At 41.6% G+C, this 72,089-nt stretch overlaps 1 protein-coding gene across 1 annotated transcript; it reads right to left on the bottom strand.

Moving 5' to 3' along the window:
- Positions 1 to 22,497: 22,497 nt before the first annotated feature.
- On the bottom strand, positions 22,498 to 43,670 carry LOC126425044 (serine/threonine-protein phosphatase 6 regulatory ankyrin repeat subunit B-like). The gene is made up of 2 exons (XM_050087953.1): positions 43,558 to 43,670; positions 22,498 to 23,952 (listed from the first exon to the last, which is right to left on the bottom strand). The coding sequence occupies exon 2, from the start codon at positions 23,921 to 23,923 to the stop codon at positions 22,937 to 22,939; it is 987 nt and encodes a 328-aa protein (XP_049943910.1). The 5' UTR covers positions 23,924 to 23,952; positions 43,558 to 43,670; the 3' UTR covers positions 22,498 to 22,936.
- Positions 43,671 to 72,089: the final 28,419 nt, after the last annotated feature.

The following is a 72,089-nucleotide window of genomic DNA, read 5'->3' as shown; positions in this document are numbered from 1 at the left end:
GTTTTGCGTATGCTCCTTCACTTGCCAATTCTGCGGCGAAACTCCTTATTCAGTACGTTATTGGTGCAACTAATTTTCGACACTCGCCTGTAGCACCACATCTCAAATGCTTCGACTCTCATCTGATCCGCTTTTCCCACGGCCCATGTTTCATTATCATACAATACTGTACTCCAAACCTACATTCTCGGACACTTCTTCCTCATATTAAGACCTGCGTTTGATACTAGCACACTTCTCTTATCTAGAAATATCCTTTTTGCCAGTGCAAATCTGCTTCTTATGGCCTCCTTGCTCCGTCTATCATAGGTTGCAGCTGCCGAGAACTCTTCCGGGTTGTATGGCCGTTGTCCATGGAACTCTTCCGTCCGTGGAAAGTGGGCGTGGTGTGGATTTGACGTGATAGCAGATTGATAGTGTGGCCATGGGTAATCCATTGAGTCCTACGATCGCCAATTTTTACAGGGAAAAATTCGAACAATTAACTCTGTAAAAAGCGAATGAGAAACCATGTCGATGGTATCGATATGTGGATGATACATCTGCGGTTTGGTCACATGGCAAAAAAGCTTTAGAGGAATTCTTTTGTTGAAACTTCCTGGCAGATTAAAACTGTGTGCCGGACCGAGACTCGAACTCGGGATCCGAGTTCGAGTCTCGGTCCGGCACACAGTTTAAATCTGCCAGGATGTTTCATATCAGCGCACACTCCGCTGCAGAGTGAAAATGTCATTCCGGAATTCTTTTGTTATTTAACTAGTATAAATCCTAAAATCCAATTTACCATGGAAATGTAGGAAGACAATGCAATTTCCTTCTCGAATGTCTTCGTTATGAGACAGACTGATGGTAGCCTGAAGCATAAAATCTTTCGAAAGGTTATACATACAGACAGATACTTGCATAAGGATTGCAATCATCATACACAACAGAAAAAAAGTCTAGTGGACAGAGCTAAAAGGATTTGTGAGCCGGAATACCTGGACGCCGAGTTAAAACATCTAAAGCAGGCTTTTGAGAAGAATGGGTATTATAGTAAGGAAATAAATAGAGTTTTGCTACCGAATAACAAGAGGCCTAAGGACAACGACAGGACACAGCGATGGAAGAACACGTTTTCTTTACTCTGCATCAAAAAAGTAACGGATCAAATCGACAAGATTTTAAGGAAACATAATGTTCGACCGATTTTCATACCTACTAAGAAAATAGGATAAACGTCCCCGTATGTCTACCCTATGTCTACTAGTGGTGTATACAAAATTCCGTGTACATGTGGTAGGGTCTACATTGGAACTACAAAGGGAAAGGTGAATAGACGGTTGAAGGAACATAAAAGTCTTTGCCGACTAGGGAAAACAGACAAGTCAGCCGTGGCGGAACATGCTCTTCAGACGGGTGATCACGTAGTGAAATTTTCGAAAATTGATGTTTTATGTACTATGACGAACTATTATCCACGGCTATATAGATAAGCCATCGAAATATAGAAACATGGGGCAATTTCAACAGAAAAGAAGGAGCTATGAAACTCGGTGATATGTGGACTGTGGCGCTACAGAATCGATGAGAAGTTTTTATCTTTGACGTACTATGATCGATATTTATATTTTATCTTTGACAAGGATAATCACTGTCTGTGCTATCACGTGAAATCCAGACCACGCCCACTTTCCACGGTATTTAGGCCGCTCCTCGACGTCCGACTCGTCAGTCGGCAAGACAGCACAACCAGGAGCACCTCCAAAGATGACCGACGTAGCTTTGGACGAAACGTCAGGGATTGAAGAGTTCCATGGACCACGGCCATACAACCCGGAAGAATTCTCGCCAGCTGAAACATCCGGTCGTGAAAGCCTTCATTGTATCATCATAGGTTATTTTGCTGCCCTAGGTAGTAGAATTTCTTCGTCTACTTCGTGATCCCCAGTTCCGATATTAAGTTCTCGCTAGTCTCATTTCTGCTACTTCTTATTACTTTCGTCTTTCTTGGATTTACTCTTAATCCATATGCTGTACTCATTAAACTGTTCAATCCGTTCAACATGTCTTGTAATTCTTCTTCACTTTGACTGAGGATAGCAATGTCATCAGCGAATCTTATCATTGATATACTTTCATCGTGAATTTCCTTTAATTTCCGCCATTGATTCTTCGATGTGTAGATTGAATAGTAGGGATGAAAGACTACATCCCTGTCATTCTCGTCTCACACTCATTTTAATCCGAGCAGTTAGGTCTTGGTCTTCGACTCTTCTTGTTCACTCTTTGTTGTTCTACATATTGTGTATTATGTGTATTCCCTACAGCTTACCCCTATTTTTCTCAGAATTTCGAACATCTTGCACCATTTAACACTGTCGAACACTTTTTACAGGTCGACGTATGAACGTATCTTGATTTTTCTTCCGTCTTGCTTTCATTATCAAACGCAACGTCGGAAGTGCCACTACCAGTTTCCCATAGCCAGACTCATCCTCATCGAAAATACTATAACCTATAAAAACATGGAATACTTTTTTTAACATCCTGTATATGAAACTTCCTGGCAGATTAAAGCTCGGGACCTTTGCCTTTCAAGGGCAAGTGCTCTACGATCTGAGCGACCCAAGCACGACTCACGACCCGTCCCCACAGCTTCAGATCTGCCAGTACCTTGTCCCTTACCTTCCAAATTTAGCAGAAGCTCTTCTGCGAACCTTGCAGAACTAGCACTCCTGGAAGAAACAATATGCGGAGACATGGTTTAGCCACACCGGGGGGGGGTGGGGTTCCAGAATGAGATTTTCACTCTGCAGTGGAGTGTGCGCTGATATGAAACTTCCTCGCAGATTAAAACTGTGTGCTGGACCGAGGCTCGAGCCCTGGACCTTTGCCTTTAGCGAGCAAGCGCTCTACCATCCTTTTTTTATTATCAGATTGATTTGGTATTTTCATGAAAATCAGACAACTATAGTCAAATCATCATTTAATATCAGCTGCAAAATAAAATCAACAAATTAGTTCAAGCACAAATAGGTATTAAATTCTGAACGGGAATACTAACCCATTATCCCACCCTTGACAATCGGAGCTACCCAAACACGACTAACGACCCGTCGCCACAGCTTCCTGTATGTATCAGTACCCGAAGCTTTCCTAGTCCAGGATACACAAAGCAGTTCAAACTCGCTGATGCACAGAAGCAAAAATATTTTTGAAAGGTCCATCTGGATTTAGAGATAAGATTTCGTAGGTTGTGTTCCAAAAATGAGCAGCATAGATACGAAATTGGTGACACTTTCTGCAGGACTTGACCATCATTTTGCAGGACAATGCTCAAGCACGTACAGAGCAAGCTGTTACTGATTTGTCTGACTGATGGGGCTGCTAAGTGCTATACCACCTACTGCACTCCCCTGACTTAAGCACTTGTGAGTTCAACTCGATTTCTAAACTGAAGGAAACACTTCGCGGCATTCGCTTTAGAACTGCTACAAATTCGTCGGGCAATAGACCGCACCGCTCGAACTGTCAACACAACTGGCACTGCTAAGAGTATCCTACGACTCTCCACATCGCTGGCAACATGTTATGCACAATGCTGGTGACTACTTTGAAGATCGTTAAAACTTTGAAACAAGTTAGGAATCAAAATGGTGGACATGCTGGGCTTGAGCTGAGTCAGAAAAATTCTCCACAGAGTGTTTTCCATTGTAGTGTACTTTGCTTTGAGTTTATTTTGACAATGAAGTGTTTATTCAAAAACAGGGTGGTTACACATTTCTTGCGCCACCCTGCACGTTATAGCATTTTTAGATTCAAAAACAGCTATTGACAATGTTGAATAGAGTGAAGTGTGTATGACAATAGCAGGGATAAAACACGGGAAGGAAAAATCATCTACAAATTGTAGAGAAAGCAGACAAGTTATAAGAGTCAAATGGTACGAAAGGAAGCATTTCTTAAGAAGGGGCTAAGACAGGGTTTATCCTATAACCGATGTTGTCAGTGTTCGCATTGAGCAAGAAGTAAAGGAAACCAAGAAGGGTGGAAGGGGGATTAAAGTTCAGGAGTATTAAATAAAAACTTTGAGGTTTGCTGACGACGTTGTAAATCTGTCAGAGACGGCCAAGGACTTGGAAAATGAGTTGAATGGAATAGATAATTTTTAATAACTTGTTTTTAAGATGAACAAGAATAAAAGTAAAAGAAGGACAACGAAATGGAATCCAATTAAATCAGCTGATGCTGAGGAAATTAAATTAGACAATAAGACACTGAAAGTCATCTACGAGTTTTACTGTTTGTTCGGAATTATGGCTGACGGTGGTCGAAATAGAGAGGGTATAAATTTCAGACAGGTGACAGAAAGAGAAGCATTAACAGAAACGAGAAATTAGTTAACATCGAAAATAAATTGAAACATTACAATATATTTTCTGGTGGCATTTGAATTATAGGTGAGAAACGTGGACATTATACAGTTCAGACAAGAACAGAACATAAGTTATTGAAATGTTGTGCTACAGAGGAAAGCTAAAGATTAGGTGGGTAGATCGAATGCTCAGTAGGCACTGAATCGAAATGAGGAAAAAATTAATTTGAATGGACTAAAAGAAGGGCTATATTGATAGGACCTATTCTAAAACGTCAAGGAGTAGTCAGTTTGGTAATTGAAGGGAGTGCAGGTCATTAAAGTTGTAGGGGAGAGAAAAGCTCGAGTACACTCTAAGGAAAAAAAGGACACACCACGAGGGAATTATCCGAATAGGACGGAAATCAGTAGGTGTAATGTACAAGTACAGACAAACATATGATTATAATTCCAACAGATCTGGTTGAGTTATTCAAGGGAAAGAGGTTCAGAAATTGAGCAAGTCAATAACGCGTTGGTCCATCTCTGATCCTTATGCAAGCAGTTATCCGGTTTGGGATTGATTGACGGAGTTGATGGATGTCCTCTTGAGGGATATGGTGCCGTTCTGTCCAATCGATGAGTTCAAAGCGTCAAAATCGCGAACAGGTTGGATGGCCCTGCTGATAATGCTCCAAGCGTTATCAATCGAGGAGATATGCGGCCACGTTGATCGCCCCATCGCTGTCCGGAGCGACCGTGGAGGGAAACTCAATGGGCCCTCTTGGTCCAATCCAGTGCCCAAGAAAACTGTCACCCAGGAAAGCTCGTACGGCTAGGTGTTAGTATGGTGGCGCTCCATCCTGTTGGTAGAAGACCTCTTCATCAGCTCCATAAAGCACACGTATACCTGGCAAAATTGGTGTGCGTAACATTTCCAGGTCCACTTCTCCAGTGGCAGTAGCATCAAAGAAAAAGGGTCCTACTAAGCACCTAGATGATAGTCCACATCACGCATCAACCCCTGGTAGATTGACCGCTTTATCCACTTACACATTCGGATTTTTCGGTGCCCAGTACACACTGTTATGCCGATTCATGGTTCCATTAAGTTTAAATTGTGCCTCGCCACTCCACACTACCTTCGTCACAAACTGTTCGTCATCATTTACCATCTGCTGATACCATTCGCAAAATTGAATTCGGCGATCAGGATCGTTACCATTAATCGCTTGCAGTAGTCGTGGAATGTAAACTTTCCGCTTTGTAGCTTTCAGAATTCTTCGTTCACTTGTACTGCTGACCCCACTTCACGTGCACATTGCGTAGCAGACTTCTGTGGAGAATTAACAAACGTTTCCAACACGAGAGCTGACGAAGCGGGACTTGCAGCTGTACGCTGTCTTCCTGATCTTCCTTTGCGAATATCACAAATCGTTCCATGCAATTAAAACTTGTCAATGATGCGTTTAATTGCTAGGCGGGTTGGCGGTTCTGTTTCAAACTCCCGCCTCAACTGACGTGCATTATCAAACTTGAAAAACGACTTCACAATACATTTTCGTTGCTCGAATGTCAAGCGTGCTCCATCCATCTTGTTTTCTCAATACCGAGATGAAAGTACTAACATCTGTTAAGCCAAAGACCATACTACAATACACTCGTAACTCAAATCGAACGGCAATATCGATATCTCGATAGAGCCTACAAAGAGTGTATACATTTTCTGGCGGATTAACATGTAGATCTGGGTCATACAAGTCTTAGGACTGAAGACAACAGCCAGAATAACAACAACACATTAACGAACTAAAGCGTGTGGTGAAAGCAGGGAAAAGTCATGTAAAACATTTTAGAAGACACGAAAAACTTAACTCCTGCCCTTTTGAAGTGTAGCCGAAAACGCGCTGGTCTAGCAACTGCCAAATACTGCGATTAAAGATCGAGGCGTGTTTGTGTCAGTGTTACCTCACTTGTTACAATAATGTACAATGTGACGCGTTTGAAAAGGAAATCTTTAACGAAAATCACGTTGAAAGTTTCGACGGCCGCTAAATGAAACACTTATTTTTTACTCCATTTTCAATCAAAATCCATCATCCTCCGAAACAGAAATCAACACCTGAGCATCTTTGTACACCAACAATTATGTCATTGCAGTTGTTCGTTCTGTGGAAGATAATTATTAAATTTTCGATAGCAACAGTTGTAATCCAGCACTCGTTGCTAAAGACGTTGAATCTGATGTTATCGACGGTAAATAATTTTAATGCGTTTGTTGATACTTGCCGATGTCGAAACAATTTACTCATTGAGATACTGAGGTAATCGTTTCTATCAGTTAATGCTCGGAACTGGTAGCGAAATTAAGCCACTCATCTTGGGACACTTCACTTGAAGTATTCAACAGCTATGCAAAAGTGCTTTTCTAAAATACTAAACACTTAAATACTTTTTCCAATTTCCTGTGCCCTCTTCCAAAGGACTGCGATGACGCCTGGGCGGCAGGCAACCACATCGTCTTCGAGGTTCGTGTGGTTGCCTTCTCAAAGGGGCATGCTGGACACACAAAAGGCTGGAGGGAGTATAAAATGTCAGTAGGTAGCGAAATGTTTAGATATAATTTTTCTTTTTGTGTTTATTTATTTGCCATTTGTAATTTTTAGTTATCTTTAATTATGTTATCTGAAATTTGCACGTGTTAAATATGTCTAAATCTTGTGCATGAATCTGTTGTGTAATCCATGTTTCATGACCAGAGAAATTAAAAACAAAGTAAAATACAGGGGACTAGTGCAGGGTTGATAGGTGTGTATGGAAGAACGTGTAATGCCGTTTTTTAGGGCTGATTAGTGATCGATTCACCACAGAAGCAAAAAATATCATATGGGCTGGTCAGAAATAGTCTGAATAGCTAGTAATAGTGGTACACGGCAGGTTATGCTGAGAAAGAAGTGTTAAGAAAAAAATTCCATGCCTTGCTCCGTTTCCGAGTTAATTAGCATTGAAGTTAGCCAATCAGGCCTATGTGCACGCAAATTCAAGCGGCCTGCCAGATTTAGTGTCGATTGTTGTCATAGTGTAGATGATAGCGCACGACACTGGTGTATCTTTGGCCCGGGTTCGACCCTTACTGCCGTCCTATGAGCAATTTTTGTATTGTTCCCTTGTTCGGTTTTAGGAAACCAAGCGGAGAACACGTTTTGCGACACCATCTCTGGCCGGCGCCATGCACTAATTGGCTAACTTCGATGCTAATTATCTCGCAAACGGCGCAACGTATCGAATTTTTTTTCTAATGATTGTTTTTCCACAGAAGCTGCGCAGCAACACCGTTTCAAGCTGTTCAGACCTTTTCTGAGGCCCTGCAGAAACGGCCACAAACATTTATCTATGCCCAACATAGTTTAAAGTGAGTGTTCCCTGTAGGAGTAACGTTTAACAGGAACTGCTGAGGTGCGTGTGTATCCGTTATGATAATCAAACGGGGAAGAACGTTATTTAAAACGGGCGTATATACGAGGGTGAGTCAAATGAAAACCTTAAATATTTTTTAAATATTATTTATTGTGCAGAAGTGGTACAAAGCTGTATCACTTTTCAACATAATGTCCCCCATGCTCAATGCAAGTCCTCCAGTACTTACAAATTGCATAAATTCCTTTAGAAGAAAATTCTTTTGGTAGTCCACACTTTCACTCGCGCACCGCGTGGCGTATCTCTTCATCAGAACGGATCTTCTTTCCTCCCATTGCGTCTTTGAGTTGTCTAAACATATGGAAATCACTTGGGGCAAGGTCTCATGAGTATGGTCGATGAGGAAGACACTCAAAATGCAGGTCTGTGATTGTTGCAACTGTTGTACGGGTAGTGTAGGACCGTGCATTGCCATGTTGCAAAAGGACACCTGCTGACAGCAATCCGCGTCGCTTTGATTCGATTGCAGGCCGCAGATGATTTTTTAGGATATCTGTGTGTGATGCACTGGTGACAGTGGTCCCTCTAGGCATGTAATGCTCCAAAATAACGCCTTTTTCGTCCCAAAAGTGAGTCAGCATAACCTTCCCTGCTGATGGTTCTGTTCCAAACTCCTTTGGTTTTGGTGATGAGAAATGGCGCCATTCCTTGCTCGCTATCTTCGTCTGCGGTTGGTGGAAATGAACCGAGGTTTCGACCCCAGTAACGATTCTTGCAAGGAAGCCATCACCTTCTCGTTCAATGCGCAGAAGAAGTTCAAATGGTTCAAATGGCTCTGAGCACTATGGGACTCAACTTCTGAGGTCATCAGTCCCCTAGAACTTAGAACTACTTAAACCTAACTAACCTAAGGACATCACACACATCCATGCCCGAGGCAGGATTCGAACCTGCGACCGTAGCGGTCTCGCGGTTCCAGACTGCAGCGCCTAGAACCGCACGGCCACTTCGGCCGGCGCCGAAGAAGTTCTTCACAAGCATCAACACGTCGTTCTCTCATTTGAGGAGTCAGCTGCCATGGCACCCATCTTGCAGACACTTTGTGAAACTGGAGCACATCATGCACAATGTGGTGTGCTGACCCATGACTAACCTGTAAACATGCTACACTGTCATTCAGTGTCACTCGGCGGTTTTCCTTCACTATAGCTTCTGTGGAGTCACAACTCGTTGTGCCTGACCTGGACGAGGAGCATCTTCCACTCAAGTCAGACCATTTATGAACTTCTTACTCCATTTGTAGACTTGCTGCTGTGACACACATGCATCACCGTACTGAACCTTATTGGTCGATGAAAACCGAATAACAGAACGCTGTTCTTCCCTGGTGCAAGTCGCAAGTGGGGCGGCTATCTTTATACCGATACTGCGACGGTATGTGCGCATGTGCACTATGCTGCCACCTACAGGCCGTTCTGCACGCTGTTTGTAGCACGCTTACCAACTTACAGGATAACGGGGCGACATTTCGATTTGTTATTACAAATTTAAGGCTTTCATTTGACTCACTCTCGTACAAGCAGTGTTATGGAGCGAGAACCATGCACGAGAAGTGGAAGTATGTCGAATTTAGAGGGATTCGTAATAACTGATTTGGTGAAATAACGGCTGAATGAGTCAAATGAAGCCAGTGTTTGGGTGAATGTAAATGCCATATACTGTACTTTGTGATATAATTCTAATTAGCTCGCCGCGCTTATCATAAATCCGAAAACGATTGCGACCAATCGATCTATTACAAGTCGTTTGTTTCAAATGAAAACTGCTTTGTTCGTCATAACTTAAATTCTGATTTATAAAACTTGGGACTAACGTAACATAACAGACACTTCAGCCACTACGCAGGACTGTTAGAAACTATCCGGTGGTTTCCACAATGATCTTTTTATTTATATCTGAAAAAAACTAAACTCCGTTCAAACAGGCCTCTGAAAGCCCAACGGTACCGACCGACCGCCGTGGCATTCTTAGGCGATAGGCACCACTGGATGCTGGTGTAGAGAGGCATACGGTCAGCACGCCATTCCGCCGGTCGTTGTCAGTTTTCGTGACCGGAGCCGCTGTTTCTCAGTCAAGTATCTCCTCAACTGGCCTCAGAATGGTTGAGTGCACCCCAATTGCCAACAACGCCTGCCTGACCCAGAGGGTCACCCAACCAAGTGCTACGCAAGCCCGACAGCGCTTAACTTCGGTGATCTGACAGGAACTGGTGTTGGCTGTACTTATATTTACTTCGTCAGACTTCTTCATGTGCTTCAAATTTTTCTATTTGATTTCTCTTTTAGAAACTAGCCCCAGATTTACAAACACGTATTGGAAATCAAGACCAGTGACACAATAGGTTTTGTGGGGGATGGTTTCCGGCAATTCATCCTGCCTTTTGAAGCTGTTGATGTACACCAATAAAATCTGGTCTGGGAATAAAAAATATCACGAATCTGACAATTACAGTGCTGGTGGGAATTAACTCCCTATTAACTCCCAGGATGTTGACAGTAGCTCACAAAGAAACAAGAAAAACGGTATGCAGCGAACTTTTGGAACAGTACGAGAATGGTGGAGATGAATTTCTTGGAAGAATTGTGACAGGTGATGAAACATGGCTCCATCAATACAAGTAGTATAGCTTTGCTTCCTCCGTTTTTTCCCCAACATTTGAGGCTTTAATGAAACAAATTGGTTACACATGTATCATTCAAAGTATGAGGGTCACTCTAAAAGAAATTTACACTATTTTTTGTAAACATGCAGTTTTTATTCCGTATGTGTGAAAGTTTTACAGTGTGTAGATACATCCTTCCCACTTATTTTCAAACTTAGTTCAACCTGTTCCCGTGAGTGGCGCCTTGACAGCATGTCTTCAAAATGGCTGCTACACTTGACGTTCGTCAGAAGCAACGTGCTGTAATAAAATTCCTGTGCTGTGAAAACGAGACAGTGGAAAACATCCACAAGAGGTTGAAAAAGGTGTACGGAGATGCTGTTGTCGATCGCAGTACAGTTAGTCAGTGGGCAAGCAGGTTACGTGATGAAAGCGGGCGCGGCAATATTAAGGATTGTCCTCGCAGCGCCAGGCCTCTCACTGCACACACTCCAGACAATGTGCAGAGAGTTAACGAATTGGTGACTGCTGACAGACGCATCACAGTGAACGAATTGTCACGCTACGTTGGGATAGGAGAAGGAAGTGTTTGCAGAATACTGAAAGTGTTGGAGTTAAAAAAGGTTTGTGCCAGGTGGGTTCCCAGGATGTTGACAGTAGCTCACAAAGAAACAAGAAAAACGGTATGCAGCGAACTTTCGAACAGTACGAGAATGGTGGAGATGAATTTCTTGGAAGAATTGTAACAGGTGATGAAACATGGCTCCATCATTTTTCACCAGAGACGAAGAGGCAACCAATGGAGTGGCATCATGCAAATTCACCCACGAAAAAAAAAATCAGAACCACACCTTCTGCTGGAAAAGTTATGGCTACGTTGTTTTTCGATTCCGAAGGACTTTTGCTTGTGGACCTCATGCCAAGTGGAACCATCATAAATTCTGAAGCATATGTGACGACACTGAAGAAAAAGCTCGACTGAGTCGTGTTCGACCACATCGGGAAAAGCAGGATGTTTTGCTGTTGCACGACAATGCACGGCCACATGTCAGTCAAAAAACCGTGGAAGCGATCACAAAACTCGTATGAACAACACTGAAACACCCGCCTTACACCTGGCTCCATGTGACTATCATCTCTTTGGGAAACTGAAAGACTCTCTTCGTGGAACAAGGTTTGAAGATGATGACTCCCTTGTGCACGCTGCTAAACAGTGGCTCCAACAGGTTGGTCCAGAATTTTACTGTGCGGGTGTACAGGTGCTGGTTCCAAGATGGCGTAAGGCAGTTGAGAGGGATGAAAATTGTGTGGAGAAATGAAAATATTGTTCCTAAAGGATGTATCTACACACTGTAGAACTTCCAAACATGTAGAACAAAAGATTGATTTTTAAAAAAATAGTGTCCATTTCTTTTGGAGTTATTGTTGTTGTCTTCAGTCCTGAGACTGGTTTGATGCAGCTCTCCATGCTTCTCTATCCTGTGCAACCTCCTTCATCTCCCAGTACCTACTGCAACCTACATCCTTCTGTATCTGCTTAGTGTATTCATCTCTTGGTCTCCCTCTACGATTTTTACCCTCCACGCTGCCCTCCAATACTAAATTGTGATCCCTCGATGTCTCAGAACATGTCATACCAGCCGATCCCTTCTTCTAGTCAAGTTGTGCCACAAGCTCCTCTTCTCCCCAATTCTGTTCAATACCTCCTCATTAGTTACGTGATCAACCCATCTAATCTTCGGCATTCTTCTGTAGCACCACATTTCGAAAGCTTCTATTCTCTTCTTGTCTAAGATATTTATTGTCCACGTTTCACTTCCATACATGGCTACACTCCATACAAATACTTTGAGAAATGACTTCCTGACACTTAAATCAATACTCGATGTTATCAAATTTCTCTTCTTAAGAAACGCTTTCCTTGCCATTGCTAGTCTACATTTTATATCCTCTCTACTTCGACCATCATCAGTTATTTTGCTCCCCAAATAGCAAAACTCCTTTACTACTTTAAGTGTCTCGTTTCCTAATCTAATTCCCTCAGTATCACCCAACTTAATTCGACTACATTCCATTATCCTTGTTTTGCTTTTGTTCATGTTCATCTTATACCCTCCTTTCAAGACACTGTCCATTCCGTTCAACTGCTCTTCCAAGTCCTTTGCTATCTCTGACAGAATTACAATTTCATCGGCGAACCTCAAAGTTTTTATTTCTTCTCCATGGATTTTAATACCTACTCAGAACATTTCTTTTGTTTCCTTTACTGCTTGCTCAATATACAGATTGAATAACATCGGGTAGTGGCTACGACCCTGTCTCACTCCCTTCCCAGCCATTGCTTCCCTTTCATGTCCCTCGACTCATATAACTGCCATCTGGTTTCTGTATAAATTGTAAATAGCCTTTCGCTCCCTATATTTTACTCTTCTTTCTTTTGTTTCCTTTACTGCTTGCTCAATATACAGACTGAATAACACCGGGAGAGGCTACAACCCTGTCTCACTCCCTTCCCAGCCATTGCTTCCCTTTCATGTCCCTCGACTCATATAACTACCATCTGCTTTCTGTACAAATTGTAAATAGCCTTTCGCTCTCTGTATTTTACCCCTGCCACCTTCAGAATTTGAAAGAGAGTATTCCAGTCAACATTGTCAAAAGCTTTCTCTAAGTCTACAAATGCTAGAAACGTAGGTTTGCCTTTCCTTAATCTTTCTTCTAAGATAAGTCGTAGCGTCAGTATTGCCTCACGTGTTCCAACATTTCTGCGGAATCCAAACTGATCTTCCCCGAGGTCGGCTTCTATCAGTTTGTCCATTCGTCTGTAAAGAATTCGCGTTAGTATTTTGCAGCCGTGACTTATTAAACTGATAGTTCGGTAATTTTCACATCTGTCAACACCTGCTTTCTCTGGGATTGGGATTATTATATTCTTCTTGAAGTCTGAGGGTATTTCGCCTGTCTCATACATCTTGCTCACCAGATGGTAGAGTTTTATCAGGACTGGCTCTCCCAAGGTTGTCAGTAGTTCTAGTGGAATGTTGTCTACTCCCGTGGCCATCGCTGGCTACTACTTTCTTCCATCTTTCGGGCAGTGTACGAATCCCGCGTCGAAAAAATCGTTCATATTTTGAAGCGATCCACGAATAGATCCAATTTGTGACTTCTTCATGAGATCGGAAATGTCGGTCAGCCAGGCCATGCGCCATTGATCTAAACAGGTGATAGTCAGAGGGAGCATTGTCTGAAGAATACGGCGGGCGGGGTAGGGCTTCCCATTTTAACGTTTCCAAGTACGTTTGACCTCTTTTGCAACGTAGAGTAGAGCGTTGTCGTGCTGCAAAATCGCTTTATCGAGCCTCTCGCTGTATTGCGGCCGTTTGTCTTTTAATGTTCTGCTCAAAAGCGTTAATTGCGTTCGATAACGAGCACATGTGATTATTTCACTTGGTTTTAACACCTCACAGTACACGACACCGAGCTGGTCCCACCAAATGCAGAGCATGATCTTCCACCCGTGAATATTCGGTTTTGCCGTCGACGTGGAAGCATGGCCGGGACATCCCCGTCATTTTCTGCGTTAGGGTCATCTTCATGAATCCATTTTTCGTCCGCGCTCACAGTGCGAAGCGGAAATCCCATCCGTTTTTGCCTCTGAAGCAACTGTTCACAAACACGCAAACGCCGTTCAACGTCTCTTGGTTTCTGCTCAAGTTTCTTCTTTCTGAATCATGCCCATAGCCTTGAGACGTTTTTAAATGGCTTGCTGTGTCACTCCCACAAATCGTGCCACTTTTTTTTAGTATGACTCGAGTCTTCACTCAGAAATGTCTCCAGTTCTTCTCCTTCGAAAACATTCTCCCTTCCACCACTATGCCGGTCTACGACGTTGAAATCACCGTTGTTGAAGCGTTGAAACCACTCACGACACGTTCTTTCACTAATAGCGTTCTTACTATACGTACTTGAGACCATTCGGTGAGACTCAGCCAATGTTTTCTTCATACTGAAACAAAACAGTAGCACCTCCCACAAAGGACGAGAATTAGGCTCGTAAACTGACATTTTCAATCGAGAACAACTTTATGATGCAGACACAAATCGAATAATGTTTGAATGAGGTTATGTCGACCGAGGTCCAAGCTAACTGCCTGACGTCTGCGGTCTGTTTCTTTCGACCACTACTTACCGTTGTCGCCACCTATCGGCAAACGGCGGAAGCAAAGTTGGACACCTTTTAGAAAACCAGTTTTCATGAAACAAAAAAACATTTTGTCCCTTACAGTCGTAGAGTTGTTATGCACTGGTGAAATTCAACGTAAGCACCCACATTACCTACCAGTTTCCGTAAACGAATGTGGAGTTTAGCGACAGACATCGTTGTAGGATGTTATCGCGAGCTTGCAAAGGCTCTTGAAGAATTCAGCTTCTTGGACGTGAAAGACTGTGCAGTGTTTAGTCGCTCAGCTGATAAAGTTACAAAAAATAAATGTTCAGTGAAATATAGATCAACTGTAACTTTCAGATACTGAACATCTTCTTCTGGTCTCACTAATCAGTCTACCAATAACTCAATTTAAGAATATGCGTTGGCTCTGAGCACTATGGGACTTAACTTCTAAGGTCATCAGTCTCCGAGAACTTAGAAGTACTTAAACCTAACTAACCTAAGGACATCACACACACCCATGCCCGAGGCAAGATTCGAACCTGCGACCGTAGCGGTCACGCGGTTCCACATTGTAGCGCCTAGAACCGCACGGCCACCCGGGCCGGCAACAATATGCGTGACTCATTCTGTGTGAAGATGTGTAGCACATTGTCAAGAATGTTTATTTAAATATTTCTTTATTCTCGTATGTACTTAGTATTTTCTTGATATATTTATTTCTAATAACTTTTTATTGATATCAGATATGACATATCATTTTATTTTTTTCTTCTTGTATGTGCTTATTATATTACATTAATATTTCTTTTTATTATATTTTTACTTTTTATTTTAGCTACTTACGCATGATGCTTTGCATATCTGAACATCTCCAATATACAAGCATGTTACGTAACAGCACTTACACAAAAAAGAAAACCTAATTGCTGGACATAAAAAAATTACTTATGAAAATAAATCAATGTTATATTTACTTTATTTTGAGATTTAGATCATTGTGGTTAAGTAAATAAAAATTAGCAAATAAAAAAACTACAGAATACCATAAATACAGATAATATTAATTAAAATCGAATTAATGTACAAAAACACATAAATAAATGAGTACAAAAATGTGATACGGAGTTGTTCTTCACATTTTCCAGGTTATCTTCACCAAAGGTTTCATCATGCAGTAGAGTCAAATATGGGCGAGATTTAACTTAGGTGGCTACTTTGCTTTCTGCACCAGCACTTGATTAACCATGCGAGAAGATAAACTCATGAAAAAAAAGTTTTACATCACCTTGCTTCCAAGAGTACCGGAACTTGTAGAGAAAACTGGAATAGAGATCAACATAAACATCATTTCCGCCCTTTTTAATGCTCATGAAAACCATACATTGAATGTTGTACCACCATACAGCGATACCTTCACGTGGTGGTCCAGATTGCTGTACACACCGGTACCTCTAATATTCAGTAGCACGTCCTCTTGCATTGATGCATGCCTGTAATCGTCGTGGCATATTATCCACAAGTTCATCAAAGCACTTTTCGTCCAGATTGACCCATTCCTCAACGGCGATTCGGCGTAGATCTCTCAGAGTGACTGGTGGCTCACGTCGTCCATAAACAGCCCTTTTCGATCTATCCCAGGCATGTTCGGTAGGGTTCATGTCTAGGGAACATGCTAGCCACTTTAGTCAAGCGATGCCGTTATCCTGAAGGAAGTCATTCATAAGATGTGCACGATGGGGGTGCGAATTGTCGTCCATGAAGACGAATGCCTCGCCAACATGCTGCCGATATGGTTGCACTATCGGTCGGAGAATGGTAATCACGTATCGAACAGCCATTAAGGCGCCTTCCATGACCACCAGCGGCATACGTCGGCCACACATTATTCCACCCAAAAACAGCAATGAACCCCCCCACCTTGCTGCACTCGCTGGACAGTGTGTTTAAGGTTTTCAGCCTAACCGGGTTGGCTCGAAACACGTCGACATTTGTCTGGTTGAAGGCACATGCGACACACGTCAGTGAAGAGAACGTGATGCCAATCCTGCGCAGTCCATTCGGCATGTTGTTGGGCCCATCTGTACCGCGCTGCGTGGTGTTGTGGTTGCAAAGATGGACCTCGCCGTGGACGTCGGGAGTGAAGTTGCGCATCATGCAGCCTATTGCGCACAGTTTGAGTCGTAACATGACCACCTGTGGCTGCACTAAAAGCATTATTCAACACTGTGGCGTTGCTGTCAGGGTTCCCCCCAACCATAATCCGTAGGTAGCGGTTATCCGCTGCAATAGTAGTCCTTGGCGGGTCTGAGCGAGGCATGTCATCGACAGTTCCTGTCTCTCTGTATCTCCTCCACGTCCGAATAACAGCGCTTTGGTTCACTTCCTGGCACAAAGTAACAATGCGGACGCGATCGAACCGCAGTGTTGACCGTCTACGCAAGGTTGAACTACAGACAACGCGAGCCGTATACCTCCTTCCTGATGGAATGACTGGAACTGATCGGCTGTCGGACGTCCTCCGTCTAATAGGCGCTGCTCTTACATAGTCATTTACATCTTTGGTCTGGTTTAGTGACATCATTGGTCAAAGGGACTGTGTCTGTGATACAATAACCACAGTCAACTTCTATCTTCAGGAGTTCTGGGAACGGGAGTTATGAAAATTTTTTAAATATGTGTAGTAACCACATTATGCCATAACCATGCGTGAACTTGGAGAGGTGTGGTCTATTACCTACCTTTCCATTATAACATGATTAGTAAGGAAGGAGGGAAGATTGGGTTTAACGGTCGGTCGACATCGAGGTCATTAGAGACACACCACAATCTCGGATTTTGTCTAGGATGGTGAAGAAAATGGGCCACACCCTTTAAAAGAAACCATGCCGGCATTTGCATGGAGCGACTTAGGAAAATCACGGAAATCTGGATGGACTGACGCAGATTTGAACCGTCGTCCTCCCGAATGCGAGTCCAGTGTGCTAAATGCTGTGAACACGATTTGTAGCACTTAAGTTTGTGCATATAGTGATCCTGTAACAACTGGTTCTCACTCAAGCATTTATCTCTACTTGCATGGCAGCTGACAGCTCGCAAGTCTAAGTGTCCATAACTAATGAACACACATTTTCAGTAACTCGCCAGCAGCCACAAAAGCTATCAACAAAGTATAGTTTAAAAGGAAATGAAAGTTTTTATTGGCAGCCAACTCCTTCTACTTCACTGATGAATGTTTAGAGGAACCAAATTAATTGCACGTATTGTTAATGAAATCATATAATGTGTCATGTATAATCTGATTTCTGCACATACGTACTGTAGTGTGATCAATGTAAGTAAGTTCTATGCTTATTTTCTACTTGCTGATGGATGGCCACGCTGAATTATCATATGCATCCACAGTGTCCAGACTGAACTCGTGGTAGGCCCAGAGGCCAACCAACGGGCCATGGACATTGGTGTAGTTGGGTACACGTTTTTAAACAGATTTTTATGTATTATTACGGTTACAATTTTTAATAATATAATAAAGTTAACTACTACTGTTAATACTACAACTATTACTACTACGACGACTAAGCGCCTGCTAATGCCGCCATTAACAATAGTCAAACCTGTCCCTAACCAAATGAAAAGAATAGCAGTAAAAAAATACTTTTATAAAAGTGTACCTTATTATTTATATTTTCTTGAGGATCTCTCTGCATTAAGAACAGAATTCTTTTTAAGAACCACGCTGTAGAAACCTTTACATGTGAGTCTCAAATACATCTGAACACATGTCTCGGCTTTCACAAGTTCAACGGACTCATTACACTAATCGCTCGTTCAAATAGTTCACGACAAGAACTGTACTATCAGGAATTGCGAGGACATGCTCCATATTTTGAACAAATTTGGTGCATTTGCTTTCCGAAAAGCTCACTCCACACTTTACAAAAAGTATTATCCTTCCCATCAAGATCTGATACAACCGATTTCAAAACAGAATACTCTTGACAGAGGTCGCTTACATCGAAACTAATTTTCAATTTCTTTCCCACTTCAGCCAAGTTATTAAATGAAAATAGTTTTGGTTTAGGTAAATCAAGCAAGGACACAATTATATCCATACTTTCATTTCCACTAAGGTTGTACCATATATTAAGATAGTTTAATCAGCTGTCATAAACAAATGTACAGTTTTTTATTAGAATATTGTTTTATTCATCTGCAAGGTGTTCTAAAGACATATTAACTTCAAATCCGTAAAACTTATTTTCTTTATGACCTTCTATTTGTTTCTTCACTCCCAACACAAACTCGTGAACATATGTGGAAAGTCCGTCCTCCTTTCCCAAAAGTCTAATTGCTTTAGAAAATACAGCTTACATTGTTTTTTTAAAAAATACGGGAAACAGTCTGGTAATGTTGGTGATTACCCGTTTATTTGGTTTTATTGAGAACTTAGGGCGTATGTATTTTCTTCACCCTGTGCTACGTAATACATCTTTCAAAACTCGCCACACCTTGACAAGGCTCTCCAAAACAATCACACAACAGTGTGTGGCAATTTTTCGGTATAGTCATGCTGAGTAAACTCGCAAAATGGTTTCGTTTCCTTGGAAGTTTCTGTTGAGGACGGAACGTCTGAGGATATTTCAAGAACTAGACTAGACATATCTTAGAATCTTGAATCGGAGCTTAGCACAATTATGTGACGTATGACAACAACAATTGGCTTTAAGTTTGTGTTTTCTTCTTTTAATCTAATAAAGACAGAATTATATTTACCGAAATTAACTGAAGCATTGTCGGCTGAATAAGAAACTACAGTACATTCCTTAGTGTTAAATCCTTTTCCAATAAAAGAGATTTTAGCTTGATATTTTACACATTTTGTGGCTCTGCGCTCGGCAACCGTGTATGCAGTTATAAAAAATGTAACAGTCAGCACACGGTTGCTGTGTATGTACAGGTCTTAGCCGGCCACAGCAGTTAACTTGTGCCGCCAGTTGCAACAATGGTTTTATCATTCTGTGATAACTTTCTTTTTTATTATGAACTTTATTCTTGACTCATGAAAAACAAACATGTCATTTGACGATAACACTGTTGCTGAAATTTAAAAGTTGTTATGTGATTTCATGCAACTCTTACCATTCCGATAAAGATAGTCTTAGAAGTATCGAAACCTGGTTAATGTGTTTTTTAAAAAAGTTGTGTGCAACCGGCTAGCTGAAGATTTTAGTGTATATCTTCATGGAACACAAGAACTTCGTTACGTTATACCTTGTGTTTGGAGAAGTGTGTCACAACAATTGGATAATATTTTTTATTGTTCATATTTGAAGTGTCTGATGCTAATGAAAACGGAATTATTTGTTTTTATTCGGTTAGTAGCTTATCTTTAGCCGAAGGTTGAATCGCATCTTTCAGTAACGCCACACTTTCAGTTCGGCCGCATCTTGCTTTCGTTATGACAGAGGAGTCTGTGGAAACATGTGAATATCGCTTATCACCACGATCTTGAGAACTGTAGGAATGATGAGTCAAAGATAATTATTACCGTGATTTTGTCGTCTTCTGCAGGAAATTGTTTTGGCAAGAATTTAAGAAGAGTCTGACTTCTCTTTTGTGTCATTATTTCGCTTTGTGCCTTTCTGATTATGTTTATTCACATCCTTCACGACGACATATTTAACGGTAAGTGAAGTACTGCTTATTCTGCACTTACACATACACTAATAATGACCAACTTTTTGTAACCATTCCTTGCAATTTTCGTCCTGTAACCATTATTCATTGAACGAACTTAGATACTGTCTGTTCATTTCACTCTTAGCACTCAGTATTCTAAATTATGAAAACTAGTCTATTCACGCGCGGTCCAACAATTGACGGTAAATTGATAACTAACAATGAACGAAAAAAAAAGAAATAGACGTTGTTAGTTGACACTTTAATACGATTTGTCAGTGTTTGATAATGTGCTAGCCGAATGCTACAGACGCATCAGAAATTTAGTGTTTTACTACAATAAGAACTTAATATTCGAAAATTATTCAAAATGATTGATTACAAGCCTTTCCTTTCTTAATAAGGGAGTTCTAACTCCCTCTCTCTTAGCCCAACTGACTATTCCCCTTCTTTCAAATCTCGCCGCCCAAGCCAAAACAACACTCACTTTTGGTAATGCAGCAACATGCCCTATAACCTCGGACAAACTTGAAGGAAGTTACATGACATTATTTGCACTAAAGAGAAAGACATGCAGACGAGCACCAAATGCTGCTAATGAGAGGGAACCATTATTGTATAATTTGTTTAGGGATTTTCTGTAGTTGGAGGACTATGATTGAGTGCCCGTTATGTGTCCCAAGGAGTTACGTATCCCAAGGACCTCGTCTTGAAAGTTTTGAAGACAGGAGTCAGTAACAGTTCCGAGACAGCTGACAGGATAGTTTTATGGTATGGAGCGGGATGGAGTGGGAAACTGTTAATTGTTCAAGAAGGTGGAAAACATGAGATGGTAGAGACACTTGGATTTTTTTTATTTAAACAATTTATTAACACTTCATTTCGTTTACAAAATATTTTTCACACATACCTTTAAGTAAAAATAAAAAGCTATTCATAGTACAATGAAACAAAAAGCAATTACAAGTAATAAAACAAAGAGAAGCATATTTCAAAGTGGAAAAATAAATTCAAAACAGTTGTCTTCTTAACAGAAAGTAATAATCGTCCTTAAATTACTAGCTCTCGCAAGCGATTGGAAATTCTTCTTATACAAATTAAATAAAACTTTAATAAGAATGAAAAAATATAGCAATAAAATTGTGGGAACTGGAAGTTTGCATCGTGGATAATATGGTCCTACACAGCGTTTATGCTTGTGAACTGCGAGTCTATGTACTGCTATGATTCTTACAATACATCATTCCATTCCTTCCTTGCGAAATACTATTTTTAGCATGGATAGAGACAGAATATCGCAGTTGCTGGATGTGTTCAGTGGTGGTGAAAATGTGGAGAAGGGTAGAGAGTATCAATTTATAGAAGTGTAAATATGAAAGGTGAGCAGCCATTTGAACAACACAGAGGTAAGGTACTGCAAGGTTCTGTCTGTAGTACATGAGAGGGGTTGCTTAGAAAATAGAAAGGCTTTGTGGCAAACTGCTTAACGTAGTGAATATGAACTGAATAGGGTTTTTGAAAACTTCCCAGCGATTTGTTAGATTCGTGTGTGTGGCGAAAAGTTGAGTGTATATTCTTAACAGTACAATGAATCCATCTGAGTGAAAGAAAAGTGTCATTTTGTACTCTAAGGACTGATCATGTCTAGTTGATACTTTCTGTACATTTCACCGACAAAATGAGAAACCCACGGGCCACCGAGGGTGAAGTAGTCACAATGTCTGTGAAAATGTAGCAGATTGACAGTCATTGTTCCATGACTTTTTGAGTGGTAACCGAGGCCAGCTACCCCAGGATATAAACTACGAGAGGTTGGGAGAGCAAAACAGCATAGGATTATGTGGAAGTTTAATGAAGTCTTCAGTTGTGTCTCAAGTGAAGACGTTACTCATGAATGAATAAAGGATGGGAAAGAATATGTTCATTACAACCAGCTGTACTTCACGTTTTATAACGTTAAACCCATCATTAGGCCAAAGTTTTTAATTACTTAATTGACTTAGGTGTTTTTAGTTTATCTATGATTGGATATGCGTTCGTGACTGTGCTCAGCTTGGAAAATAAAATGTTGGCACAGTCTCTCTACAGGAACAAGGCTTTATCATCAGAAATATTAACACACTAGAATTTTCATTACATGAAATAAAATTACAAATGTTCATCCACATCTAGTTTATGAAAGGTGATAAACATGAAGACACATCAAGGCAATAAAAATTTCATTGTCCTCTCCCTGCTCACCATGTCTTTCAGATGTTCCCCATCAACACCTATTCTTCATCTTTTTTTCCACATTTATGTGTTTTTTTTTACCTTAAGTACATTGATATAAGAGCGACGATTTTTTGTGGATGGACGTTTATAAATGTGTTCATTGCAATGATGGGTTTTGTGTGTAGATCTTTTCGATAGCCAAGGAACATTCTTCTGAAAAGTGATAATCATGTCTAGCTGGGCATAAATTTTATTTTTCAGCTGAAGCTTGTTTTTTAAACCATGGTGCAACAGTGTGAGATGTGCTATTGAAAATCGTATGACCTTGCCCTGTCAGCACTGGAGAATCAATTCATCTTTGCACTGACAGGGAGACTTACACTGGACGTTCTTAGGCTATGGAAAACTGAATAGATCGTCTCTGTGGTCTCATTATGTTATCCCTGTGAAAAGCATGTTAATTGTGGTCCATAGCGTTTCCTTGTGCATACATCAACATCCTAATGAGGACTTCATCACGATTGGCAGTTGCCAAGTCCAAAGGTGTACTCTGCCACCTATCCCACAATGAAGCATCAGCTCCCATGCACAGGAGGTTCAAGACAGCCATATCTTTCCCATTTATTACTGCCAGATGCAGAGGCGTCCTCTGCCAACCATCCCTCGCATTAACATTGGCCCCGGATCGAACCAGCCAGGGGATGCTCTGCCCAGAGCCTTTCTTCGCTGCCAGGTGGAGAGGCGTTCGCTGCCAGTTGTCGACGGCACCGAGGTCGGCCCTCGCTGACAGCAGGCATTTCCCACACTCCACGTGGCCATTCTTGGCTGCCAGGTGAAGTGGAGTCCGCTGCCAGCTGTCGCGAGGGCTATGGTTGGCACGCATGTAGAGGAGGCACCTGACCGTCTGCTCGTGGCCCTGCTTGGCTGCCAGGTGCAACGCTGTCCTTCCCCAGCTGTCTGCAGCACCAGTGTCTGCCCCGCAGTGCAGGAGCCACCACACGGTGGGTTCACGACCGTCCTTCGCCGCCATGTGCAGAGCTGTCCTTCCCCAGTTGTCAGCGACCTCGGCGTCGGCCCCTGCCTTCAGCAGGCGCCTGACACACTTGTCATGGCCGTTCATGGCTGCCAGGTGGAGAGGAGAGCGCTGCCACGAGTCGACCGCATTGATGGCTGCCCCGGCCCTGATCAGGAACCTGAGAGCACGCTCGTGGCCCTCCCTGGCCGCCAGGTGCAGTGGCGTCCTCCCCCACTTGTTGCAGGGACTGGGATCTGCGCCAGCTCTCAGTAACAACACGACGGCCTCCTCGTGGCCTCTCTCCGCAGCCTTGTGGAGTGCTGTCTGCCTCTGCTGGTCTTCGTGGTTAACATCAAACCCCGAATCCAGCAAGCCCTGGAGTTCTCTCACGTCCCCAGACGCTGCTGCCTTGTGGAGACTCAAACCCATGATGTTGTTGTAAGCTGTCAGACTCGTCCCTGAAGAAAACAGAATAAATACTGACATTGTAATTATGTGTAAAGAAACTGTACAGGGAGCTATAGAGAGTAAGTAAGATTGTGAGGAGTACTAGTCTTTAGTATCCTATCAACAATGAAGTCATTAGAGATGGGGGAAAAGCTCAGATTAAGGAATGATCAAGAAGGAACCATACTTTTGCCTTAAGCGATTTAGGAAACCATGGAAAATGAAATTAGTATGGCTGGACGTGAATCGTCGGCTCAAATACAAGTCCAGTGTCGTAAAAAGTGAAAGCTGTAACGGAAGACAGAAATTGGAGCTGGAAAACGAAATCAGAATGGCTAGACGTGAATCGACCATCAAATATGAGTCTAGTACCGAGTAACAGCTGTGGCAGAAGACAAAGTTTGGAAAGAATTGAACAAATAATTCAGAATGTAAGGTGCAAGTGCTATTCTGAGTTGAAGAGTGAGCACAAAAGACGAAATCAAAATGGACCAAACTGAACTAGTCAAAATAGTGATGACTATAAAAAGACGTTATCTGCAGTTACAAGGAAATAAATGGGAGCCAACAACTGAAAGCAAACTGAGAGAGGGTCAACCCTCATTGCTGATGTTGCTCAACCCATTAGGAAGCAAGAGAATGTTCTCATTAGGAGAAACAAAACTAACCTTCTGCTATTCAGAGCACTAAATGTTACATCCATTAATTGAGTAGGTAGGTTACTGAATATAAAACGAGATGAATAGCTTGTAGTTAGATATTGTGGTAGAGCTGAAGTGTGGTGTTAGGAAGAACAGGAGTTCTGGTCAGGTCAGTACATGATTATCAATACAAAAAAAATAGTGATAATGAAGGAGTATAACATTGAATAAGAAAACCAGAATGCAGTTAACCTATTACAAGCAGCATGGCGAACACATTGTCATAGTACTTACAAATACAAAACTAACACCCACCATAATAGTAAAAGTTTATATGCTTTATGAAAAAATTGAACCGTTGCATGACGAGATAAAACAATTTATTTGAACAGTTAAGGAAGATGAAAATGTAATTTTGGTAGAAGGAAGGAAAAATAGTAGGGGAACGTTCATGGGAGGGGAGAATAAAATTGAAAGCCATGAAGTAGAACGCAATGTAAACATTGATAATACTTGCTTTAAGTATCATGGAAGAAGGTTCTGTACATGGAGGAGATCTGGAACCACCAGAAGGTTTGAAATAGGTTACATAATGATAACACAGAGATTTATTAGTCAGATTTTGAACTGCACACATGTGCCGGAACAATTGTTGACCAGAATTTATTGTTAATGAGTCGCAATTAGAACTGAACACATTACAGAAAGAAAGAAAATTCTGGAGATGGATACTGGAAAAATGAAGGAACCAGAGTCTACTGACAGTTTCAGAAGTAGCATAAGGCAACGTTGGACCGAATGAGAGAAAGGAATACAATAGAAGACGAATGGATAACTCTGAGAGATCAAAGGGGAAGGCAACATCTAGTAGAAATTCCTGGATAACAACAGCAGGTATTGCATTTAACTGATGGAAAGAGACAGTATGGAAATGGCACAAATAAAGGAGGCAAAGTGGATACAGGTATCTAAAAAATTAAATTGACAGGAAGTGCAAAATGTCAATGCTATTATAGCTACAGGACAAATGCAAGGCTGTAGAAGTGTGCACAGCTATGGGAAAGATAGATGGCGCCTAGAGCAAACTACAAGTATTTTGTAGGAAAAAGAAGCAACTGAATGAATATGAAGAATTCAGATGGCAAGCCAGTACTAAGCACAGGAGAGAAAGTTGAAAGGTGGAAAAAATGTACAGAAGGTCTATACACAGGAGACAAGCTTGAGGAAAATGTAATAGAAAGAGGAGAGGAAATAGGTGAAGTTGAGATGGGAGATATGACATTGCGACAAGAATTTGACAGAGCACTGAAAGACCTAAGTTGAAATCAGACCCCTGGAGTAAACGACATTCTCTCGGAATTATTGAGATTGTGCAAGATATATGAGATATTAATCGTGTATGGTCGTTATTCCTGAGGTTTAGTAAGTTGCACCTTTATCTACGATAGTAATGTAGGCCAAAGCAATGGATTAAAATTTGAACTGGCACCAGGATTCGAACCTGGGACGCCTGCTTACTAAGTAGGTATGCTATTTACTATGCCACACTGGTACTTCATATACCACAGATGCATGTCTCCCTCAAGGATATAAATTCCCCTTCTAAACTCTCCAATACTGGAACAGCACTTTAGCAATTAGCGAATTGGAGTTAATCCTGCCAGTACCCCCTTTCACTCATTTCTCAGGTGCTATTCCATTATTGGAGAGCATTAGCAGCACCAATGCTTATTTAGAAGGGGAACAGCAATGGGCTGAGGTGTGAGTTGAAATTTTTATCAGTGCGGGAGACGTACTGGGACAGTATGTTCATGTGTGGTGTCTGTAGTGCCAATGTTGCATAACAATAGCGCATCTACCCAGTAAACAAGAGACCTGGCATCGAATGCCGGTGCAGGTACAAATTTTAATTCATTGCTTTGGCTTACATCATTACCATAAGTGAGACAGGTGAAATATCTCCATGCTTCAGACAGAATGTAATAAATTGTAGTTCCAAAGAAGGCAGGTGCTCACCAGATTGCAAAATACTGACATGAATTATTTACAGAAAGATGGAAAAACTTGTAGAATCCGCTCTTAGTGAAGATCAATTTTAATTCTGGGGAAATGCAAGAAATTACAGGGCAATACTGACTCAACGACGTAAAGATAGCCTGAAGAAAGGCGTTACTAGATTTAGATAAAATTTTTTGATAAAACTGATTGGAATACACTGTTTGAAATGATGAAGATAGCAAGGATAAAATACAGGGGGTGAAAGGTTATCTATAACTTGCAGAGAAACTGCACTCCAATATCGTAAGAGCTGAAGTACGTGAAAAGGAAGCAGTGGTCAAGAAGGGAGCGATACAGGATTCGACCTATCTTGTATATAACTCAGTCTGTATGTTGAGCAAGAAATGAAGGAAACCACTGAGAAAGTTAGGTAGCTAATTAAAGATCTGGGAGAAGTAATAAAAACTTTAAGGCTTATTGATGTTACTGAGAATCTGTAAGCAGATATGCCAAAGTACCTGCAACATCAGTTGAAGGGAATGGATACTTTGTTTGAAACATGTTCGAAGATGAAAATGACCCAAAAAAAAAAAGACCGAGGTAATGAAGAGTAATAAAATTAAGGTAGGTGATACTGAGGAAATTGGGTTAAAAATAAGACAGTGTAATGAAATAAACGAGTTTTGCTGTTTGGGTAACAAGACAACCGACAAAAGTCAAAGTATAAAGGATATAAACTACAGACTGGCAGTGGCGAGAAAAGAGTTTGTGCAAACGAGAAATACTCTAGCATCTGAAGTACATTTCAGCATTCGAAAGTTCTTTCTGAAGGCATTTGTCTGGAAAGTATCGTTATCTCCAAGTGAAAAAAAAAAGAAAGAAATGGCTCTGAGTACTATGGGATTCAACATCTGAGGTCATCAGTCCCCTACAACTTAGAACTACTTAAACCTAACTAACGTAAGGACATCACACACATCCATGCCCGAGGCAGGATTCGAACCTGCGACCGTAGCGGTCGCGCAGTTCCAGACTGAAGCGCCTAGAAACGCTCGGCCACACCGGCCGGCATCTCGAAGTGCAGTGTGGACGATAAGCATTCCAGACAAGGAAAGAACAGAAGCTTCGATAAGTGCAGAAGTGATAAGGAATACCACTCAATCCATGATAAGAAGATTGCAGCACTGCATTGATACCAATGGTCATCATTTCGAACACCTTCTGTAAATGAACGTTCATGCCACCTTTTTGACCCTCGCTGTCCTTCAAAGACCTCACTGTTACACATCATTGGATTAGTCTCAATAGCCGCTATCAGAAAATAAGAACTAAACTATAACATACCATTTAAGAAAGCAAAGTTGACCTTCATATCTCTGACGCGACTCCACCTAGCAACAAAAAACCAACGTCATATTATGGCCCCCGTTGTCCCATACAAAATTTGTACCCACTTTGCAGCTACTATCATACTTTCGGTGGCAATAGTTAGTGACTCACCTGGTATATTACAGTATGTCAATAATTTTTACTTTTGCACCATACAATTACAGCGAATGAAACAGTTTTTGTACCACATGCGTTGCGCCTTTATACTTTGCAGAAGTATTATTTACACTATTTAGTTTACGTTTGGGACGTTCTATGTCCAGGTTATCAACGGTTCTGGCAGTTTGCTTTTCTATGATGAGTATTTTAAGTACTGATTGCATGTTTTGAGGATGTTGTTCTAAAACTTGTTTTTATTCCCCTGCTTGCGCTGTTCTTCTCCTTATAATTACCATTCGAAATTTGTTTTCAGACTTCACAATACTAGGAACTGAACATTCGTTTTGATGTCAAGTTTCGGTTGGTCTTGCCAACTGTCGAATGTTATTGACAACGATCAAATGTTACTGCCAACTATTGAATGTGTTTTCTTGATATCTGTGATCTATTTTTGTATGTGTCTGAATGAATCGGTTTTTATTTTGGTATGATTAGATGACGGTCGGTCTCTCTCTCTCTCTCTCTCTCTTTCTCTGTCGTTCTCTCTCTCGGGTGATTTTTTTCCACCGTGTACAAACTCTAGGGATTGGTCGATAAGAGGATATGAAACAAAAAAGGTCCAATGAACTTAGGTTCGGAAATGCATGATTTCCATGCCACAGACCATTTATTCAATTATACTTTGTTACGAAGAATGTGGTCTAATACGCCCTATATCATGCAGCCATTGTTACTTCCTAGAGGATGGTACTGTTTGCTCATCCTTCATGCCTTAGCGTCCTCTACTGCCGTAGAAATTGGTAATGTTGTGTTAGATTCACTTCTCTTGCTGACTCACCTTGTAATGGATGTGATACAGCACTGTACACAATGGTGCCCGAGTCGAGAGCTCGCCAACACGGTGTTTACTTACAGAAAGGCAAATGGCAACGGGCGCCGATAACAACCACAGCATTCAGTGTTTGCAAAAGTGTTTCGCCGGTTTTTAAGAAAACAGGAAATCATGAAGGACGCATCCTTTGACACTCTTCGGATGCAGCCTGTCCGATGTGAATGTGTGAGACAGATCATGCTATGGCACATGCACGCACGTGTTGAGGCACATGGAAACCACGTTCAACACATACCGCAACTGTGGTTGCATGGTACAGCGTGTATTACGCCGCAGTCTCTGTAACAATGTGTAACTGAATAAATGGTCTCTAGCCTGGAAACCATGCATTCCTGGACATAAGTTCATTTCATCTTTATTGTTCCATATACTCTCATTGATCAATCCCCTGAGCGCAAAAAATCACCTTGTGTGTGTGTGTGTGTGAGAGAGAGAGAGAGAGAGAGAGAGAGAGAGAAAATGGTTCAAATGGCTCTGAGCACTATGGGACTTAACTTCTGAGGTCATCAGTCCCCTAGAACTTAGAACTACTTAAACCTAACTAACCTAAGGACATCACACACATCCATGTCCGAGGCAGAATTCGAACCTGCGAGAGAGACAGAGAGAGTATGTACCTGTTTTAATTTAGCTGCATGTACAAGTGGGATAATTTTTATCTTATTTAATAAGTTTAGAAGAGAATCTGTGTGTCTGATCATTTATGATAAGTTTGCTCTCAGCAATGGCTTTCTGGGTTTAGACAGCTTTTCTGCATTTGTATAAGGCATTTGTTATGATTGTTTACGCTATTATTTTTACATCTTGTACCATGTTCGTGGGGTGGTGGTTACGAGGATTTAAGTGCTCTGCAAAAGTGGAATGGATCTTTTTTCGTACTTCAAACACGTGATGTGTTCTTTGTACTGTCTTTGACATTCAAGTTTGTTCATCCTGATCTCTGAAACTTCTCACTGTTGATTGTTAGTTGGCTTAAGTTTGATTGGAGAGTTTCCAAAACTTTATATGCTATTTAGAAGTCCTGTTTCTTTAGTATATATGCAACTCAGTGTGTTAATTATGTGTGTATGGCATTGTGTACCATCTGCTTCTTTTCTGTGTCGTGCCGTCATCGCGTTCGTGAATTGGTGTTTGTGGGTTTGTGGCTTGTTAATTTTCTTGAATTCTCGAAATGTTGGATATGTTGTGTTGTTTTGTATTTGTGATTTTATTTTTTGATGTGTGATACGCCCATTGTTCCTAGCTATTTGTATGACTGTACTCATTCATTTTTCATTGTTTCTCCTGTCGAACAGAATCCTATTTATTCTACATACATCAAAAAATGTTTTACATCATCCCAGTTCCCAGAAATCCTGAAGATAGACGTTGAATGTGGATATTGCATCACAGACACAGAGATGTCACTAAATCCGCCCAAAGATGTAAACAACCATGCATGAGCAGCACCTATTAGATGGAGGGGATCCGACAGCTGATCAGTTCCAGTCATTCCACCAGGAAGGAGGTACACGGCTCGAGTTGTCTGTAGTTCAACCATGCATAGACGGTCAATATCGTCGTTCGATCGCGTCCGCATTGTTACTTTGTGCCAGGAATGGCTCTCATAAGGGAAGTGTCCAGGCGTTTGGGAGTGAACCAAAGCGCTGTTATTCGGACATGGAGGAGATACAGAGAGACAGGAACTGTCGATGACATGCGTCGCTCAGTCCGAGAGCTACTACAGCAGTGGATGACCGCTACCTACGGATTATGGTTCGGAGAAACTCTGATGGCAACGCCACCATCTTGAATAATGCTTATCGTGCAGCCACAGGACGTCATGTTACGACTCACGCTGTGCGCAATAGCCTGCACGATGCGCAACTTCACTCCCGACGTTTATGGCGAGGTCCATCTTTGCAACAACGACACCATGCAGCGTGGTACGGTTGAGCCCAACAACATGCCGAATGGAGCGCTCAGAATTAGCATCATGTTCACTTCACCGATGAGTATCGCATATGCCTTCTACCAGACAACCGTTGGAGACGTTTTTGGAGGCAACCTGGTCAGGTTGAACGCCTTAGACACACTGTCCAGCGAGTGCATGAAGGTGGAGGTTCCCAGCTGTTTTAAGGTGGCATTATGTGGGGCCGACGTACGCCGCTGGTGGTCATGGAAGGCGCCGTAAGATACGTGAATGCCATCCTCCGACCGATAGTCGGCAGCATGCTGGCGAGGCATTCGTCTTCATGGACGACAATTCACGCCCCCATCGTGCACATCTTGTGAATGACTTCCTTCAGGATAACGGCATCGCTCGACTACACTGGCCAGCAAGATCTCCAGACATCAATCCTATCTAACTTGCCTGGGATGGATTGAAAAGGGCTGTTTATGGACGACGTGACCCACCAACCGCTCTGAGGGATCTACGCTGAATTGCCGTTGAGAGTGGGATAATCTGGACCAACAGTGCCTTGATGAACTTGTGGATGGTATGCCATGACGAATACAGGCATGCATCCATGTAAAAGGACTTACTACTGGTTATTAGAGGTACCGATGTGTATTGCAGTCTGGACCACCACCTCAGAAGGTCTCGCTGTGTGGTGGTACAACATGCAATGCGTGGTTTCCATGAGTCAAAAGGGCGGAAATGATGCTTATGTTGACCTCTATTCCAATTTTCTGTACAGGTTCCGGAACTCTCGGAAATGGGGTGACGCAAAACCTTTTCTGATGTGTGTATATAACTTGTGGCTGAGGACAACAGGAGTATCAAGGTTAAAGGTATTACTTATTCGTTTAGGATTTCCACTATGTTCTATTTAATGCAATAATATGTCCTATATTTTAATCCTCTTGTACCTCATGCATCGCTATTCCCAAGTTACAAACATGGAAAGCAAAAGAGTTCATTGCAAACATCACACTCACATATCCAACTCTCTTCATCACTTTCATACTAATTTTCCTTGTATACTCGCGTTTTTTACTACCACCTATGGCGTTTTGATTTACAAGGTAATAGTCCTACCGAGATTGAATATCATAATTTTATGCATGTAAATGAAACTATTTAAATATATTTAAATGATATAATTAATTGTTTAAAACTGTGAGGAATAAAATAAAATAAAAGAAGAAATGAGCTAGCAGCATGAATCGCACACGAGCCATCGAATTTTCAGTTTGCGTGCTTGACCACTACCCCACAGCACCTGTACATAGAGTACTGTTAAAGAAGTCCCACATACTTACTCATAAACACGTAGAGAGCATAATGAGATTTTCACTCTGCAGCGGAGTGTGCGCTGATATGAAACTTCCTGGCAGATTAAAACTATGTGCCCGACCGAGACTCGAACTCGGGACCTTTGCCTTTCGCGGGTAAGTGCTCTACCAACTGAGCTACCGAAGCACGACTCACGCCCGGTACTCACAGCTTTACTTCTGCCAGTACCTCGTCTCCTACCTTCCAAACTTTACAGAAGCTCTCCTGCGAACCTTGCAGAACTAGCACTCCTGAAAGAAAGGATATTGCGGAGACATGGCTTAGCCACAGCCTGGGGAATGTTTCCAGAATGAGATTTTCACTCTGCAGCGGAGTGTGCGCTGATATAAAACTTCCTGACAGATTAAAACCGTGTGCCCGACCGAGACTCGAACTCGGGACCTTTGCCTTTTGCGGGCAAGTGCTCTACCAACTGAGCTACCAAAGCACGACTCACGCCCGGTACTCACAGCTTTACTTCTGCCAGTACCTCGTCTCCTACCTTCCAAACTTTACAGAAGCTCTCCTGCGAACCTTGCAGAACTAGCACTCCTGAAAGAAAGGATATTACGGAGACATGGCTTAGCCACAGCCTGGGGGATGTTTCCAGAATGAGATTTTCACTCTGCAGCGGAGTGTGCGCTGATATGAAACTTCCTGGCAGATTAAAACTGTGTGCCCGACCGAGACTCGAACTCGGGACCTTCTGCAAGGTTCGCAGGAGAGCTTCTGTAAAGTTTGGAAGGTAGGAGACGAGGTACTGGCAGAAGTAAAGCTGTGAGTACCGGCTGTGAGTCGTTCTTCGGTAGCTCAGTTGGTAGAGCACTTGCCCGCGAAAGGCAAAGGTTCCGAGTTCGAGTCTCGGTCGGGCACACAGTTTTAATCTGCCAGGAAGTTTCACGTAGAGAGCACTTTAACTGTTCCTATGACCTACTTAAGTGAAATATTGTGGGAATTTGGAAGGTGCATCTATCTGTTTCCACTCATTGTCTAAGCCAAATCAGTGAGCCCCATCCCATTCCCACCCCTTCTAAGATTTATATTTGATTTAAGTCTGTCTAAATCTTTTAACTCCCACATTCCGCTCCAAAGATCTAGTGGAAAAGGACCTCTTTAGAAAATCTTCTACAGAGTCTGCACAATAGTTTATCCGTACATTAAACAAAAATACTGGCCTGATGCTGTGAGCAATGTAGCACCGTAAGTGACGACACCAATGACGTCACATCGGAGCTTGCGCAGTGGGAAACAGACAGCTGCAACCCTTCTCTGGGTTTATCGTTGCGCAGCTGACCATTTCGGCACTCGTGACAGGTTTCTAGATATCGCGGAGGGATCGCTACAAACATGTTTTCGTCCGTTTTATTTGCATACCAGCACACATTCGAAGCGAAATGGCGTGATTTTAGGGCGTTTTCCGGCTCGCATTCGAAGAGAAATCGCATAATTTTAGCGCGATAATTACAGTGTTCTGTAGCACGTTAGCACATGATCACCGTTCATCACATCTAGCGGCAATATGCGAGACGTGTGAGGAAAATAATGAGGCTGGTTTTTTTACCTAACGAAGTATTTAATTTTTTTTAACAACTACATTGTCCCCTTCAAAGTGATTCCTTTTGGCAGCTGTAAAGTCGTTGTTCCAAGTCTTGGTTGCGACGCTGACAGGCTTCATCTGGGAGAGCCATTACATGTCAGTCACATTCTTTGAATTTTTCCCGGAGTCCCAAATTGACGTCCTCTTAAGACATTTTTGAATTTCGGGGAAACAAAAAAGTCAAAAGGACACAGGTTAGGTGAATGGGAGGGGAGAGGGGCTCTGAGACAACACGAATGGCTTTTGAGGTCGAAAATTACCGGATGGAAGTGGTCGTGTGGCATGGGGCATTGTCGTGATGCAACATCCACCTCTCTGTAATGTCTGGTCTCAATCGGTTCACACTTTTCTCGAGCGTTTCCAGGTCATCTTTGTAAAAGACTTGGTTGACAGTTTGTCCTGGAGGAACAAATGCTTTATGCACGATATGCCTACTATCAGAAAAGCAATCTTGCTACCTGAGCGAGGCTCATCTCCAACGTGTTCTCCGCCTTCCAAAAATGATTTGCGCCAGCGGAAAACTCATGCTCTTGATAAGGCCTGTTTCAGCTTTTCAAGAATAACACAAAACTTGACTGCATAACTGTTCTCTCTGGCGCCACTAACTCGGTCGTAATCTTGCGGCCGCATCTATAAGGAAGTGTAGTGTCCTCAGAAGGTCTTTTCTTGCCGATATATATACAGGGTGGTCCATTGATAGTCACCGAGCCAAATATCTCACGAAATAAGCGTCAAACGAAAAAACTGCAAAGAACGAAACTTGTCTAGCTTGAAGGAGGAAACCGGATGGCGCTATAGCTGGTCCGCTAGATGGCGCTGCCATAGGTCAAACGGATATCAACTTAGTTTTTTAAAACAGGAACCCCCATTTTTTATTACCTATTCATGTAGTACGTAAAGAAATATAAAAGTTATAGTCGGACCATTTTTTTCGGTTTGTGATAGATGGCGCTGTAATAGTCAGAAACATATGGCTCACAATTTTAGACGAACAGTTGGTAACGGGTAGGTTTTTTTAAATTAAAATACAGAACGTAGGTACGTTTGAACATTTTTTTTCGGTTGTTCCAATGTGATACGTGTAATGTTCGCACATGCATTGACAATGCGCTGACGCATGTTGTCAGGCGTTGTCGCTGGATCACGATAGCAAACATCCTTCAACTTTCCCCACATAAATGTAACGACCACTGTTCAAAGTGCCGTCAATGCTAACACGAGGTGACCGAGACGTGTAACCAATGGCACCCTATACCATCACGCCGGGTGATACGCCAGTGTGTCGACGACGAACACACGCTTCCAAGGTGCGTTCACCGCGATGTCGCCAAACACGGATGCCACCATCATGATGCTGTAAACAGAACCTGGATTCATCCGAAAAAATGACCTTTAGCCATTCGTGCACCCAGGTTCGTCGTCGAGTACACCATCGCAGGCGCTCCTGTCTGTGATGCAGCGTCAAGGGTAACGGCAGCCGTGGTCTCCGAGCTGATAGTCCGTGCTGCTGCAAAAGTCGTCGAACTGTTCGAGCAGATGGTTGTTGTCTTGCAAACGTCCCCATCTGTTGACTCAGGGATCGAAGTGGCTGCACGATCCGTTAGAGCCATGCAGATAAGATGCCTGTCATCTCGACTGCTAGTGATACGAGGCCGTTGGGATCTAGCCCGGCGTTCCGTATTACCCTCCTGAACCCACTCATTCCATATTTTGCTAACAGTCATTGGATCTCGATCGCGATAGGCTACAATCCGACCTTTATCAAAGTCGGAAACGTGATGGTACGCATTTCTCCTCCATACACGAGGCATCACAACAACGTTTCACCAGGCAACGCCGGTCAACGGCTGTTTGTGTATGAGAAATCGCTTGGAAACTTTCCTCATGTCCGCATGTTGTAGGTGTCGCCACCGCCGCCAACCTTGTGTGAATGCTCTGAAAAGCTAATCATTTGCACATCACAGCATCTTCTTCCTGTCGGTTAAATTTCGCGTCTGTAGCACGTCATCTTCGTGGTGTAACAATTTTAATGGCCAGTAGCGTACATTAAATCTCATAAAATTTATTATTCCATTTGGTTACTAGTAGGCCATGCTTGTCTAATATATGATCGCAATATTTTGCATTTACAAATGAAGCCATAACTAAGAAAGTTTAGGTTAGCATTGTTCTCTTTCAGTATTTTATATAATATGATGTATATCCCATGTAAAAGTCTCTCATATTGTATTCGCCAGTTTCAGGATAAAATAAGCAAGGTTTTGTGAATAGTTACTCATAAAAATGTTAAACTTTTAAGTGTTAATTTAATAAATATACACTGTAATTTTTTTGACTTGATTGTTAACAAACGCATAAATTGGAGGAGCACAAGACTCAAGAATGGACAGTTGGAGACAGTTTTGAGACACAACCACTGTGTTGCACATTTGTGCAATAATGTAATTGTTGTAACACGGTATTGTGACCATGTAGGCTCCTACTAAGTAGAAATGGTGTGGCTTGTCATAAATAAACCACGATAAAAACGACTTGGTACCTGGATTATTTCATGGAATTCATGTAACTTGATCCAGTTAGCAGATGAAATGGACCGAGGCAACGACTACTTCAGCAGCAGCAGCAGGAAGCAGATTACTGCGAGTTACGATTCCGTAGAAATGTTGGAACACGTGAGGCAATACTGACCCTACGACTTATAAAAAATAGATTAAGGGAAGGCAAACCTGTGTTTCTAGCATTTGTAGACTTAGATAAAGCTTTTGACAATGTTGACTGGAATACTCTCTTTCAAATTCTGAGACTGGTAGGGGTAAAATACAGGGAGCGAAAGGCTATTTACAGTTTGTACAGAAACCAAATGGCAGTTATAAGAGTCGAGGAGCATGAAAGGGAAGCAGTGGTTGGGAAGGGAGTGAGACAGAGCTGTAGTCTCTCACCGATGGTATTCAGTCTGTATATAGAGCAAGCAGTGAAGGAAATAAAAGAAAAATTCGGAGTAGGTATTAAAATCCATGGAGAAGAAGTAAAAACTTTGAGGTTCGCCGATGACATTGTAATTCTGTCAGAGATAGCAAAGGACTTGGAAGAGCAGCTGAACGGAATGGACAGTGTCTTGAAAGGAGGGTATAAGATGAACATCATCAAAAGCAAAACAAGGATAATGGAAAGTAGTCGAATTAAACAGGGTGATGCTGCGGGAATTAGATTAGGAAATGAGACGCTTAAATTAGTAAAGGAGTTTTGCTATTTGGGGAGCAAAATAACTGATGATGGTCGAAGTGGAGAGGATATAAAATGAAGACTGGCAATGGCAAGGAAAGCGTTTCTGAAGAAGAGAAATTTGTTAACATCGAGTATTGATTTAAGTGTCAGGAAGTCGTTTCTGAAAGTATTTGCATGGAGTGTAGCCATGTATGGAAGTGAAATGTGGACGATAAATAGTTTAGGCAAGAAGAGAATAGAAGCTTTCGAAATGTGGTGCTACAGAAGAATGCTGAAGATTAGATGGGTAGATCACATAACCAATGAGGACGCTTTGAATAGAATTGGAGAGAAGAGAAATTTGTGGCAAAACTTGACTAGAAGATGGGATCGCTTGGTAGGGCATATTCTGAGGCATCAAGGGATCACCAATTTAGTATTGGAGGGCAGCGTGGAGGGTAAAAATTGTAGAGAAAGACCTAGAGACGAATACACCAAACAGATTCAGAAGGATGTAGGTTGCAGTAGGTACTGGGAGATGAAGAACCTTGCACAGGATAGAGTAGCATGGAGAGCTGCATCAAACCAGTCTCAGGACTGAAGACCACAACAACAACAACAACACAGAACTACGATACGTATAAGAAATCAACTGAACTATATAAGTGTCACTGCAGAACTAATTACTAAAGTGTAATGTTTTGGAAACTGTTCTAGAAGTAAACATTTGCATTTGTCTTAAAGTAATTCTTAGAGTGGTGGAGGCCAATGTGATCAGTAAGAAACACCCCCATGTCTATGGAACACAATAATGACAACAAATTTAAGAGATTTTTTTGTTTAAATCACATAATCTCTTTGCGATGTTGAAAATTTTCCCCCCAGAAAAATTTCACTGTCTTCCCCACGTAACGCAGCAATAGTAGTTTCGTTGCAACTTTCGATCTATACTTCACCTGAAGCCCAGTTTACAAGAACACGTTGCTGACATTCCATCGGAGCCGCTGCGAACAACTGTTGATAACGTCGTTCTACGGGTGCGGCATCTCGTCGTGCTCATTTTGAACAAACTGCGTAAGCGGCTGTTAAAAATAGAATCAACATTATGGCTTTCTCACTTGTTTGACCTTTTCTCCCCACATCCCACTGCTAATCCGTCACGTACGGAAACGTTTCTAAATGTCTGCTTGCATTCACAGCGCTAAAGTTGTACCTGTTGGCCAAAATTGGAACTACTTTTTTTCTAGCGTAAGTCTGTTCCGCATTAACACATTACGATAACTGCGGCCCACACTTCACATTTGTGAGCCTTTTTTTATTCAAAATGTTGTACGCTTACTTGCGTTTCTTAATATGATTACTGTACGTGAACAGAGAACCGTATGTTATATAAAAAGTGTAATTTAATTGAATGATTTTCACATATTTATTATTTTGAATGTGAATAATATGCGTTGTTTTATTGTTTGGTTAGTGTTTATAAAGCAGATGTTACGCCATTTCGGAATAGGAGAGTCAGTTAGAAACGAACCTTTATTTTCGGATATCTTAAGCTTCATGCTATTACTTGTCAAAAAGGTTTCGACACTACTGAAAGTGTTTCATGAAGTTCTAATGGCTCTGAGCACTATGGGACTTAACTTCTGAGGTCATAGTCCCCTAGAACTTAGAACTACTAAAACCTAACTAACTTAAGGACATCACACATATCCATGCCCGAGGCAGGATTCGAACCTGCGACCGTAGCGGTCGCTTGGTTCCATACTGAAGCGCCTAGAACCGCTCGGCCACAACGGCCGGCTTCATGAAGTACTATGTTGTGTTTCAGTACCTGTGCCGAACCCGAATCTCGTCCGACACAGAGCGGAATGAAAAATCACTGTTTCGATTACAGTTTCTGTGTCAGGCTCGAAATCGAATCTGGTCCGGTTATCCGAGGCGGGGGCGGAATGAAACACCACTGTTTCGAAACAGTGAACCACAGCCGTTCCGAAACACTGAAACAGTTCCACGTATCGATACACTGTATCGAAACATAGAAACAGTGGCCAAGTCTAATCTGCAAGCTTGGAGAAATGTAATTAGTCCATCTAACACAAAAAAAACAAAAAACAAAAACCTTCGCTAACCGAAGAAAATTTGCAGAAATCGAGCAGTTTTTCAAATCTCACGTAAAAGTTTAATACCACGCTCTCATTTTTCTTAAACGGAATATGTTGCACTGATGTAAAGGAGTCTGTGATGTTCATTTTTGAGTTGTGTTTCGTCGCCCTACACTTAATGCGGTGCGTGAAGAAGCACCAGAAATTAATCTTTTCTAGCGAAAGTCAGTTCCACATTAACACATTACGATAACTGCGGCCCACACGACATTTGTGAGCCGGTATAATGCAAATATTGTCCACCAGTAAACATGCAAATTGATCAGTTGTTTAGCGGCATCTCGTGATATAAATTCTTTGTACACTGCCGTTACAACACTTTTTCACGGATATGAACACACCAGTAAGACCAGAGTTTTCTCATACAGACGGGAGTGAGTTATATCGTCATTAAAAACACAGTCAACGCGAGTGTGTCGCAAAGAGTAAGTACAGCAGAGGTGGAAGGTCAACACAGTTACGTATACATCGCAAAAACTGCAAAACAACGGCACAGTTATATTAACGAGTCGCTCTGGCGCGCGTATAAATAGAGCACTGATAAAGCGCTCCGGCCAGCCAGCGAGCAAGTTGGAACCTGAAGCGGCAGCAGGCTGACGCAACAACGCGATATCGCGCCGATGCACCGATGATGTCATTATAACGGCTCTAATATGAGCCTCCAGAAAGGAGTATTGTATGACGTCGAACACGGCACGAAAAAAATTGGGAAAATAAAAACCGAGAAATTAACGAGACATGCACGCGAACAGGTGGCGTACTTGTTTGTTATGGAAGCTTACAGGCGTATTAACGATATCAAAATATTTGACTACAGTGCGAAAAGGGGTTTTCATCAGGGACGTCAGTGTAAGTATGGAATGCACACTCTATATGAAAGACTTGAAAAATCTTCGAAAGGTTTTGTCTAAAAGTGTGGTGTCACCGCCAGACATCACACTAGCTAGGTGGTAGCCTTTCAATCGGCCGCGGTCCGTTAGTATACGTCGGGCCCGCGTGTCGCCACTATCAGTGATTGCAGACCGAGCGCCGCCACACGGCAGGTCTAGAGAGACGTCCTTGCACTCGCCCCAGGTGTAAAGCCGACTTTGCTAGCGATGGTTCACTGACAAAATACGCTCTCATTTGCCGAGACAATAGTTAGCGTAGCCTTCAGCTACGTCATTTGCTACGACCTAGCAAGGCGCCATTATCAGTTGCTATTTACCTTGTGATGCATGTACCGTCAGACCGATGGTTACCAATTATGGATTAAAGTTAAGTATTCCAGAAGCTACGCACTTTTTTTACTAGACTCAACTCCTTTAACTGTTCCAGACCTCACGCCAGCCTGCGTGAGCTTAAACGCGTGCCTTTCGGCTATCTCATAGTGGCTTGGCTGTCTTGCCAAGTCACAACAAAAAGTACGAAATAAAATAGGTTAGAGAAACTTCCGACGCGCCATTCCGTGATGCTCGAAGTCATGCACTGCAGCTGAGATTCTCGTACATTAATGACGTAAAGAGCCCACACAGCGAAATTCCACCAGACAAAAATCCTCTAGTACTCTTTAAAATACTGTTAAACAAACAACTTTAAATTCTTAATTGAAACCTTATTTAATTGAAACCTTATTTCTAGGCGCTACAGTCTGGAACCGCACTTAAACAAATATATATGGTCATCTCATTTGTCTGTGAAGGGAACATTAGCACAGCACTTCTTTTGTAAACACATATTCAAAAAAAGGTTCAAATGGCTCTAAGCACTATGGGATTCAACATCTGAGGTTATCAGTCCCCTAGACTTAGAACTACTTAAACGTAACTGACCTAACGACATCACACGCATCCATGCCCGAGGCAGGATTCGAACCTGCGTCCGTAGCAGCAGCGCGGTTCCGGACTGAAGCGCCCAGAACCTCTCGGCCACAGCGGCCGGCGTTAACACATGATATGAATTGTTTTCCTGACATTTTTCACATCTTCAACAAGCTTTTCATTAACGGTCTACAGAACGAACACTATGTAATCCAGTTGACAATAGGTATGTGAACTAAGTGTCATTTTAAATCTAGTTCCAGCAGATACTGTTGATAAAACAGAAAAACTTCTACACTCGCCGATATGCAACTACAGTGCAACAACTCGCACTTTGTTTTGTGCCGGAAAGAGTGGTGGATACACAAAAACCTCAAGAAGGGGACGCTAGAGATATCTTGAGCTACCTTTACATTTACCATAATAAAAATAGTCAAATCACATGCAAAGTTTAAGAAAGTTTTATTTAAACTGATTATACACATCTACAAGACACATATGCCAGACAGAATCGAGATCACTAGAATCGTCGCGTGTTTTCTCGTAGGTATGTGTTAGCTGTCTATGTGCCAGACAGAAACGATTCATTCGAGTCGACCGACGAAAGAAACGAACGAATAGCGTGCGGACTGACTGGCGTCGGCGGCGTGGGTGGAAATGCTGGCGGCAAAGGGGGGAGGGGGGGGTCCCACCCCCCCGGGCGTCCCCCATATGCATCCGCCACAGGCCGGAAACCATAAAATTGAAGACAACTTACAATTTTCAGAGTTTTAGAAATAACCTTTGTAATCATTTGAGGAATTAAACTAAACATTTACGATCTTTAATTTTAAACAAGTGTGTGTGTGCGTGGGGGAATGAAAAGGTCATGTTACCTATGGTGACACACTGTGACTGGAAAACAGTCATGCTACCTTCGCTCTCATTCTGTCTACCGTGCCCAGTACGGCTAGCTTATTTTGAAGTTATTAATCATTCAGGCATGGAATGGTAGTAACACATTATGATGTATCGTATACAATGACCTACTATATTTTAAAGTACACTTCAAATTATTACACAAACACTAGACAAACGATACTGTGGAGAGAACACTTCGCACGCCAGCTGCAAACAAAAAACGCGATAAGACTGCTGAGCAGTATCAGCTGTGATGATAGAACTATTCATGTCACACAGTGCGAAACATTTTCGTATGTTTGTAATGCTTACAAACCATCACAGTGAGTTTAACAGGCTGCGAACTCTAATGAGTAGGGTTCCATCCCCGTTTGATCCCAGGACTTGTCCCGTAACTTGCCGCTTGCGTCATGTCTAGCGATGATTTCGTAACGTGAAAAATGGCACGTTGCAATGTGATTCTCATTCTATTTTAAACTGTTAGTCCTCCTTCAGTTAGCGGGGTAAGTCAGTACAGAAGTCGTAGAACGTATATATGTATACAGGGCGTTCAAGGAGGAAAGGTCAGTATTCTGAGATGTGGCAGGAACGACCATTCAAAGGGAAAAAGTCTAGTAAACATGGACTCGAAAACACCACGAGCATATAGCGTTACAGCCAAAATTAAAGGAATTTTCCTTTGTTTTTTATTGAAATTATTAATGTCGTCATGAAAGGGTCATGTACGCACGAAGTGAAATAATAATTAATGTGTACGATATTTTTCGTCTGCGGAAGACCAGTGATCATTATAAACATTGTACTAGTATCATTGTAATGAGAACGAAGAAGACAAAGATCCTCATGCATTACGGATTGTATGAAGACGAGTCAGTGGTGAAATCGGCCATTGTTGTATTGTCTCGCTATTAGTGTGTTTCTAACTGATTTTCCTTTGCCGTCGAGATTGCCAAGTCATTTGAGTTGTTATAAAGAGAAAAGCTCATAACAGTCAAACAAAGATGAAATATTTAAATACGGAAGCTTTTCGTATGGTATAGGAATTAACTGTAGTTGCCAAGTTGAGATATATTATCTTTCAGCCATTAATTACAATTGAACATGCAATCACTTTCCTTTGCTTCGAAGTCCGATCGTCTTTTTTTAAGATCCACAGAGTTAACGCAATATTATGCGGTCAGAGAATTAAACCAAATGGTTTCCAGGTACACTGTGGGCCACTGTTATTTTGAAAATAATAGTAAAGTAAGCCTTCAGATTTTCTGTAATTCTACATTTTTATTAATGGCAAAATTTTATGGCTAAGTTAAAGATATATTTTGCCCGTAGTTCTTGTGTTGGTCGTTTCCGCAGCACAAGTGGGTAGCACGAAATAATATTTTACGTACCAATTGATAGTTTAATTTATTAAATCACGAACAAAGAACGAAAATAAAACCTCAGTTTGTGCATGGTGACGGTAAATGCACTTGCTCGTTTTTCCCTGCAGTGAAGCACATATCTTGAGGTAGAACATCGGTTGAGACCTGTGTAAAGAAACCATCCTAGCATAGGAGACTCCCTCCTAATGTCCCGTGCTCTGTGTACATAAGTAACAACAGCACCGCTCTTTTCTCGGTTCCTCTCAACAAACCAACGACCAGCTGACATTTACAAACACAAAACATAAGACCTACCTGCTGTATGGCTGAATTAAGAACACAATCCGCGTAGGAGGAGTCAGACCTGCACGCACTCGCCTACAGCTGGTCGCAGACTGATATATTTTCGCGCCACAGTTTGACTCAAGGCCGATCGGGCGTGACGTGAAGTCCCTTACGCAGTGTTACCAACTGAGTAACCAACGTTTAGCTGTCGACACATTGCGAGTAATGAGGACGCGTATTGTGTGAGGGCCTTACCTTCCTTTAGTATGACTGGCACACGCCTTCTGCTGGATCTGCAGTAGAGATGGGCAAATTGAAACACGTAACTGTTTCGAAACAAATGAAACAGTACAATGTAATGTTTCGATACGCTGTTTCGAAACAGTGAAACAGTTTGTGTTTTGTAATCTAATAAACCTACACATTTTATCATCTTGAATGTCTACTGTATGAGTATGTCCATATAAACACAAATGAGGTGCGAGAGCGCTAATCATGTCGCAGAAAGTATGAAACTATCACTTAGGCGTCTTGGCAGTTTCGTATTTCCTGCAGCAAATGCGCTGCTTTCGTGTCGCGTGACTTTCATACTTTTCAATTGGCTGAGGACAGCCATAGCTGAAGACAGAAGAACCACCACGAACGGAACTGGAGGTGGGAGCAAACTGCAGAAACAACGGATATGCTACTAGGATTCCCACATTCCGTTAGTATGGGTAATATGCCCATCCTGTGCTAATTTCCATGCACACAAAGGGAATCATTGTGGATAATAGGCACAGTGACCACAGACTCACAAATAACGCCAAATAATTCGAATAAATAACAAAATACAACGGAAAAAAATTTTGTCTTGCAAGGTGTTTCGAACCGTTACTATAAATTCACCATGCTTCCCAGCCCTTCCCGTTCACCATTACACTATCAGTGATATGTCAAACAGATTGCTTGCAATTATACCTACATCAAATTTATGTATATGTCTAATAACTTTCACTTTACGCCTTTTTTTATTCAAAATGTTGTAGGCTTACTTGCGTTACTTAATATGATTACTGTACATGAACAGAGAAGCGTATGTTATAAAAAAAGTTTAATTTAACTGAATGATTTTCACATATTTATTATTTTGAATGTGAATAATATGCGTTGTTTTATTGTTTGGTTAGTGTTTATAAAGCAGATGTTACGCCATTTCGGAATAGGAGAGTCAGCTAGAAACGAAGCTTTATTTTCGGATATCTTAAGCTTCATGCTATTGCTTGTCAAAAAGATTTCGACACTCTTGAAAGTGTTTCATGAAGTAGTATGTTGTGTTTCAGTACCTGTGCCGAGCCCGAATCTCGTCCGACACAGAGCGGAATGAAACATCACTGTTTCGATACAATTAGTCCGTTCCAAGCACAGGTGGACTGAAACAGCCTTATTTTGAAACAACGATACAGTTTCTGTGTCTGGCTCGAAATCGAATCTGGTCCGGTCATCCGAGACAGGGACGGAATGAAACACCACTGTTTCCAAACAGTGAACCACAGCCGTTCCGAAACACTGAAACAGTTCCACGTATCGATACACTGTATCGAAACATAGAAACAGTGGCCAAGTATAATCTGCAGGCTTGGAGAAACGTAATTAGTCCATCTAACACAAAAAAAAAAAAAAATTAAACCTTTTCGGTAACCGAAGAAATTTTGCAGTAATCGAGCAGTTTTTCAAATCTCGCGTAAAACTTTAATACCACGCTCTCACTTTTCTTAAACGGAATATGTTGCACTAGTGTAAAGGAGTCTTTGATGTTAAGTTCATTTTTGAGTTGTGTTTCATCGCCCTACACTTAATGCGGTGAGTGAAGAAGTACCAGATTAATCTTCGAATTTTGCCTACCGTATTCAGCTCACACATTAGTTCACACTTGCAAAAGACCGTCTTTAACATTTCACCTTGGATAGTTCTGTGGCAAAATGTACAGATTCTGTAGCAGCTTCGAGAATTCATTTCTGAAAGCGACCGATAACCTACCTAAACGTAACATGAAACACCAATAACCCTTCAAACATCAGCTGAAATGTAATGGATAGTTAAGTGGCTAATGTTATGGCACGATTCAGACGACGTTCCTGAGGGTTTTAATCATACCGGCAAACTAAACTGAAGGTTTCCACCTGCTCACTTATTTAACTGGCGAATTCGGTAGTAAAAATAACTGACAGTTATAAATAATTGTTAAAAGTAACTCGAAAAAAAACCGTAACTGTTATAACTGATACTTCGAAATAATCGTTTGTCCCATCTCTAGTGCTGGCAGTTGTCATAGAGACGACTAAGAGAGAGAGACTAGGGAAACACAGGTCTCCATCTGTTGGGTCCATATGCGAAAATTTTCGCCTTAACCAAGACCATTTATTTTTTCCTGTTAGCTGAACTCGTTGTCATTTTAGACCCGTAGCTCGGTTGTAACAAACTGAGGAGCAGGGTCATCGAATGGGCCAGTATATGAAAATTAATGTAAGAAAAATTAATAATAGATAAATTAAAATTCACTCGAATAATGTCAAGCTGCTGGGTATGCGGTAGCATAATTAACAATACAACAGACGGACCTCGTAAATTTTCCCCGTTTTCTCCGACAGAATAGAATGAGTGAGCCATTGGAGACATGAGGAAGTCTTCATTTTAGACTTGGAAATGATAGTAGTGCTAAGATTTTTTAAATCTTAGGGTATCTTACTGAAAACGCGTGTAGCAGAATACTGCACACTTTTCTGTACAAGAGTCTTAGAGGTGCGATGCAAATGCAGAATGTGAAGCATCCCCGTACAAAAATTTATAAATGACAGGGCTGGAAAACCTCTACGTTATTTGATTTTCAAACAGCTGAGCATAACTGAACGTTCTCAGACATTTCTCTCTTTACTTATTCTGATCAATAGTAAACTGACACACAATACTTTTTTTTTACCAGAACGCAATCTGACTTTAAATAATCCCTACAAAAGAATGGCCCTGACTAACAATAACCTATACCCTTCATGAATCACTTACGTCACAAAAATCTTCGTTACTCAAACTACTTCAATACAGCGAGCACCTATACTGCCAGCTAAATAAAAGATTCTAACTACTGCAGGCACTAACTACTGATAGGTATAGTTAGCAAATGAAAGATTTTGATGGAGAACAAACAATGTATTTCCCTTAACAGTGTTCAAAAGTCATTACATATATATATATATATATATATATATATATATATATATATATATCAGTTCTTGACATCCAGTCTTACAAATTTCACTTTTCTGACAGACACACGTCCAGATCGTCCACTGGCAAAACCCTAGCATCTCTCTCCCCACATCCACCACTGCTGGCGGCTCACCTCCAACTGCGCAACGCTACGCTCTGTTCACATCCAACTGCCCAAAACTACAATAGCAAATATTCCAACAATGCCAACCAGCCATAGACTACACACAGCACAGTCAGTAATTTTCATACAGAGCACTACGTGGCGTTACCAACATAAAAACCTAAACAGCTTACTTACAACTGGATCTCTGCCTACTATTAACTGAATCAAAACTGCTTATTCTTGGAAATAAGCTCGTTTTGTTAACAACAAACACCATTAAAGAAAACATGTATTGTGAGGCCAATGTCGGAGTTCCCAGACTCCTGAACAAGGGTCGACATATTACTCCAACTGCCCGTTAGTGGTCCAAAAATGCCCTTTGTTCATGTCGTATGTGGTAAGTAAATGAAAATAAGCACATACTCTTCTAGTGGTAAACATAGCAGAATTCAGCTTTTTGAACATATTCGTGAATATGGGTTTTCACAAGCTATCTGAATAGCTAGGAATTTACGCTTACGAGACTAACTAATCACATGCCCTGTCTGTGTAATCACTAAGCCAGTTTTAGTTGAATTGCGCTTTTGAAACTGTAAAAACTTTGTTTCAATGTGATTTAACATCAGTTTATTTTCTACAGGCTGTCAGCTTAAGTCTAGAAACTGCACTATTTGCCTATCTTGCACTCCACATTCTTGTTGTTCCATCAACAACATTATAATCACCTGTTGTATGAGCGTTACCCAGAAAGTAATGCGCTGCATTTTTTTCTTCAACAATTCTTTATTGAACATAATGAGATTTATACACACTAAAGAATGGTGTTTTATCTACACATCTCGTCTTCCCACGTAATTTCATCCCGTTCTATCGCATTCCTCCAAGGCGAAACAAGAACGTCTATGCCCTGTCGGTATAAACCCTTGTCCCGGTGGTGGAGCCAGTGCTTCACTGTGGGATTCACCTCCTCATCCTCCTCAAAGTGTTTTCTACGAATGCGTCTGTCCTCGCAAATGGCTACATCAGCTCGCTGCAACATGTCAGGTGCAACAGCCGTGGATGGTCTCCCGGACCGCTGCAAATCGTGGAGCTCCGCCGAAACGCCTTCTGATGACCTCACACTCCGTGCCCAGCGGCTAACTGTACTGCTGTCGACAGCAGGTGCTCCATAGGCTTTGCACAAGCGTTTTTGAATATTCCTCACAATTTCTTTCTCTGCAGTGGGAAATTCAATAATGGCTTGTAACGTACATCACCTACAGGCGCCATTTTGAAACGGTCCTGCAGTTACGCTATCTGTCGGAAATGGCGGAAACTTGGCCCGCTCACTCAGAAGGCTTCAAACAATACATATGTAATGTAGCATTGTTTTCGGCGGTAGCCCGTGGTCAGCGAAATTTGAACAGTATTACGTACTCTAACCACACTTTTCGGTACTGTGAAGAACGACATGCCTATGTCATCTGCTAGCCTCTTCGAGTTCGTGACCCTGTAGTGCTGCAGTGCGCATGCGCGGATCTGAGGCAGATTGCTTTTCATTAGATGGCGCCAGGAGAACTGACAACAGCGTTTCGGTTCGCTAGGACCGTTCGGCATCACTTTCGAAATGTGTACGGAATAATGTTGGGGCTCTGTTTCGAAAACAAGACCGTTCGGTGCGCTCGCGTAACGAACCGATCGGCAAATTGGCGGAAAGAATCAGCATAGGGTCTGTGGGCTCGTACCGTATCGGTTGGATCCTACACGACTCGAAAACCGTGACCTGGTCAGATGAGCCCTGATCTGAGATGGTAAGAACAGATTGTACGAGTGTAGCGCAAACCCCACAAAGCTATGGATCTAACTTATCAAGAAGGGACTAAGAAAGCCGGTGGTGACTCCATAATGGTGTGGGCTGTCTGGGTCATCCCCAGCTGAAACGATCATTGACTGGAAATTGTTATGTTTGGCTGCTTAATGACCACTTCCTGCTCTTCTACATCTACATCTACACCCATACTCCACAAGCCACCTGACGGTGTGTGGCGGAGGGTACCTTGAGTACCTCTATCGGTTCTCCCTTCTATTCCAGTCTCGTATTGTTCGTGGAAAGAAGGACTGTCGGTATGCCTCTGTGTGGGCTCTAATCTCTCTGATTTTATCCTCATGGTCTCTTCGCGAGATATACGTAGGAGGGAGCAATATACTGTGTGGTGTCACCGCCAGACACCACACTTGCTAGGTGGTAGCTTAAATCGGCCGCGGTCCATTTAGTACATGTCGGACCTGCGTGTCGCCACTGTGTGATCGCAGACCGAGCGCCACCACAAGGCAGGTCTCGAGTTACGGACTAGCACTCGCCCAGTTGTACAACGACTTTGCTAGCGACTACACTGACGAAGCCTTTCTCTCATTTGCCGAGAGGCAGTTAGAATAGCCTTCAGCTAAGTCCATGGCTACGACCTAGCAAGGCGCCATTAGCCTTACATAGTTTGATAGTTATCGTATGAAATGTCTCATCAAGAATGTTGTAAACCAACAAGGATAGATAAAAGTTAAGTATTCGAGAAGCAACGTACTTTTCTTGCTACCATTCACTACTTATCCTGTTCCAGAATTCACGCCCGTCTGCGTTAGATAGCGTGCATTTCGGCCTCCTATATCTACAAGGTGTTGGCACATTTGCCAACACATCATACTGCTTGACTCTTCGGTGAAGGTATGTTCTCGAAACTTTGATAAAAGCCCGTACCGAGCTACTGAGCGTCTCTCCTGCAGAGTCTTCCAGTGGAGTTTATCTATCATCTCCGTAATGCTTTCGCGATTACTAAATGCTCCTGTAACGAAGCGCGCTGCTCTCCGTTGGATCTTCTCTATATCTTCTATCAACCCTATCTGGTACGGATCCCACACTGCTGAGCAATATTCAAGCAGTGGGCGAACAAGCGTACTGTAACCTACTTCCTTTGTTTTCGGATTGCATTTCCTTAGGATTCTTCCAATGAATCTCAGTCTGGCATCTGCTTTACCGACGATCAACATTATATGATCATTCCATTTTAAATCACTCCTAATGCGTACTCCCAGATAATTTATGGTATTAACTGCTTCCAGTTGCTGACCTACTATTTTGTAGCTAAATGATAAAGGATCTATCTTTCTGTGTATTCGCAGCACATTACACTTGTCTACATTGAGATTCAATTGCCATTCCCTGCACTATGCGTCAATTCGCTGCAGATCCTCCTGCATTTCAGTACAATTTTCCATTGTTACAACCTCTCGATACACCACAGCATCATCTGCAAAAAGCCTCAGTGAACTTCCGATGTCATTCACAAGGTCATTTATGTATATTGTGAATAGCAACGGTCCTATGACACTCCCCTGCGGCACACCTGAAATCACTCTTACTTCGGAAGACTTCTCTCCATTGAGAATGACATGCTGCGTCCTGTTATCTAGGAACTCCTCAATCCAATCACACAATTGGTCTGATAGTCCATATGCTCTTAATTTGTTCATTAAACCACTGTGGGGAACTGTATCGAACGCCTTGCGGAAGTCAAGAAACATGGCATCTACCTGTGAACCCGTGTCTATGCCCTCTGAGTCTCGTGGACGAATAGCGCGAGCTGGGTTTCACATGACCGTCTTTTTCGAAACCAATGCTGATTCCTACAGAGTAGATTTCTAGTCTCCAGAAAAGTCATGAAACGTCCCCTTTGAACAATTCTACATGACTGTGCTTAAACTGACACACAATATTTTGTTAGCGCAACGCAATCTGACTTTCAAAAATCTCTACAAAAGAATGGCCCTGACTAACATTAAACTATAACTTTCACAAATCACTTACCTCACAAAAATCTTCGCTGCTCAAGCTACTGCAATACAGCGAGCGCCACTACTGCCAGCTAAATAAAAGATTCAAACTATGGAAGGCACTAACTACTGATAGGGATAGTTAGCAAATGAAAGATATTAATAGAGAACAAACAATGTATTTACCTTGATATCATCATATATAAATATAGCAGTTCATGACAAATTTCAAAACTCCGCCATCTCTCTCCCCACATCCACCACTGCTGGCGGCTCACCTCCAACTGCGCAACACTACGCGCTGTTCACATCCTGCTGCCGCTGCCCAACACTACAATGGCAGACAACAATGCAAACTAGCCACAGACTGCACACAGCACAGCCAGTGATTTTCATATTGAGCGCTACGTAACGTTGCCAGTAAGAAAACATAAACAGCCTACTTACATAGAGAAAACATAAACAGCCTACTTACATAGCCCCCATGCTCCCCACAAAAAATTTTACAAATTTTTTTTGGGCAGTGGCCAATAATGATTTGATAAAATTTTTCATAATTACAATAACAAAGAAATCAAATGCACACACTTATTGATACAATGTTGGTCAAAAGCTAAAATTTTCTCACAGTCCATAAAGATAGTCCTGATCATTCATCATAACAGTAATTACAGGTTTTTTTTCACAAAGTCTCATTAGTAAAAGAAATTGCACACAGAAGTAGTGGATTTCCATGCAGTCTTGAAGAAGTAGTGTTGTCCTTCCAACGGAAAGACAGTGCTGACTCTTGACATGCTGACAGGTAATGGGCCACAATGGAGCAAACCCACAGCAGAGTCATTCGAAGTTTTGAAAAGTATTGGTAGGTAAGTCATCACAGAGCAGACCCACTGTAGTCCTGGTAGAGATTACGGTATTGGTGGGCCACCAGAGGTGCAGACCCACTGCAGTCCTTGTAGAGATAATGGCGTTGGTGGGTCATCATAGATGCAGACCCACTGTAGTCCTTGGAGAGATAGCTGGCAGCCATCTGTTGTGACTGTGCAGGTGCACAATCACCGTTGAAGAGTCTTGCGGATAATATAGCAAGTCCATAAACCACCACTTGTGCACTCACAAAGAATTTGTTTGACCTGTCCTTAGAACCAGCAATGCTGTTATCCAGTCCCTTGCTGAATTATTAACACACGTGCAAACACTAACAGTCCCTACTTCTCACATATTGTCCACATACTATGACCAACAGAAACGTGTGCAGTGAAATGTAACTAACAAGTTAATAATATCATGAACTGGTGACAATTACAATTTTATAACATAAGAATACAATTACAAAGGTACAAAATACATCATTAAAGAACATAGCAATATAGATAACAATTGTAGTAAAACAGGCGTTACAAAAGAATAGAAATGAACATATACATCAATGTTACAGGAATTATGAGATAAGTAGATACACAAAAGATCAGAATAACTTTCGAAACATCAACTTCAAACATATGCATTGACACAAAACAGAATTAACAATATCTAACAGCTTTACAAAGTAAATAACATATTATTAATGCCAATTATATTCGAGGATAACAGTATTCCTCATCATAGTGAATGTAGCTTAATATTAAAAGAAGAAAAATTCTATGAAACTACACAGAGACAGGAACAAAACAAATACACAAGGGTACACACACACATAGTGGGATAACACCAATAGGAAAGGACAGGGTTCGTTTTCAGTGTAACATTTGGTACTGCAGTCCAACCCAAAACTTCATATATCTTTCCTCTTATTTCATCCTTTGTTTCCACCAAAAAAATTCTATCTAAGCATGCTTTCTGTATTTATATGTTCACACATTTCTTACCTCAACATTTATTTCCAAGAAAATCCTACCTAAACCTGTTTTCTGTACCTTTTTTTTTGTATAACTTATGCATTTCTTCCAATTCATCGCAACTCATTCTTTTCTATAGTCTACCCCCTCTTAATCTAACTTAAATCTACTGAGCTCAGATATTAAACTAAGGGACGAGGCAATGCAGCAGCACAAAATAAGTAACACAAACATCAATGACAAAAATACAAATGCCAAAGCAATTGCAATATTACAACTAATATAGGGCACTGTGCAGCAAAAAAAAAAAAAAAAATAAATCTGGCTTAGCAGAGTAACACAAATTAAAGTTCAGTAGCACTATGCCTGGCAAACAGCAGCTTATATCGAAACATGACATAGCTCAAGCAGAAAAAATAGTACACTAAAGATAACAATGCAGATAAGGCAAATGTATAATCTCATCTTAATGTCTAAGTAATTAAAGTGGTGCACCACAAGAAGTTATTCTACCAAAAAGTTACCAATTACTTGAAAAGAAAATTATGAATGCAGTTACTAGTTCCTTCTTATTGTTCTTTCCTTTCCAAGTGCTCCTTTTTTAAAGAATGTGGATCATAAAATAATTATTTAATAGATCTGTTGACAGAAAGTGTTCACATTAGCAAATGCATTTTATTTTATAAAAGCAATGCTGCAACACAGCTGGAAAACAGATGTCAAATGAAATAAGCAATTACGCAAACCAAAGCATAAAAATATCATTCAATAGTCATGTGACATTTCATAAGTTAGTAGAAATTCTCTCAACTCTCGTAGAAAGACGCTTGTCGTAATCAGGTGTGCAGATGTACGAATATTTGCCCAGAATAATGGCCTCCCCTTTTTTTTTGTTCTACCTGTGCCGCTGAAAAGGGCTCGCAATAATGGCTTTTTCTCCAGGCGTCTGACACAGCTGGGTGCCCGCGACGCATTACGTGCAGGTGGTCACTTAACTTTCGTACGGAAATATTTACGACAGCAGTTTCTGCTACCGTGGCAGTCTCATATAAAAATATTTCACAGGTCAAGAATTAGCGTTGCAAATCTGTAGAAACAAAATCCTATAAGTGTCCAAAAAAAAATATTCGTCAGCATTGTGATACAGTCACACATTTCATAACTCTTAAAGTACGTTTCTTGGTTTCCAACATCCTTTTCATAAATCAGAGTCCCTAAACACTACTCATTATTCCTTACCTTATTACACATATACGTATCCATCGACACTCGTCAATATTTCGTCATTATAAATATGAAGCATAATCAAATAACTCATATAGCCTCAGCCTATTAATCATAAACATACTTCAGCAGCATAATACACATCGTCGTCGTAAAAATAACATCATTAAAACCTTGGTCAAATCTCAAAATCGTCGTAACTTCCTCCAATAATTAAAAAAATTCTCTGCTCATGTCAAAAGTGTCATCTGCCTCAAACGTACTTTAAAAATCATGATCTCATACCAAATACATCATTCAAAGCTCTCATAGTATCACAATGGTTCCGAAAAAATATGAACAGTTTACAAAGTACAGACAAAATACAGTTTCATAAGTATGAAGTTACCCAACTGTGTATTGCGTAAACATGTGTCACTGATGTAGTGAAAAAATGTTTATCTCTCAGTTAAATGATCAGATAGCTGTGTAATTCTGTGTTTTAGAGAAATATGGTACCGATGTGTAAAGTTGTATAAGCAAAATACCATATTAGCTAGGGTTCCTTGTGGTTGCCACACACATGGTACACAAAGTAAGCGTGTACCCCCCTGAGGATAAATGTAATTATACTCCCAGGTGTTACAAATTACAGCAATGGAATGAAATGTATCATGGAAAACTTTCTTTGTAATTCAAAAATCTTTAAAAATAAATGTTTTAAGTATAAAATTGATCACTGAAATGCGTGTCCTGTAGCGCTAAATGTGCATCTTGTTGTAAGATAATCTCTGTGGAAGTGTCGTAGTTATTTTCCTCCGAAAGCTAAGTTCTGCAGAAGCCAATGTACTTACCTCATGATAAACAAAAGTGAAATGCTTTGCATATAGATATCGTAGTTATTATGCTTATTGGCGTGATGAAGAAAGTACTGTGCTGTAACGTATTGTTGTGCTACGGAAAAGGCTGTCTCATTGTTGCTATACCACAAAAGTTACTACTAAAACATGTTTTTCTTTCCAGAAGAATTCAGAAAACTGTGCAGATATAAAACAGATACATCGCAAAAGCAACACTGTAAATTGTCACTCATTAGTAGCGTCGTGATAAAAATCGTGTAGCTGTCACATAAACTAACCTCTGTGTCATCTGGTATCTCTCAGAAAGCACTTTAAATACAGAATGTATTTTCAGGTAACCAAAATGTTGCATTAAAATCTCATTAGCAGTACTGGTAAATGTTCTAAGTATGTGAGCCTTATAGTCGTTACGTAATCGTAGAACTAACAAGCAAGAATGTACACACACAATAACACTGTGACGTCTGTTCACTATAACAATGCATTCGTCATTTCTGTTTAAATAAGTTCTCTTGGTTCTTGATTGGATATTTAACTTCAAACATTGTTGTATGTTAACAGATTCTAAGTCTGACAAAGCATATTAGTAATGTGAAGCGAAAAATTTTATGACAAAGACTAAGTTAAAAAGCAGATTATCTTTCAATAAACGGTTTTACATGTGAAATGTGGTGTAAACCTTTACTCTTCCTAGTACGCAGAGTTTCAACTTCAACGCAATTATCATGTGGTATACGTCGGATTCTGTAAGGTCCATTGTAAACTAGAAAGAATTTGTGACTCAAGTGTTTCTTCTTATGTGACAATGAATGAGCTTTAATGAGAACCTTCTGACCAATATACAATTTCTTTGCATTTGCTTTACCGTGTAGTTTTCTCCTTTTGTCTGCTGCAGATTTTATATTTTTAAGAGCCAAATCAATTATGTCTTTGTGTCGAAGTTTACGTGTATTTGGGAAAGGTACAAGCTCTCTGATTCTGTTCGGTGGTTCTTCATTCTTTAGTACAAGAGTAGGTGGTAAAGCAGTGGAGTCGTGAGGCATTTCATTCAGCACGTTTTGAAATAAGTGTAAATATCTGTCCCAATACTGATGCTTTCTGTGACAATAAAGTCTACAAAGCTTATTGATTTCTTTCATAATCCGTTCGGAGGGGTTACAATGTGGTGAGTACAATGAAATAAAAACAGGTTTGATTTTATGGTTGCGAAGCATGCGTGAACAAACAGCAGATCTGAATTGCGGTCCGTTATCTGAAATGACTTTACTAACGTGTCCAACTTCACGTAAGAAATTTTTAACAAAGGCGTTGGATACAGACCGTCCAGTGGCTTTACGTAACGGTGTGAAAGAAACAAATTTTGAAGTAAGTTCAACAGCGACTAGAACGTACGAAAATCCATTAGATGTTCTGACAAGCGGTCCCAAGAGATCAACAGCAGCAAATTCTTTTAATTTAGAAGGAATAATAGGAAACAACGGAGCACGATGGGAGATAGTAGATGGTTTCGCCTTTTGACAAAGTTTACAAATAGACAAGACTCTTCGAATTCTCTTTTCCATATTGTTAAAATAACAAGTCGTTCGAAGAATATGATAACATTTTCGTGGGCCAAAATGTGCGTAGCTGAAATGAATGTACCAAATGAGCTTATTAACAAAATCGTCAGGAATGCAAAGTACCCATAGCTTGTCATCAACAGTGCAGCGTTTGAAGAGTATGTTGTTTCTAACCAGGTAATAATGCCGAATCTGAGTGTGTGTCTTTTCATGCCATTTACTTTTGATGTCTCTCCAAATCGGATCTTTATCTTGTTCATGAGCAATGTCTTTTAAAGATGTGGTGATGAAGTTTTCAAAGGCGACTTTCTGAATGTAAAGAATACTGAAATTTTTCTCGAGGTTGCCTTCTTTGTTACTTTTCTCAAGCCCAGCCGGTGCGCGTGACAGTGCGTCCGCAACAATGTTCTCCTTGCCGGGAATGTAGACTATTGTGAAGCGGAATTCTTGCAGAAACAATGCCCAACGTTTTAACCTGTCATGATTTAATTTTGAAGACATAAGAAATTGTAATGCACGATGATCACTGTACACTTTTACGTGCTTACCAGAAAGAAAGAAACGGAATTTGTTAAATGCCCAAACGATAGCTAAAGCTTCTAATTCAGTAACGGAATAATTTTTTTCAGATTTTGTTAGCACTCGGCTAGCAAAAGCAATGGTTTTCTGAACAGTAGTGTCATTTTCTGTGGCTTCTTGAAATAAATGAGCACCAAGACCGACTTTAGAAGAATCTGTGCTAAGGCAGAAATCTTGTGACAGATCAGGATGAGCTAGTATTGGCGCGTGAAGTAACGCTTCTTTCAAAGAATTGAATTCCAACTGTGCTTGTTCGTCCCAGTTCCAAATAGTATTTTTTCCAGTGAGAGAACAAAGTTTTGGTGTAACTAGAATTTGCATATTCAGAAAACGGCGGTAAAAATTTACGAGACCTAGAAAACTGCGGACTTGTCTTTTTGTGGATGGAACTGGAATGGCTCTGATTGCTTCTAACTTTTCAGGATCCGGCTGAATGCCTTCAGAAGAAATAATATGTCCCAAAAACTTCACTTTTGTCCTACCGAATTCAGACTTTTCCAAATTAACTGTAATTCCAGATTCTGCAAAAATATGTAACAAACTGTTGAGAGTGCGATTATGTTGTTCCCATGAAGCTTCTGCTATTAGAATATCGTCCACATATAAGGTGATGTGACGTTTTAAGAACTCAGGTAATATGGAATTTAGCCCGCGAATGAATGCTGCTGAAGAAATGTTCAAACCAAAGGGAAGTTTCCGAAACTGATAACAAACGCCGAAACAAAGGAAAGCTGTGTATTTTCTGCATTCTGGATGAAGTACGATCTGATAAAAGCTGGATCGGAGATCAATGGAAGACAACACTTTTACACCATTAAAATTTTGAAGAAGTTCTTCCATCGTCTGCGGCCTGTCTGTTTCAGGAATAATGATAGTATTGATTTGTCTCGAATCTAAGACAAGTCTGATCGATCCATTTTTCTTCTCAACAACATGTAACGGATTCTTGTATGAGCTTACTGCAGGCTCAATAATGCCCTCGTCAAGCATAGATTGTATTTCTGTTCTAACACGGTCCCTATAATGTGCTGGAATTACGTATGGTCTAACACAAAATTTTGTATGCTCACGAACACGAAATTGGTATTGAAATCCCTTGATTGTTCCTGTTTTATGAGTAAAAACTGTGGAATGTGCTTGTAAAATCTCAAAAAGGTCCTGCCTATCAGTGTCATTACAATTCTCAATTGTTTGAATTTTATTCTGAATTAACTCATTAATTTCAAATATGCCACCGATGTCATCCCTGTCAGTTCTTGCAGAGTGATTGTTAGTGTCTAGTTCCGTAGAAAATTCCGAACTGTTGTCTAACAGAACGTAAAGCCGATTAATTTCCTCATCATGGTTTGAGAGCCAGTCTTCAAATTTCAAAGCTATTGACTTACCTTCTTTCTCTAAACTTATTTCAGCATCGTGAAAGTTTAAGATTGCTTTGAATTCATTCAAAAAGTCTACTCCCAATATAATTTCCGTCGACAATAATGGAACAATAAGAAAGTTCGTAGAGAAGCTGTGGCTTTGACAAAAGAATTCTAAGTTGGTTTGTTGGCGTACATCTACACTTTTTCCAAAGATTGCACCTTGTAATTTAATCTTACGTAACGGAAGTGTGGGGCAATCGTTCGATTTGTTGCATTTGCTAAAGGCTGTTTCATTAATTACTGAGATGGGACTGCCAGAGTCAAGTACTGCCGTAAATTTTACGTCATTTACAGTAATGTGAATCACAGGATATGCAATATTGTTATGTTTTATGTCGTGTTCCTGGAGTAAGATGTCCCTAATGTCTTCCATTTTTACGTAATTACTAGCTACGGCAGCTGCGTCATCAGTTTCATAAGTACGTTTTGTTGCTGCCAGCGGTGTGAGTCATTGCCTATTGTCTCTTTGTTGGCGCGCGTCGTTATTGGGATTTGGAGACCTAACTTCTACAAATTCACCGTGACGAGAGGGCCCTGCTCTGTTTGAATCCCGCCAGTTCTGATGCAATTCAGGTCTGTCGTTACGATCATATCGTCTGTCGTCATGTCGGTAGATTCCATAGTTTCTTTCTTGTCGGTCACATGGTGGAGAATTTCTCCCTGAATCGTAACTGCGCGCTGGTCCGTTGCGTCTAAAGTTATTCTGTCTCCCTTGATAGTATTTATTTTGGTTCCCATATTGTCTGTTTCTCTTATTGTCTCTGTGATAGTCATTACCACGGAGAGGTGATCTTTCCCTGTAGTTATTACTACTCTGCCAACGGTTGTCATATGGGTGGTGTCTGTTTTGGTCACGATTTGCGTTGTAAGAATAGCCTTGTCGTGTCCAGTTATTGTTTCTGTCGTCACGGAATTGTGACGTATGTGACCTGTAGTTATTGTTTTCCTGTTTTCGCAACCGGCGACTGTCAGTGTCAATTTCTAATTCTTGTAACAGACCCTGAAATGCTTCAATGTCATCTTTGCAACGTCCTGCTAAAATAATATGTCGTAAATGTTCAGGCAATTTGAGTAAGCAAATGCGGATGAGTTCTGAGGGGCTGTATGGGTTTGAAAGATATTGATTCTTATGCAACATGTCTTCAAAATATTTCATAAGACTGGAAAATTCAGATTGTTCGAAACGTTTCATCATTATGATGCTATGTTTTACACGGTCTTGTGTGGCTTGAGACCAATATGCTGAGAGGAAGGCATGGTAAAACTCTCCTTCACTGTGGCAATCGTGAATTACCGATCGCATTCTTACAGCTGGTTCATTCTCTAAGTAGCCACACATAAATTCTAATCTGTGTTCCAACGACCAGTTGGGAGGAAAACAATGAGAGAATTGATGGAGCCATGCTTGTGGATGAATGTCGTTGCCAGAATTCTTAAATGTTTTGAATTTACGTGTAGTAATGAACAGCTTATAGTCAAGGTCATCATGTCGGCGAATCGCATATCGGTCATTGTTACTTCGTTTCGGCGGTTCCATCTCAAAATCCAATGCGCCTTGCCAATTTCTTTCATAATTTCCGAAGTGTCCTGTGTAATTATTTTGTGGTTGTTCCGTATTTCTATGTCCCTCTTCCCGTATTGGAGCGCGAGTGTCCTCTGAAATACGTAATTCTTGTATTACCTGTGTCAGCTGATCTTGTACTTCCCGGATTTCTCTTTTGTACTGTGTATTGATTTGATTTTGATTCTGTTTGAATTTTCTTATTTGTTCATACTCTTCTGTGTCAGTGAAGGCTACGGGTCTTGTGTCATTCAGATCATCATCTACCTTTGTAGATAAGTTAGTGACCTGATCCGAAAGTTCGGCTACTTTCTCCGATAGTGTACTTATTTCCTCAGTGTGTTTTCCTGAACCAAGTTTCAGAGTATCTACTGTGTCCTTAAAGTTTTCCTGAGTTTTTGCAAGTTGCATAACCGAATCGGTAGATGCAACTGAGTCAAATTTAGCTTGCAAGGTCTCATGATTTTCATGAACAATAATTTGCAGTTCTTTTATGTCTGCTTCGTGATTCTGTAATGCATTTTCATGCCGCGAAAAAATAGGTTGAAAATGCTCACAAATTTGAGTTTTTACGTCATTACAGACTTTTTGACATTTCAATTCAATGTGATGTAACTCAGTAGTTAAATCTTCACGCGTTTGTTCAAGAGTTTGTTCCAATGAGTCTAACTTTTGAAGCTGTTGCTGTGTTTGTCTCTGATTTTGTTCCATTGTGTCTAACTTTTCAAGCTTTTGCTGTGTTTGTCTCTGATTTTGTTCCATTTGTTGCATTAATTGCAATAATAATGTATTAGTGTCTGGAATCTGTTTCTCTACGCTTTTCGGCAGTGCATTTGCACCGGCAACATTCACATTTTGACAAGCAGAAAATGTGTCTTGACTTATTTGAGAAAACGGTGATGACCCAAAACCTGAATCTACAGTATTTGCGAAATTGTGTCCTGTCATTTCGGATTCCTGAGGCGAGCTGTTGCCGACCGATCGATCGATAATGCTTCCCTGTTCACTACCTGTTTCACTGTCTACACCATTGTTTGCAGCCCGCTCCATTTCCCTATTCACAATTACCAAATTACTACTTTGAACATCAGTTAATTCACTACTCGGTGGCGCTAACACACTGCTTTCGTCTTCACTGTCATTTCTCAGTTTACTTTGGAGCCTAGTATTACGTTTTTCACACGCCATAATTGTCACAATATTTCACACGATAACACAGAAAAACACAATTTGAAGAGCAAAAATAAGAGAACACATTAACATAGCACTGAAAATAATATCTAGTTAATTGCAGCTGCGAAATACTTGGTGCAAATCTACATGCATGCCACAACTGTTTTACTGTACAACAATGAAAGACTGCAACTACAAAGGAGATTTTCTCTACAATTACGCGCTAGCAATAAACAAAATCTACACTAATTACACAAACTACAAGAAAAAATCAGAAGATTCCAGTGAGGTATCCTCGGCTAAGGGTCGACATATGAAACGTCCCCTTTGAACAATTCTACATGACTGTGCTTAAACTGACACACAATATTTTGTTAGCGCAACGCAATCTGACTTTCAAAAATCTCTACAAAAGAATGGCCCTGACTAACATTAAACTATAACTTTCACAAATCACTTACCTCACAAAAATCTTCGCTGCTCAAGCTACTGCAATACAGCGAGCGCCACTACTGCCAGCTAAATAAAAGATTCAAACTATGGAAGGCACTAACTACTGATAGGGATAGTTAGCAAATGAAAGATATTAATAGAGAACAAACAATGTATTTACCTTGATATCATCATATATAAATATAGCAGTTCATGACAAATTTCAAAACTCCGCCATCTCTCTCCCCACATCCACCACTGCTGGCGGCTCACCTCCAACTGCGCAACGCTACGCGCTGTTCACATCCTGCTGCCGCTGCCCAACACTACAATGGCAGACAACAATGCAAACTAGCCACAGACTGCACACAGCACAGCCAGTGATTTTCATATTGAGCGCTACGTAACGTTGCCAATAAGAAAACATAAACAGCCTACTTACATAGAGAAAACATAAACAGCCTATTACAGTCATTATACTCGAACACAATACGTGTTCCAAAATTCTACAACTGATCGACGTTAGAGATATAAGTCTATAGTTCTGCACATCTGCTCGACATAACGAACCGATCGGCAAACAACGATATCATGTCACCAGGACGCAGCTAATCGTATTCAGTTTGCGGAACATTCTGGGTAATCCTGAGCGAATGGTTTGGCCAGCAAGATCTGTAGAAATGGATGCCATCGAACATTCATGGGACCTCATCGAGAGGTCAGTTCGTGCACAAACTGCTGCACCGGCAACACCTTCACTATTATGGACGGCATGGCACAGTATTTCTGCAGGGGACTTCTAACGACTTGTTGAGTCCATTCCACATCGAGCTGTTGCACTACACGGGGCGAAAGGAAATCTGACACGATATCAGGAGATATCCCACGATTCTTGTCACCTCAGTGTATGCTTTCAAATACGAGGGTTTCCCAGAAAGTAACACACCACTGTCCGTGGTGAGAAGTAATGCCTCAAATTAAGTATTCTCGGCACAGTTTTCATGATTTTGAGTGCACCCCGCTTGCCGACAGCGCTCGGCAGACCAAGACGGTGATCCATCCAAGTGCTAGGCAACCCTGACAGAGCTCAACTTCGTTGGCTTGGGGAACCGGTGTGCGGCCGACTCTGAATACACAAGGCGTCCATAATTCCAGCTTCAAAACGATGTAGAAAGAGAACCACTGCTCAGAATGTCATCCAATTTGAACAGCATGTCATTGGTACTGGGGGAAACGTCATGGAACAAAATAAGCCTAACTACAATTTTACCAGTGCATGATGTTGCGATCGTTTAAACGCAAATGGGTTCCGCTACAAACGACAGATGAATTGCAATACGACGGCCATGGTTTGAAAGCACGTTACACCATCCACACTGTTCCATGTGCATAACCGCACAAGTTCGGAGGTCAACAGTTATGGTACTATTAGTTAGGTAAGCCCATCTACCAAGGTAGGGCCGTACCACATCGCATGGGAAAAATGAGTTTTTATATGTACTGAGGCCAAAAACCGCATAACAAGCAAAATGACACCGTTTACCGCCGTGAGGCTGGCGCAAGGCATGTTCAATATGAAGTCCAGCGTTTTGTGCCACTAGCAGTAAGTAGGATAATTCTTCAAGTTCTGACTCAATAGCTCACTTCCTGGCCCAACCTTCGGTTTCGCCAGAAGCCGAGCTAATTACCCAAAACCTACAGAATTATCCTACTGTAGCCCAATTTTCAGCTCAAATTCACTCAAAATTCACCTTCGTTCACCGTCGTTCACCTCTTTATTTTCTTACGTTCACCAAGGGAGTGATTTCCCTTGCAAAACCTACACTTTAACCCATTTCTCAGCTCAAAATTCACCATTGTTCACCAAATAAATAGATGGTAACGAATGCAAAAATCGAGATAATTACCCAAAAAAAAAAAAAAAAAAAAAAACAGGTACTCTCCCCCAATCTTCAGGTCTAACTCACTCATCTTGGTGAACGAGAGTAAATTACTCTTCTGGCCGGCCGGAGCGGTCGAGCGGTTCTAGGCGCTACAGTCTGGAACCGCGCGACCGCTGCGGTGGCAGGTTCGAATCCTGCCTCGGGCATGGATGTGTGTGGTTAGTTAGATTTAGGTAGTTCTAAGTTCTAGGGGACTGATGACCTCAGAAGTTAAGTTCCATAGTGCTCAGAGCCATTTGACCCATTTTTTGACTCTTTTCCCTAGGTGAATGTATGAAAAAACTGCAAAATATCTCCTATCGAACGCCTTCCACTCAGGTCTCTGCGTTATGTACGTCAGTGCAACAGTGTACCAGTATTTCGGGCTGAAACACGCCATCCTGCCTCGATGGTGGAAGAAGAAAAAAAGTTTCACATACTGAATTCCAGATCGTGAAGTTCATTGTTTTTATTTTTATGCTTCTTCATACCTTTACATCTCATTTTCATCGGTCCATCATCAAAAAATTGAACATCCCAGTTAGAAATCAATTTAGCGTATCTGTCTGGCAAAATAAAATTCATCATTAAGCTCTACACATGTTTTTTCTCCGTATCTGGTGTTTAGATATTCACATCCAGTAATGTTATACACTCCTGGAAATGGAAAAAAGAACACATTGACACCGGTGTGTCAGACCCACCATACTTGCTCCGGACACTGCGAGAGGGCTGTACAAGCAATGATCACACGCACGGCACAGCGGACACACCAGGAACCGCGGTGTTGGCCGTCGAATGGCGCTAGCTGCGCAGCATTTGTGCACCGCCGCCGTCAGTGTCAGCCAGTTTGCCGTGGCATACGAAGCTCCATCGCAGTCTTTAACACTGGTAGCATGCCGCGACAGCGTGGACGTGAACCGTATGTGCAGTTGACGGACTTTGAGCGAGGGCGTATAGTGGGCATGCGGGAGGCCGGGTGGACGTACCGCCGAATTACTCAACACGTGGGGCGTGAGGTCTCCACAGTACATCGATGTTGTCGCCAGTGGTCGGCGGAAGGTGCACGTGCCCGTCGACCTGGGACCGGACCGCAGCGACGCACGGATGCACGCCAAGACCGTAGGATCCTACGCAGTGCCGTAGGGGACCGCACCGCCACTTCCCAGCAAATTAGGGACACTGTTGCTCCTGGGGTATCGGCGAGGACCATTCGCAACCGTCTCCATGAAGCTGGGCTACGGTCCCGCACACCGTTAGGCCGTCTTCCGCTCACGCCCCAACATCGTGCAGCCCGCCTCCAGTGGTGTCGCGACAGGCGTGAATCGAGGGACGAATGGAGACGTGTCGTCTTCAGCGATGAGAGTCGCTTCTGCCTTGGTGCCAATGATGGTCGTATGCGTGTTTGGCGCCGTGCAGGTGAGCGCCACAATCAGGACTGCATACGACCGAGGCACACAGGGCCAACACCCGGCATCATGGTGTGGGGAGCGATCTCCTACACTGGCCGTACACCACTGGTGATCGTCGAGGGGACACTGAATAGTGCACGGTACATCCAAACCGTCATCGAACCCATCGTTCTACCATTCCTAGACCGGCAAGGGAACTTGCTGTTCCAACAGGACAATGCACGTCCGCATGTATCCCGTGCCACCCAACGTGCTCTAGAAGGTGTAAGTCAACTACCCTGGCCAGCAAGATCTCCGGATCTGTCCCCCATTGAGCATGTTTGGGACTGGATGAAGCGTCGTCTCACGCGGTCTGCAAGTCCAGCACGAACGCTGGTCCAACTGAGGCGCCAGGTGGAAATGGCATGGCAAGCCGTTCCACAGGACTACATCCAGCATCTCTACGATCGTCTCCATGGGAGAATAGCAGCCTGCATTGCTGCGAAAGGTGGATATACACTGTACTAGTGCCGACATTGTGCATGCTCTGTTGCCTGTGTCTATGTGCCTGTGGTTCTGTCAGTGTAATCATGTGATGTATCTGACCCCAGGAATGTGTCAATGAAGTTTCCCCTTCCTGGGACAATGAATTCACGGTCTTCTTATTTCAATTTCCAGGAGTGTATAAAACGTCTGCCTCTAGCTCACTTAATTTTTTAATCTCTTTCGAGCCGCTTGCATTGTTGAGCTTTTTGATGAGAGTCTCCATTTTACATAGAAAATTTTTTAATACAGAATAATTTTTGTATATCTTAAATGGACCCAGACAACAACACTGTTGAAGACCTGAAGAAGAAGACGATGGCAGTACTTTAACTGTTGAAGAGCTAGCAGAAATGATGTGCAACACACCTGAATTATGGTCATTCTTTGAATCAGAAGACGAATTCGATGATCATGAAGATGTTTACTATTCTGATTATGAAGAAGATGACAGCGACTGCTTAATCAACGCCGGCTAAAGTCTCAGACTGCGCAATGTCCGTACGGCAGTGTTTCTACTCGATTTTCCAGGACATGTCTTTTGTTGTCCTGCGGGTTCAGCGCCTTCTTGTTTACTTCAACTGTGTAAATAACGTGTCTTTCACTTCGAATCATATTAATCCTTCTGTACTGTTCTCTGTCGTTGAACAGGCAGTCTTTATAATCTTCCAAGTCGATTCTATTATTGACCACGCATTTCTTAACTCCTTTTGATTTCCTCTCTACCTTGTCGCCAACTTTGTAAGTGTACATCTTCGCCCTTAGACCACAGAACTCTTCTATAATTCTTCCGTTGATCTCATCCTTCATTTTTCCCACAACTTCCTTGTTTACTTGAGGAATGTCGTAGATGTTGTCCGTTGAATAGTCGCTCGTATCAAAGCAATCAAGCATCGATTTCATATCCTCGTAGAAGTCTTCAGTATATGTAGCTGTCCATGTCTTGGTAGCGCTACTTAATGGTCCGTATTTCGGCTTCATTGTGCTATAGTGAAAGTCGTACATCAGTTCTTTAGACAGATCGAGTATGTTCATTCCAACATAGATAGGCTTATTAAATGTGATTTTTGTCTTGTTCATGAGGATGGCAATCAGATTTTCATTAAATACTGTTCTTCCTTTAAAGTTTGGCTTTGCTACTGGTATATCACATTTCTCTTCATCTGAAACCAATTTTATGTCCACTCGATTTCGTACATTTTCCAGCGTCTTGCCAAAGACCGAATTATTCATCAGCTTGTAAGAGTCATTCTCGAAGTAGTCTGTAGTCTTGGTCCCCATCTGCGGGTTCAAATCAATGTATTTCTTCAACCAATCAGATTGTTCAAATTTTAAAACTCTGTGTATTTCTGTGAGTTTCATTCCCAGAGAGAGGCACTGTTTGAGATTTCTATAATGAACCACATATTTCTATTTGTCATTTAGCGTAGCCAACAACTTGCTTCCTTTAGTTCCAGGTACAATCTTATTTTCAGGTGCAAGTGGCAAATCTTTATGTAAATCGTGCAGCTACTTCGTATATTCAAGTCTTTTTTGAATATGTATCCCTCTTGAGAAATGTTTGACATCTCACTTATTTTTGCAGAATTAAAGCTTTTTGGATCGTCCCACTCGAATCCACCATAAGGTAGATTTTGACTCATGGCTCAACCATACAGATTGTTTGCATCCAAATATGCCAGATAATTTGACGTCTTGTTAGCATCTAAGTCCTTCATATACTTGTTGCTCGCCTTGACGTACCTCTTGCAACACTGCGATATTCCTTCTCGTATGCACTTTTCGACCATCAAAATCATGTCAAAGTCATGTAAGAAATCGAGCGGGTGCCTGGTCATTTTCACATCGCATCCCAAGACAAACCCGATGCAGTAAAATACCAAGATGGATTCAAAGCATAGGCCTTTATACAAGTGTGTCTAAAATTTTCAAATATATCAGCCAGTAACAACACGTCAGTTTTAAGAAACAGATCATGATATTCGCCAAGATTTTTCATGCCAAATTTTTCCCAGACCATTTTTGCATGTTTGTAATCTTCATCACTAATTTCAGAGTCGTTCAGTTTGTTGTAAAATTCTTCTCTTGGTGGTAATTCTGTCTCTTCGAATTTCTTCCAAGAATCCATGTAATCGTATGGATATACGCCTTTTCTGATTACCAAGTTGAACAGTTCTTCCGGGAAGAATTTCCTGATGTTTTTCAGCTTTTGTCTAGTCAAATTCGATGAAAGTTTGTCAAGTGACGAAGCCATAAATTTAAATGTGTCAATAAATCTCATTTTCAGACTTTCTGTCCTTTTACCAAAACTGAATTATCTATCCTCGTTGTGTGGTATCAAGTCTATCTCCTTTTTTTCATAGCCAAGTTCTTTCACAAACAGATGGGAATCGTACCCGGATAACTTATGCAAATAAATCGCTACAAATTTCGGATGTGTCAGCTGAAGATTGCAACTATTGCGCAATAGAGCGACGTATTTTGCCGTCAAATGATCATGATGACGGACTTTTTATTTTTGCTCGTTTAGTGGTATGCGCACAGTGTATAAACTTGAGATTCGTCGTGTCTTCTCCGTTCTTCAGCAGTCAACGGGTCCATTTCTTCAGCCTCAGAGTAAATTCTTCCAATCTCTTCGACCTCTTTTTTAATACATTCTATGAATTTTTTAACAACCAGCCATCACGAGGCAGAGAAAATCCCTGACCCCGCCGGGAATCGAACCCGGGAACCCGGGCGTGGGAAGCGAGAACGCTACCGCACTGTGCTTATCCAACCTCCGCTTGTTGGTGAAGTGAAGCAAGCACACGCCATAAATAAATTTTGCTTCTTCATGTTTATTGATTTGACTCGAGAGAAGCCGAGATAAATTTTTTATGGTACAATAATGCGAATTGTCCCCATCCCTGAAATAAAGCAGATTTACGTGTTTCTCTCTCTTGCTTTTCGTAATTTTTAATGGATACACCTGATAGTTGTCATCAAACGAATAGATGTTGATGGACACGACGATTCTACTCTCGATTTTTGAAATATGATTAACCAGTACAGGAAATTCAACATATTCAAGCTTCTGATCGAGCTCAAGGCCGACATTTTTATATTTGATTACCCTTTCTGAATTTTACCTACAGTATAAAGCGCAGATATTATAGCTCACAGAAACACTTCTGATCATTAATTTTTAAGTTGATGCAAGTTTTTTTTATTTTTGATTATATCCTATAACTCGATGTACGATGATCCTCTCAATGGAAAATATCTGTAAATTCCTAACTGAAGTCCAGTAGTTCTGTTTAGTGACCTTCCCGATCCGCGAGCTCGAAAATAATCCATTATTGACAAGATAGTTCGTTTAGCGACCCTAAAATTGTTAGCTAGCTCTCCTTTATCTGTAACCCTACAGTTTTCTGTCTGGAACTGAAATTCTGTAACATTTCCGTCTGTCTGCATCTGGTACTCACAAAAAAGTTTAAAATCGACTTTCAATCCGCGATGCATTCTTAGATTATGCTTGACAATTCCCATAATTTTCGATTTCAATGCGGCCAAGAATTGACTAGGCTCAATTGAGTCGGTGTTTGTGTTTTTTTTAATTATTTATATTTTGATTAAATTATTATTCTCTTGCGAAAATTCAAAATCTGTTGTGAGTTTTGCACCACTTCTTGGCGGGAAGAGCAAAGACTTTTCAAAAAATTTAAGTACTGTATGTGATAATTTATATGTCACCTGAAATCGTTTGCAGAAGGCGTAGCGTTCTCAAGATCAAGAACAGAGTTCGCATTGCCACTTAATTTATTTTTGACGTGATCATGTTCGACTACGACCAGATATGAGACATAGCAACTACGAACAGAGAAACCTAGGGGACCAGACAGAGCTGGAAATTTTCTTTTTTATACTACACTACACGTTAAAAGAAATTGGATTTAAATCACAAACAAGGTAAATGGCAATGCGCCTTCTGCCTTAACTACGACGTTGGCTGACATGCAGTCGGTCCCTGGTAGCTGTGTGGAAACTGTAAAAACACCGTTATTTGTGTTGCCACGGGAGACGGATAGCGCAAAAATACACTCCTGGAAATTGAAATAAGAACACCGTGAATTCATTGTCCCAGGAAGGGGAAACTTTATTGACACATTCCTGGTGTCAGATACATCACATGATCACACTGACAGAACCACAGGCACATAGACACAGGCAACAGAGCCTGCACAATGTCGGCACTAGTACAGTGTATATCCACCTTTCGCAGCAATGCAGGCTGCTATTCTCCCATGGAGACGATCGTAGAGATGCTGGATGTAGTCCTGTGGAACGGCTTGCCATGTCATTTCCACCTGGCGCCTCAGTTGGACCAGCGTTCGTGCTGGACGTGCAGACTGCGTGAGACGACGCTTCATCCAGTCCCAAACATGCTCAATGGGGGACAGATCCGGAGATCTTGCTGGCCAGGGTAGTTAACTTACACCTTCTAGAGCACGTTGGGTGGCACGGGATACATGCGGACGTGCACTGTCCTGTTGGAACAGCATGTTCCCTTGCCGGTCTAGGAATGGTAGAACGATGGGTTCGATGACGGTTTGGATGTACCGTGCACTATTCAGTGTCCCCTCGACGATCACCAGTGGTGTACGGCCAGTGTAGGAGATCGCTCCCCACACCATGATGCCGGGTGTTGGCCCTGTGTGCCTCGGTCGTATGCAGTCCTGATTGTGGCGCTCACCTGCACGGCGCCAAACACGCATACGACCATCATTGGCACCAAGGCAGAAGCGACTCTCATCGCTGAAGACGACACGCCTCCATTCGTCCCTCCATTCACGCCTGTCGCGACACCACTGGAGGCGGGCTGCACGATGTTGGGGCGTGAGCGGAAGACAGCCTAACGGTGTGCGGGACCGTAGCCCATCTTCATGGAGACGGTTGCGAATGGTCCTCGCCGATACCCCAGGAGCAACAGTGTCCCTAATTTGCTGGGAAGTGGCGGTGCGGTCCCCTACGGCACTGCGTAGGATCCTACGGTCTTGGCGTGCATCCGTGCGTCACTGCGGTCCGGTCCCAGGTCGACGGGCACGTGCACCTTCCGCCGACCACTGGCGACAACATCGATGTACTGTGGAGACCTCACGCCCCACGTGTTGAGCAATTCGGCGGTACGTCCACCCGGCCTCCCGCAAGCCCACTATACGCCCTCGCTCAAAGTCCGTCAACTGCACATACGGTTCACGTCCACGCTGTCGCGGCATGCTACCAGTGTTAAAGACTGCGATGGAGCTCCGTATGCCACGGCAAACTGGCTGACACTGACGGCGGCGGTGCACAAATGCTGCGCAGCTAGCGCCATTCGACGGCCAACACCGCGGTTCCTTTTGTGTCCGCTGTGCTGTGCGTGTGATCATTGCTTGTACAGCCCTCTCGCAGTGTCCGGAGCAAGTATGGTGGGTCTGACACACCGGTGTCAATGTGTTCTTTTTTCCATTTCCAGGAGTGTACTTTAAGTAATAAACACGCACTCCAGCATTTGTGAACACAATAACCAATTTAATTACCTTAGTCAGTATTACTAACAATAGGCTCAGTACAGTATTTTTGTTCTACGTTCGATATTTCATCTTAGATGCACACATAAATTCTTACATAGCATTGAACAATAGGAATATTTTATAATAACTAATTAGTGATTGCGGACCGCCGTCTTTAAAAAATATATCAGGACTGTGGTAACAGAAGAGGATTACAATTCTTCAGCTGTCAAAAAATAAGAAACACAAAATATCGCTATCGATACAATTTATGAACAATTCGTATTCTGCGCCGTGGCGCGTAAGATAGATATCCTTTGCAATATGAGGTGGTCGCTGCTCAGCGACGATCTAAGAAACTTTTACACAAATTTTATGGCTTTTATGAGCCTGCATGGTTAGATTATCGAATGTAAGTTTATTTAAGCTATCGAAACAGATACTAATATTACACTGCCTCCCATGAGGTGGGAGGGGGGGGGGGGGGGAGTAATACCGCAGGTATTACTTCCGTCTTCATGTCACTCGTAACATTAGTGGCTTTTAATGCATGTCTAGTGCTGTACACTTGACGTTTCATGAAGTTACCATAATAGAGAAAATATTCGTTGTTAAGACCATTAGTAAAAATTGTTTTTGTGCAGTTCATCTGCATCTGTGTTTTGGTCACAGGGTTTCTTAACATCGACATCAACATGGAAAGTATTACTATTCACAATAAAGAGCTATATACATTAAGTGGAGATGACAGCCATTGTCACAGAGAAAAAAAGTACATATACATAGAAATTCCTAAAATCCTAAAATGCTTCCAAACTGTGAAATTGACAATACATTTTCATTATTCTTTCACACGGTTTCCAAATTTTCCATGTCTCTACAAGCTCAACAGGCTCGTGTTTATTTCGTCGTAATATTCCTTCTTATTTTACACACATTGTACATTGGTTTGTGGATCACACTGTGCCGTCGAATTGTTTGTCAAGAATCGCTCGCGATGGGAGTCATTGAATGGAATTTGCCATTCTCCGTCAACTCTTGGAATATGGAATATAAATAGAGAATACTCTGCATTAGTATTACTTAATATTATCGGTTCATTTACAATGGGTTCAGGATGGGTAATGATCATTTCTTTATTTCTTTCATTTCTCACTGATTTCTGCTCTTGTTTATGACAGCGGTAAAGGCAAATATCAACCTCGTTCTGACCGTGACCGAAATTTATTCTAGTCGTGACCATTTTATTCTTTGCTAATACAAATCGTTCTCTTTCAGTCTCTTAACATATGATGTTTGTTTGCTATGTACATATAGAACAATGTCCTTCAAAGAAGTATGAAGTTTCAATTATTGTCGGAGCGAGCCACGCGGACCTGACCATTAAAAGTTT

This window comes from Schistocerca serialis, chromosome 10, assembly GCF_023864345.2.
Source record: "Schistocerca serialis cubense isolate TAMUIC-IGC-003099 chromosome 10, iqSchSeri2.2, whole genome shotgun sequence".
In the NCBI taxonomy this organism is placed as follows: domain Eukaryota; kingdom Metazoa; phylum Arthropoda; class Insecta; order Orthoptera; family Acrididae; genus Schistocerca; species Schistocerca serialis.
The sequence above is the reverse complement of the archived record's forward strand: the minus strand, read 5'-3'. Positions and strand labels throughout refer to the sequence as shown.

What these genes read in the sequence shown, in the direction of transcription:
- LOC126425044 (XM_050087953.1), bottom strand. Translation starts at nt 23,923, where the DNA reads ATGGGTTTGAGTCTCCACAAGGCAGCAGCGTCTGGGGACGTGAGAGAA.